Below are 72089 nucleotides of genomic sequence, written 5' to 3'. Positions count from 1 at the left end.
CGCTAGCATGAAAGTACGGGAGCATTTGGTAGACGACTTGTAGATGGAGATTCCAGTTTCCTGTTCTTTCAGCTTCAATGAATAGTTTAACAAGCGTAACCGTTTCGAAGTATTGAATCCATAGCTTTGAAGTAGCACCACGGTTAGCTATAACTTGAAGCTTTTCAGAAAACTTGGTTTTCAATTCCTCTACACAGTCTTTTTCGTTCGCTAACAAAATTTGTGATCTGTCTTTATCGTTCAGGAAATCTGTAAGTTTTTCATGAAGGACTGGGGTTAAATCCATTGTCTCAAATATAATTTTCGCCAGAGTTGCATGGGCCAACATATGTGCTCTAATAGCTCTTGAATAGGCGTGTCCCGTAAGGATTTTCTCTGTTGAGCGTAGTGCATATATTGAATTTAACAACTCCTTCAACCCACTACCATCCATTAAGTAGCCTATAGTCCTCAAGAATGACAACAGCAGGTGAAACCCACCTATTCTAATGATGACGTTATCAAAATCGGGATTTCCTTGTTGGCAAGCCACTATAAATCTAGCCTTTATGGCGGGTTTACACCCTACGACAAATTGAACGACAAATCGTCGTTGACAAGTTGTAACGATTTGTCGAATATCGCATGTCCGTTTACACGTACTGACTTTTCGTTCAAGTCAGTCAGTATTTTCTCCTGTGTGAGGTGAATTGTGAAGTGCTTTCCAGCAATGGAGGAATTACTGTTATGGTATATGTACATAACTTGCCTTGCAACAAGTGTGAAGAGGAAAAGAAAACCAAGAAGTAAGTGGAGTCGTCATTGGCTACAAAAGAAGAGGTTATCTCATATGGAATTGTTAAAAGAATTGAGCAATGAACCTGCTGATTACAGGAACTACTTGAGGATGACAGAGGATACTTACCAAGAATTATTGTGTTTGGTTTCTCCTTTGATTGAAAGACAAAGCACCGTAATGAGAAATCCCATATCTCCACACGAAAGACTTAGTGCTACATTACGATTCCTTGCAACTGGAAGAACTTACAAAGACTTGGAATTCACAACCCTTATTTCTAAACCATCGCTCTGCAAAATAATACCTGAAACGTGCAAGGCAATATACATGGTATTGAAAAAATTCATTATGGTAAGAGAAAACTTAAATTTATTTCCAATTTTTAAGTAGATACAGTAAAAAATTATCACTACAATATTAAAAAAGTAAACATGTTTCATTGTAGTTTGAACATTATATTAAAGAGAAAAGAAACTCAATCATGAAATGATTAAACATTTAGTAAAATGGAAAAAATCCCTTGCTTAATTTGTGTTAGGATTGAATGAGTTAACATAATCTTTGACACTGTTTTCACTGGTGTAGCTCGACTGTCCTGGTGAAATCGCTTGTTCAGGAGTGAAAGGCGAGGTTGATTGTGGTGCTACATTGAAATTTTGAACGTTTTGGTGGTTATTATCTTGACGGTAGTGCATAAACTGAGGGAAGCCACTGTATTGATATGGTTCTACCTCAGGACCAGTTACTTTCCAAAACCTGGTTAAAGACTCCATGTCTGCTTCAAACAATACATCAGAAATTAGTTTTTGTGCAATTTTCTGTTGATGGGGTTTTGCGTCCCGCAGTCTGTCAGCCACATGTTTACCGAAACGATCAAAACAATCGTCGGCCTTGTAGGAGCTAATTTTTTCCCCCACCTTTTGCATTGTTTCGAGGCTGGCTTTCTCAAACGGATTTAATTTGCGCTTGGTTGGGCGGGAAAACGGAGCTCTTGATGTTTGAGGGACGTTCATCGGTGGCATGTCTGGCTGTTCAGAGGTATCTTCGGTGAGGGTCGTCTCTTCTTCAACTGCTGCACCGGCCTGAAACAAAAAATCCATGCTATAAAAATGGATACAGACGCAACACCAACTTAAGTTGTTGACCAACTTAAAGTTAATTTTTAACAATAACATGATTTAGGCCGCCATCCTGGATTCGCCATATTGGATAGAAATAAGATTTAATTTGTAAATTTGAAGATAGGGTTGTGACTCATTATGTAACATTAGGATTCAACAACTCAATAAAATTAGTTGAATTGCCGCCATTTTGAAAATAACTGATGTAGAAAATTAATTATTTCTTAGAAATTAGGTCTTATTAGTACAAAGCTCCATACCAAATTTGAAGCAAATACATTGAGCCTTTCTCAAATAACAACTTATTATATGAAAAAAAAACATCCTATTATTGAAATTTTTTTCTTTCAGTTCCCGAGTACTACTTCTGAATGGGAAGACATCGCTACAGATTTTGAAGACAAGTGGAACTTTCCTCATTGTTTGGGTTCAATTGACGGAAAACATATTAGGATTGTTCCTCCAGCAGACAGTGGTTCCTACTACTACAACTACAAGAAAACTCACAGCATCGTCCTTATGGCTATAGCTAATGCTAATTACGAGTTTATCTATTGTGACGTAGGTACTAATGGCAGAATATCTGATGGGGGAGTGATTAATAACACAGTTTTCTACAAACGTCTTGTAGAGAAAAAATTGAACATTCCAGAACGTCAACCAGTGACCAATTCAACTCGAGAGCTGAACTATGTTTTTGTTGGCGATGAGGCGTTTGCAATGCGTCCAGATTTACTAAAGCCATTTAGTCGAGCAACACTAACTAATAACAAGAATTTATAATTATCGCTTGTCCAGAGCTCGCCGGGTAATAGAAAATACATTTGGTATTTTAGCATCTCGATTCCGTGTTCTATATACTGCAATTAATATGGATGTGGATAACATTGAATGGGTCGTTCTGGCGTGTTGTGCTTTACATAACTTTTTACGTAAACAGTCTGCAACATATGCGCCTCCTGATGTTTTTGATCGAGAAAATACCAGCGAGGGTGTTACAGTAAAAGGTTTACGATGTGATGCAGAAAAGATGCATCACTTACAACGACGTTCTGGGGGCAAAACTTTGGAAGAAGCCAAAAAAGTTCAAAATGAATTTTGTACCTATTTTAATGGTGAGGGATCAGTGCCATGGCAGGACAAATTTGCTTTGGATGTGTAACAGACTTGCAAAGGACCAAAATTGCATAATAAATGTATTTAGATATTGACTTTTCACTTAGATTTTAATTTATAAACTGCTAGAATAACAAGTACTTTGTTAAAAGTAAATTATACATTTTGCACATTATATGTATAACGAAATTACTATTATATTTTGTTATTTCCTTATATTACATCCTAAATCATGTTAACATTCCCTGTAATAAACTTACAAAAAAGACCCTAGACCCTGGTTCAAATGGGTAAACCTTATTACTTCTTTACTTAAGTATTAAATATTAAATAATGGGTTTACTAACCTCATTTATGTTTCCTTCTTCAGTTTCATCGAATGTGTTTTTGGAAATCCTTGCTGGTTCGACGTCATTCAAGAAATGGAGATGTTCGAAATACCACAGATTTGGTTTATAAACTTCATCACTACCTGCTCCGGATTTCAGGGAGTTGTTTATTTTGTTTTGTTCCCTTTTATATACTGTTCTAAATGAGTTGATTTTTTTGACAACTGTAGATCTGTCTGCTTTTGGGTCGATCTCTTGATATTTTTTCACTAACTCGGCGTAGGCTAAGTTCTTCTTGTTTCTGTCAGAATAATCCTTGCTTTTGGTTTGCCACAAGCATGTAGAGTTTCGGTACAATTCAATGAACTCTAACAGGAACTCCCGAGAGGCTTGACGTAGGTCCGACATTTCACCGAAGCAAACTTATAATAAAAACTGATTAACAACAAAAACTTTCACTCAAAACCAGAAAATACAAAATTTACTACACTGTCTAGATGGCTTCACAACGGCAGAACTGAGGTACTTCGCTCCAAAAATAGAATTGAGGTGACCGATTTGACGGAGTCACCGTTTACACGACTTGATGAAGCCCTCCGACTTGTCGTTGCAAACCCGAGAAGTTTGTGGAAATTTGCACCAACCTTCCAACCTGGCTCCAACTCAGACAAGTCGTAACGACTTGCGGTTTACACACACCGACTTGCATGCAACGACTTATCGTTCAGACAAGTTGTTACGATTTATCGTAACGTGTAAACCCGCCTTTAGGTATAGAGGCTGGTCAAAGGTGTTAACAGTTGCTTGGTGATTCATCGATTTGCTCTGCTGTATTGAAGTCAGTAATGCTGTATATACTATATTGTAATCAGATGGTGAAGCATTTTTAAATGGCAGACAAGTAACATATGTTCTGTCAAATGGAAGACCACTTGTGATCTGCTCCATAAAACCACTCCATCCTGGTATCCCGGGCACATCTTTCCACTTGCCATAAAGCCAAATCAGGTCTTTCAAAGAGGGTGTGATGATCTCAGGTGAAACAAATAGATGTTTAAGATCCTCAAAGTTGATATTCTTCAAGCCAACAGCACCTGCTTTACTCGGGCGATTCTTTGATCTGGAGCAACGGCTTCTCTTGGGGTGATCAAATGTATTCCCCCCATTGCATGGAAGGTATTATATCCATCCAATGTACGAGTGTTGAAGTCGGTGTTGTCATGTACAAGTGTTTTGTCTTCAGCATGCCACTTATTTCCGTTATTGGTGCTAACAGCTGTCCTGTTAGCCTTCTGAATTTATCCCAGTTGGTTTTTCTTACGGTTCTTCCTGTTTGGTGCCGCTACCAATAGTGACGACGATTGGTGAGTAAGCGTCGCCGCCGTCTATGGTCCCGATTTCTACAAGCATCGTCATGTCTCTCAACACAGCGATGTCTATAACCTCGGGCCTTCCTCCGTTTGGTGGGTAGTGTGTCGGTGTTATTGGTCCTATCGCTTAATAGGATGGGTGATCTTCTATGATCTTCTCCAATTTTCTTCCTTGTCTGTTTCTTCTAGTGCTGTACCACACAGGGGACTTGGCATTCAGATCTACTATGATAATGTTTTTTTTTCTATCTGGGAGTACTGCTAATACGTCTTCCCCGTGTATTGTGGTGTCAGGCCGTACGTATGCTGATATTATTCTAATATCGCCATATGATGTTTTAATGACTACTATTGTCGCCTCCATGCTAAGTAGTCCGTCCGGGGATTTTGATTTTGTATACGTGTTGAATCTCGAAATATTCCACCCAACCTCAACAAATGATATATCAAAATACTACTTTAAATTCACTCTTTTGATTGGTTCAAACCGTGTGGAAAACCCTCTACTAACTTGCCAGTTAATCACCGATATACAAAATGGCAGAGGTAGCATATCGTCGGTTTGGAAGAAGACTATAATATCTCAAAAAATGGCATTTTTCAGGGGAGTCATTTAAAGTTTTCATATTGATTTTTGTTAAAATGCTCAGTAGGTAATTTCATATTTCTATGATTCAATAATCAGGAGGAACAATGTGAAATGTCTGCCGTGTTTGGATTCTTGCATGTCTAAAAACCTCCCCCTTATCTGCCACTTTCATCCCCTCTTCTTAAATGTGATAGTATTCCCCAAAAAGAAATTCAAATACTTTTTAAGATAATATTTTGTTACAACAGGAGTTTGATAAAAAAAAAACTAATGAATTAAAAAATTTTTATTGTCTAAATCACAGAAATACATTGTGTTTCATAATAACATGATTGTTTACAATTTTTTTTTTTAACCAAATTGAATTACAAAATCATTCTTTGTTCTCTCCCTGTAGATAAGATTACAATTTATTTTTGCAACTTTAAAATGTTAATGATAACGTTATTATAAGTTATCAAAAAACGTTTTATAATACTGAGGCATGACAGCGACAGATTTTTTAGTCTTAGCAAAAAGAGCCAACAAACCTTTCTTTTTTTTCTCACTTATTCCCACCTTCTTCTTGTAAGCCCTTTTCAAAGGTCCAAATGTACCCTGTTCAGGAATTGAAGAAACACGCTTGCCACCACGCTTTTTCTGCTGCAAAACATCCACGCAGATGAATTCCGATTGCGCATACGACGTTTTAACTAGAAGATGTCCAGGGTTTGCCTTGGTTACCTTAACAACGCTCACATCAGCAATGCGAATTGTTTCATTATTCTCGTTTTTAAAAATTTCCTTTATTCCCATATCCTTTGACAATTCTTTGAAATCGAAAAAATCTTCAAAACCCATTTCATGGACAATGTACGGCTTACCATTCTTTTTAGCTTGCCTGACCAAGTTTAAATACTGCTCTGGTACGTAGATGGGAGCTCTTTTTTTAAACTGCCTGATTGACCGTTCAATTACAGAATTTTGCGTGTGCCCGGCTACAAGAAATTTGTGCGTGATGGAATTTATATTTTCCAAAACTGAAATAGCATTGATATACAAAGCAAAAATATACCGATTTTTGTTTTGCCCCACACAATTATCTGAGTAGAAAATAATATCTATTTTTCCAGTCGCTTTTTCGTTACAAGTTTGCAAATAGGACCAAACGCAGGAACCTATTTCAATAACCCCCCTGTTTGCAAGACCTTCATGCCACATGTAGCAGAAAGCATCAATCGTTTTCAATTCATAAATTGATAGATTGTAAACGTTCAATTTTGATACATAATAAAATGAAGAGGAATCACCTTGTGGGCATGGAAGAGCTGCTTGTAAATCGTTTACTGCCACGACAGCATTGGGTGATTCCTTGTCAGTTGACTTCTCAATTCTTGCTAGATCTTTCTCTTGTATGTGTTTGATATAGTCTTCCAGCAGGTTTTGTTTCCCTTCTTCTGTGCAATTTCGAAAACCTTCACAATAGTCACAAGCGTCTTTTTTGGGAACGAAAACTCCTCCTTGAAAATCTTATAATACATCAGGTAATTGACATGTGACTTCTTCACTTCTTCACATAACTCCACATAATCTCGATGAAGGTCTCTCACAGTTTTCCCTCCTTCTATATATTCTATCTTTGATTCAGACCGGCAGTAATGACTTTCCATTCGGGGGATAGAGCGAATGTGATTTCTAACTTCATCTTTAATGGTGTCAGAAAGAGCCTGATGGTTATTATGTTTTCCTCGCTTTTCAGGTTGAATTACACCAGCCACTGATGAACTCTTTCTTTAAAGCAGTCTGAATCACTTGCGAATTAATTCCCAATGTTGCCATGAAAAAATATTTGCAAACACGAATTTTTTCTCCTGATGAAAACGTAAAATAAAAGGCATTGTTTAGACCACGACTTTTTTGTTGTTGTGTAGGGTATCTATATTTTGGATTTATCCTATCTATGCAACATACTATGAACATCCTTTGTTGTTGCAAATCTGCCATTGCCCAGTACTCTCTGAAGAGTGTCTGTCGTTGTTCATCTGATATCTTATTCGCACATATTAAACGGCATTTTTCAACATCACAAGGTGGGCGCATGGTTTTGGCCTTTCTGGTTACCAATGTTCGATCTTTTGTACCATCTGCAAGAGTTGTGGTTTTTATTGAGGAATAAGATTGACCACTATTCCTCATTGTTTTTGCAATGTTTTTCATCCATTGACCGGGATTACGTTTTACTCTTCGAACATTTTCTCGTGGATGATGAAAGTTTTTGACAAAACGATGTTTCTTCTTGTTACCTGCGTTGTTCTGTTTCACACCTTCATCTAGAGAGCCAGAGCTAGAGGATGAAGAACTACTATTTGAAGAATAATTTGGGTTTTCGCTAGTATCATCTACAGAACTTAGGGAAGAATTACTTGAGCTACTACAAGATGAACATGTCGAGCACGAAGAAGACGAGGAACTTGATAAGCTTCTGTTTTTGATCTGCTTCGCTTCGTCAACACTAGGGATAGGGGAATTGTTTTTTTGTTGGGAGCTGTTGCTTACCTCTGTAGGATTAATTAGCGCTTGATTATTCTCCTTTTCAGATTCAAGATCAGGTAAAGAAATGTTGCTCTTTGCTTTTTTTGATTGTAGGGGTTGCTGTGTCATCCTTAGTAATGCGTTTTCCGTAGTCGCATGTTGTGAGTCGATCCACAACTTCTTGATGACTGTTGTCGTCAATAGGAAATGGCAGTTTCACATTCTCATTTTCTATATTTTTGACGGAAGAATTGTTTTTTTGTTGGAAGCTGTTGCTTACCTCTGTAGGATTAATTAGCGCTTGATTATTCTCCTTTTCAGATTCAAGATCAGGTAAAGAAATGTTGCTCTTTGCTTTTTTGATCGTAGGGATTGCTGTGTCATCGTCAGTAATGCGTTTTCCGTAGCCGCATGTTGTGGGTCGATCCACAACTTCTTGATGACTGTTGTCGTCAATAGGAAATGGCGGTTTCACATTCTCATTTTCTATATTTTTGACGGAAGGACAGACATGAACTTGATCATAATTTTTTCTCGCCAAACTGACGAGGTAGTGTCCGCGGCTTCCCTTCATTTCCTGAAAAAAGTACCAATATTTGCTTACTGGGGTGAAGATTAAAGTAATCCTAAAATTATGTTATTTGTTAATTTTTAATTTGGGGACTCCTAGGTACGTGCATTTATATCATTACAACATTGGAATCCCATTTCTAAAAGAAAAAGAAAAAAAAAAGAAAGAAAAAAAAATTGAAAAAAATACAGCTGAGTCGCGCTAATCCGAAAATCCAGTTAATACGAACACTATTTACTTGTGGAGAGAAAAAAAATGCGTCTAAACCTAATAAAATTTTGTTTCAAACAGTTCAAAAAAGCAATTTTCAATGTTAAAGGACGAAAAGAAAAGATGTTTTATCGTGGATTATTGTTGTGAAAATAAGGAAAGTAAAAAAAATACGGCTACAAAATACAAAGAACTGTACGGAACGTTAAAGAGTTAAAATTAATTATGTAAATTACAACTATTATGTAGTGTATAAATTTAAGTAATCTTAACGTGTTTAGTGAGAAAATTCGATAGTCACAAGTAAAATACGGGTCTAGTATTTATAAAAAGAAAAAAAATTATACGTTAGTTTCATGTTAGTACACTAAAGTGGCAAAAATTCGAAAAGAAATGATTGTTTCTCCTTGAAAATACGAATTCATTTGAGATGTAAACATAGTAAAATTTTATAGCTGAAAATACGGAACAATAGAACATAGAATGAAACCAAAGAAAAAACAGTTCTCAGTAGCTTACAAGAATTGCTAATCTGGATTCATTCAGAGAGGAGAAAAAAAAACTACGTTACTGACTCATTCTCGAGTACAGTCAATATTACAGAATCATGTTTTCATTGAGTTATTGCCCGATGTTCACGTATTGTCGGTTAATGCAAAAGTTTCGTAATATGAACAGGGTTTGATTCCAATTTGTTCGAGACTCTAATATAATAATTTTTAAAAGATTATCTATAACTTTTATGCAAGACTGTCACATTTTGAATTACAATTAGATAACGACCTGAAATATTTTGTTTAAAACTATAACAACACTGGACTTAAGTGTTTATCTTAAAATTGAGTAACATTCGTTTATGAAAGAGTGTAATATGTCAAAATGTAATAACATTGCACAAAAAATAGTAGTTAGCAGACTGCTTACCTTTTTCGGGAAGACAGTTATATTTTGGTTTGTAATAGTTTTGCTCAGAAAACTGCGATGAAACTCTTTTCTTCACTGTCCACTTTTTGAGATATAATAGTCTTTCACAAAACAAACGAACTTTCTGAAGCGACTTTACAATGCTAACTGAAATGTAATGGTCTTTCTCAAAACTTGTCAAAAGGGAGGGGAGATGTCATAGTTTCAAGCAGAGCGCCCTGGCGGTTTGAATAAAAATACAAGTTAGAACAGTGTTCCACATAATTTCTCACATGATTTTGAGTTATTCTATCGATAAAACATAAAAATCACATTTTTGAGATGTAATAGTCTTCTTCCAAACCGACGATATATCTTTCATATTAACCCTTAACCACAGACATGAATTTGATTGACATTACAACAGACAGGAGTCAAATTGACTCTTTTTTATTTTATTTTAAATGGGGTTTTTTTTAGAATTAATATGAAACACTTGAAGATTTATCTAATTAAAAATTATTTTCAAGTTTAAAACCGTTTATTATAAAAATTATAATTATAAAAAACACATTCTAAGAAAATGAGTAAATAATTATTTTAAAATTTAAAAACGTTTAAAACAAAACAAATTTATTCTAAAAAAAGATTAAAAAAATATATTTAAATGCAAGTTGAACATATAGGAGATGAACATTGTAGGCATACTGGACGCCTGCATCTAGAGCATAATGTAGAAGTTTTCCTTTTTAGTTTCTTGGGGCAAATTGAACAGTATTTTCTAATGGCGAGTTTACCTACTGGTTCTATTGGTTGCTCTTCTTTTCTTCCCAAAATGTTTCTAATAGCTACTTTTATTTCCTGTCTTACACGTGAATTACTCTGTCTTCTCTCTAATTTTTCAGTGATAAGCTACTTTCCAAGATTTTTCATAAACTCCAGTCTTGTATCTTTTCTTTCAATTTTGGTACTTTTAAAAAGAATATATGCATTTGCTGCACATATATCTAATATTCTAAAGAAAATTGCCATAGGCCATCTTTGCGTTCTACGGCCAGTAGAATATAAAGCACATTTTTGATCTAGACTGTCAACGCCAGACTTCGTAGTATTATAGAAGTGAATCATTTCTGGTTTGTCGACATCAGGATCTTGAGCTGCGGAGGAATGCATTGATGACACGAGTAATACAGCCTTCTGTTTTTTTGGTACATGTGATAACAAAGTGACATTTTCCGAAAAACCATAAAGGGAACTTCCAATTTGTCTCGTCCTATTAGGCTGAAACTCGGGAGGTATTTCCGATTTATTTTTTTTCAAAGTACCGACGTATGTCAAGTTTTTGGTCTTCAAAACATTAACCACTTCGATGGATGAAAACCAGTTATCAGCCGTTATGTTTCTATTGCTTCCTTGAATAGGTATTGATAAACGTAGTACTGCTTGTGTTCGAATCAACAATTTTTTTTCAGTTTCAGTAAGCGTATTCCCATCAGTTTTTTTCCCACAATACAGATATCCGTTATAAAAATAATTACTTCTTGAATCAGTTAGTGCCATTAGTTTCAGGCCATATTTGCATGGTTTCTGAGGTATATACATTTTAAATTTGGATCTTCCTCTAAAACTTATAAGCATTTCATCCACACAAGCCAAATGTCCTATAGTGTAAGCAGCTTGACAATTTGCAACAAATTTCTCAAATATTGCAGAAATAGGTGCTAGCGGATCATTCTCCTTTCGTTGTTGTCTGGTTTCTGAATCATCAAATCTAAGGCATTGTAATAAAATAGCAAATCGATTTCTGTTCATAACACAGCGAAAAATATCTCTGTCTGTCCCATCCGTTGAAAACAACGAAGTGATATTCTTGTCATTTGATTTGAAAGCCGCAGTATATATAAGTAACCCTAAAAAGGCATTTAGTTCAATCATGTCCAAGTCACGTAAATCCGATTTTGTGGGATCCTTATATAAATCTCTCATTTTTGATAGCTTTTGATTAGAACATTTAATAATTTCTTCTAACATATTTACGTCTAGAAGGCACGTCCACGATTCTTTTTCGGATATTTTGTCTCGCTGGCGCAGAGGATGGCGCAATCCAGGAAGTTGCCTTATTATATTATGTTTTGGTGTTCTCACATATGAACTTACTAATGGCGTCTTAAACCAACGAAATTTAGATTCTCCTTTTTTTCCTTTACCATAAAAATATTTATTTTTGTCTTCCGTTTCTAAATTTTCATCACATTGTTCATCTTCCTCCAAATATTCACTTTCTTCTTGATCAGTATCACTGTTATGATCACTAAGAATGTATTCAGAATCACTGACATCACTATCATTGTTGTGATCCGTCTCAACTTCATCACACCACCTTGTTAGGGTTTCCTCAAAATCTCAGTCAGTTACTAGAACCCTTTTTCTGGATGGTCCCGAACAAGAATCCATATTTCTATAAAAAATGATAGAATATAGAATCCCTATACAATAAATTCTTTAAAATTATTAAAAATATTTTATTATTTACCTTGTAAACTCACCGGTTTATATATTAAATATTTATCACGTAACAACAGACGGGAGTCAATTAGACTCCAAAGATGCGCGCATAACTTTAAAACCAAATAACGTAAACAAAACAATGTTGTTAATCACTTCAAGCTTTCAAGCGTACTGAAGAATATTAGATTCGAGGGTACCTCGAAGCTTGAGCGCTGATGCGCGCGCAAACAAAAAATATTTTGATTATAAATTGCACATGGAGTCAATTTGACTCCTTACTGTGGTTAAGGGTTAAATATGTGTTGAATCTCGAAATATTTCACCTAACACAGACATATGTTATATCAAAATCTTCCTTTCGATCCAATCTTTCGATTGGTTTGACTCCGTCAAAATCCGTGAATCCGTGAAAATCCGTCCATTAATTTGGGAGTAAATCACCTATTTACGAAATAGCAGAAGTAGCATATATCGTTCATATTAAATATGAATTGAATCTCTATTCCACCTAAACTCAACATATGATATATAGGAATCTTCTTTTTAATTCAATCTTTCGAATGGTTCAAATCGTGTGAAAAACCGTTTACTAGTTTGCGAGTTAATCACCGATATACAAAATGGCACAAGAAGCATATATCTTTCATATTAGATATGTGTTGAATCTCGCAATATTCCATCTAAATCAGACATATCTTACATCAAAATCATCCTTTTGATTCAATTTTTCGATTGGTTCAAATCGTGTGAAAATTCGTCCATTAGTTCACGAGTTAATCACCTATATACAAAATAGCAGAAGTAGCATATTTCTTTGATATATCAAAATCTTCCTTTTGATACAATTTTCAATTGGTTCAAATCGTGTGAAAAACAGTCTACTAGTTTGCAATTTAATCACAATATTCGAAATATTCCAACTAAACTAAATCATATAGTCATATAGTATGTTCAAAACGGTCGGTTCTAGAACCGATCCTTGAGGTACTCCGACGGTCAATTGGATTTGCTGCCTTCTCAATACGCATACTCTCCTTTCCATTAGGTAGTCCTTTACTACGTTAACCAAATATCCTGGGGCCTCAATTTTTTGTAATTTTTTTATTATTAGGCCCCAGTTGGCTGAGTTGAACGCATTTTTGTCGATCATTATAAGGACCACCCATCTTCTTCTTGAAGCTTTCGCCGCATCGTGTTCTTTGCGGCGTCCACTGCTGAACGACCCTTGAGAAAGCCGTACTGCTGATCCGACAGAGCTGCTCTGCTATCCAGGAATTTTTCTAGCCTTTTTTTTTAATAGGACTTCGTAGTATTTTCCCAGACAGTCTAACAAGCATACCGGCCTCTATGAGGCCGACGAATCGGGAGGTTTCCCAGGCTTTAATAACAATACCAAATTTGCTATTTTTAATTCTCTGGGGAATTCTTGCCTACACAGTAGTTCATTAAAGACTGATGTAACAGTTTCAGGCCTCGTTCTGCTCAGGGTTTTAATTGCATCTGGTGGCAGGCCATCAGGGTCGGGGGCTTTACCCTGCTTGATATCTTCGGCAACGGTCAGGATCTCTTCCGTCGTGTATTTCGGTACAGCCGCGTCGCTTTCCTTGCTGAAGTTTTCTTCCCTTTTATTAGGGAAGAGTAGCGACGCGGCCTCTAGCCGCTGCTCTTCGTTCAAGTTGTGGGTTTTTTGTTGTTTAAGGCTATTATGTTCATTTGGGCCATCCAGTCGTCCCAGAGGTCAACCCTCTCATCATTAATAGGGGATCCCACTGAGACGATTTTTCTTTTCTTTTTGCCGGTGACGGTATTCATTATTTTCTTTATTATTTTTCTATAGTCAATCATAGAGATATTGGGGGAAACGTAACAGGCCACGATCGTGATCTCGCAATCAAGCTCGACCACGACGTAGCCCGCCTCTCTTTGTATGTTCCTCACCCCAATATCCCTATTTCTGAAGAATACCGCCACGTCCTTTCTCTTATCTTGTACCCAACCACCCCCCTCAGTCAGTTTTTTATTCGGTTCTGAAACGATAAGAAGATCCGCTTCGAGTTGAGCAGCTTTAGCGTGGGTCAGGTCATGGGATAGTTTGGCCCTTCCCACGTTAATCTGCAGAACCCTGATGCCGGTTTTGCTAGAGGCCATTTTTATTTTAACCTAAAGGCGTGTCGATGCTTACATACACTATATCCTAATTCCCCAGTCGCTATTTACCAAATACTGCGTTTCTGTATTTAGGGCACGCCATCGTGTCCGTCCTGTGGCCTTTATCATCACAAGAGAGGCACCACGCCTCATTTTGGCACTCTTGTGCCCGGTGCCCCTCTTTAATACAGTTAAAGCAGCACCTACTCCGATCTTTGCTTCTACAGTTGTAGGTGCTGTGGCCATATTCCACGCAACGGTAGCACCTAAGAGGGGTAAACCTCTCGTTTACGGTGCAATACTGCCAATGCACTTTTATCCTCTGGGCCGATCTAAGGGCGGCCGCTCTTCTCTTATCGCCAGGGTGGCCGTCTGTCCGCCTCCCCTGCTCTCCCTCATTCCTTTAACCTCTTTCTTTCCTTTAACTGCTTCCTTTCTCCTCACCGTCATGTCCATTTTTGTTTCGACCCTGTTCCTTATTTCATCCTTCACTCTTTCGGCCGCCCCTTGACCCCTGACTTTCACCAGGAGATTACCCCCTCCCGTCTTCCGGACGGACTCAACTTTGACTCCTATTTTTTCCACGTTGACTACGTTTTTTGTTTTTTAAAACATCTGAAAATTTCTTGTCTCCCGTTTTTATAAATAGCGACTCTCCCCCTCCCACTATGTTTCCTCCACCTCTAATTTCCTCTCTCTTCAAAATTAATTTCCATTCAAAATCTTCCCTCCTACCTACATACTATAGAATTTTTTTCCTTTTTTTTATTTTCTCAATGCCTTCTCCGATGACTACTTTAACTATTTTTCCCCCCTCTCCACCGCTAACTTAGCCATTTCCTGCAGGGCTTTGTATGTTAGGTTTTCTCCCTCCCCTACCCTAGCCAAATAGTCGTGCCATTCTCGTTCCCTGTTTTTAGTTTTTATTCTATTCTCCACTATGTCTGTCTGTCCCTCCCCCAAGTTCGTCTAGGGTCCCCCATATTTCTTCCCGTAATTTTTTGATCGCCTCTACCGTTTCCCCTCCCCCTTCTTTCCCTATTATCACCGCACTACTCGTTCTTTCTCTTAAGATTTCCTCTACCCTTTCCCATTTTGTTTTTCTAAAGACCTCCTCCTCCCATTCTTTATTTGATATAAGTTCCCATCTTTCATACACCCTTTCCCCATTGGCTAATTCTTCTATAATTTTTTTTGTAGTTTCTTTTTTCTGATTTTTTCCTACTCCTTCTTGTATTCCCTACATCTTTTTTCATTTCCCCTATTTACAATACTTTGTTTAATTAAAGCCCTTAATTCCTCAATTTTTTTTGTTAATTCCGCGTCCCCCTTTATCATGTTTTTTATTTCCTCCATTTTCCCTTTATCTCTTCCCCCTCCATCGTCCTTTTTTCCTCCTATTTTTTTTCTTTTTTAGTTTCTATTTCCCCCTCGACCCTGCTTTCCTCCATTGCCCTTTTTTCCCGTTTCCCCGAATATTATTTTTTTCAGCAGAGCTCCCTCGCTGCTTTCATCTCCCGTTTGTTTTTCTTCTTCTTCTATTATTGTCGATTGTGCTATTATTTTATCTGAACTCCTGTTTATTTTCTTATTTTTCTTTTGCCACTCTATCAATTCCCATTCGAATCTCCTTTCTTCCTCTTCCTCCTCCTTTCTTCTAACTTCCTCTTCTACCGTTCTTCTCTTCTCCTCCTTCTTCTTGAGTTTTATTTGTTTGGTATCCATATAGTTCCCACAAGTAGGGACGTGTGAGGGTCCGGCGAGGCAGTGCGCCCTTACCCCGCTAAGGCTAGATACTCTGGGAGGTCGCCAGGTATCCCAGAGGCACACGTTCAAGACTGACTCCGCGCAGCCATTCATCCCATAACCACGGTAGCTCAGAGCGTAGGATTACGGATTATTTTCTCTATGTCTTTTTGGTCCGCGAGCAATTATTGGGGAACGCATTTGTTCCTTATTCATCACCTATCCGAGAAGGTTGGTCGGTCATGTTTCCTCTTACAAAAAGTTGAGTGGTCAGGACCGACCACTCCTTTCGGAGACACCCTAGGAGCCATTGGGACGCGTCGTGTCGGGTAGACTAAACCCCATCCCAGGGAACTCGCGTCGAGGATTTGGGCCGACTCACTTCCTGCCTCCTCGACTCGACCTCTCCGGGCACGAAACCTACCGAACCTAACTTAACCTAACCTAATCTAACTTCGGGAGGACAAGTTGTCATTACATCGGCGCACCTCCCCTTTAAATCCTCTTCCTTATCTATTTCTATCCCTGAGAGTTTCTATCCTCTTTTTCCTTTCTGTTCATTACTACGAACATGTATGTCGTTACCGCGTTGAGGTTTCTTTATCCTCCAGCATTTTCCCTATGATCTCGGTTGCCGTTGGCAAGTCACATCCTAGTTGTTCTTTTAGTCTGGTTCTCTACTCATCCCATCTCACAAATTCGTAGAGGACATGGGCCGGGTCGTCCCTTTGCCCACATGTCTTGCATGTGTCATCCTCGGTTTTACGGATTCTTTTTGTGAAGGTACCGAACGAACCATGCCCCGTCAGAACCTGCGTGATGTAGTAAGACGTGGTTCTGTGTTTGCACATGACCCAGCTTCTTATGTCTCTAATCAAGGTTTTTGTCCGCTGGGCTTTTGTCTCCAGACTATCCCACCTCTCCTGCCACTTTTTATATGTTCTTTCTCATGCCATTCGTCTATTACCGGCTAACCTGCCTCCTATTATATATAGAAAGCATCTCTCAGCTATCATGAGATCGATCGGTGGGAAACCTGCTATAACCTGGACTGCCTCGGCCGATACGGTCCTTTAGGCAGCGGCGACCATTAATAAGCCTTTTCTTTGCGCAGCCATTAATCTTTCCTTGTATGATTGTATCTTCATGGCTTCGCGCCAGGCTGGCGCCGCATACAGGAGGACGCTGTATGCGGACACAGAACCCTGCGCTTGCAATAACCAGGCCCTCCCACATTCGGCATCAGTCTCCGTAGTTGTGCAATCTTTTTATCGGCTTTTTCGACCGTGTATTTCAAATGTTCTAGGAAGTTGAGGTTTTTTGTTATTATTACTCCCAGATATTTTATTTTCTTTTTGGCCTCGACTCTTTGTCTTTCCACTACCATTTTGAAGGGGCCATTTGTTTTCCGTGGTCCCTTCACCGTCAGAATCTCCGTTTTTTGTGGAGCAATTTTTAGTCCGTTTGTTGTTATCCAACGGACCGCTAGAGCTACAGTATTCTCTGCTCTATTCCTGACCTCATTTTCTTTGTCTCCTTCGATGTAGAATACGAGGTCATCAGCGTACGCGATAGTGGAAACTTTTGGGCCGTAGTCCAATTCTAGGATACCGTTGTACATAATGTTCCACAGGACTGGTCCAAGGACCGAGCCCTGCGGAACACCCATCGTGCACTTATGTGTAATGATGCCGGAAATCACCCTCCTGCCACTCAGATAGTTCTTTATGTATTTCGTTAATATGGGCTGATTCCGTTATCCTTACAAGCCATGACTATTCTTTGCCATTTCGCAGTATTGAAGGCATTTTTTATATCAACCGCCACAAGTACAACCCATTTGTGGCTGGTTTTTCATACCATTTCCTTTAATTCATTAATTGCCGACACCGTTGATCTTTTGGGTCGGAAGCCATGCTGGTGTGGAGATAAGAGGTTCTTATTCTCTATCTCCTCAGCCAATCTATTTGTAATCATACGTTCTAGTAACTTTCCGAAAGAGTTGATCAGGCATCTAGGGCTGTAGCTGCCTGCTTCGTTTGGGTCTTTACCCTCCTTCGGAAGTAGAACGACTCTCGCTGTTTTCCAGCAGTCGCGAAACCGTTGTTTCAATAGTTCGTTTAAATAGTTTAATACTTGCAACGGTTTAGTTTTCACCGCGATTATTAGAGCTTCGTTTGGCAGGCCATCTGGTCCTGGTGCCTTGCAGTTTTTAATATCCTTAATCGCTATATCGAGCTCATCGCTCGTGAAACTCTTGGGTTCCTCGTGTAGTGAGGGTTCGTCATCGTCGTTGTTTATCATTCTCCCTCTTATTGTCGGGAAGAGGGTGCGGAGGATCTTTTCTCTCCTTTTCGCGCTGAGTTGGCCTTGTATTCTATTGGCCATCTTGCCCGTCACTATCCTGTAACCCTGACCCCATATGTCGTTTTCAAGGTCTTTCATGAGGTCATCCCAACATCTCTTTTTGGCTTGCAGACTTAATCTTTTTAGTAGTTTACTTTGTTCCTTCATACTGTCTTCCCACTTTTGTCTTAGCTGTGGGATTTTTTCTCGGGTGTATCTACGTCTTTGTCTATTGTATTCATTTCTGGCATTTTCAATTTCAGGATTCCACCAGAATGGTTGCATCGAGGTGTTATCGTCGTATTTACTGGTGGCACTTTATATGCCTTCAGTATTTCCTCGTATGTTCCATTACTTTTTTTTAGTATTTCTACGTACTTTTCAGTCTCCAAGTAAGTCCTTTTCCTGTTGTTAGGGCTTATCTTTTTTATTACTCCTTTCGTTTTTATCTGATATCGAATATGTCCATGGTGTGTATATGGATTGACATATTCTGTGCACCAGTTGGTGATCTTATTATACTGGCTGGTATGACAGAGCGTAACATCTATGTGTGATTTAGAGTTACCTCTTTCAAAGGTGTGATGGCCGTTGTTGATTGCTACCCATCCTGTTTGGGCCAACCACTCCTCTACCATTTGTCCTTTTATATTTTATATTATATGTCCTTATTGCGGATTTCGCGTTTATATCTCCGGCCATTATGGATAGTCGTCTCCCGTTGTTTTTGGTAGCCGTTTCGAATGTTTTATCTATGGCCTTTTGGTATTCTCTATCGCTAATATTCGGTGAGATATAAACGGCCGTCATAATGGTGCCCTTGGTTTCTATTTGTACGCAGTTATCACCTCGAAGCGTCTTATCGATTTCTAAGTTTTTATTTATAATGGCTATCGCCACTCCTGCATTCGTATCTACGAGCCATCCTTTTTTTGCGATGTTTTTGTTTGGCTCGGATATTATCATAATATCGATGTGGTGTTTGTTTGCTTCGTCAAAGACGATATCATGCGCCATCTTGGACCTTCCCAAATTTACTTGCAGTACGTTTATCTGGTTTTTGCCTATTTTTTTATCATTAGCCATTTTGCTTGTAACAGGCCCACATTCTCACCACGCTGTGCAGCAAGATACGTGACCCCGGGCTATCATATGGGAAATTTATTGTAATATTAATCTTACTTATAACCGTAGGTATCCTAGTTGGGATTTTGTAGTAAAAGTTGGAATTAGCTCCTCTAAGACCTAGGTTAAAATAAATAAATATATGGATAAAAAATAAATAAAACCTTTGTTGTCGTCGTGTTGAGAGTATAGGGATCAACCGACGACAATTTCCTAAAATAGGCCTCCGGTGTATATAGCCGGAACTTTGAAACGACAGCGACAATTACAAACATATTAAAATCTGAGTTTCTTCTTATGGGGTCTAGATCCTGGACAAAGAGGTTGTAAAAGGACCTTTTGTCCATTTTAATTGATTTAGACCGTCTTTAGTCCTTATTCCCTAGGACTAATTTCCTGTACTCTGGACACCTCATGGTGTCCATCCTATGCCGTTCAATTTTGCAGGTCATACATATCGCTACGGCCTTACACTCCTGGGTTCTATGGTTGAGTTCACGACAATTAAGGCATTGCTTACTTCTGTCCTCCCCCTTACAGGAGGTCAGACTATGTCCGTATTCCAGACATCTGAAGCTCCTCAGAGGGGCTATTCGCTCCCTCACCCTGCAAGCCGACCATCCAATTTTGATGGTTCCAAGCTCTCTGAGCTTGCCGGCTTTATTGTTTGGAACGGAGAGAAGACACATCTGCCCTCCGAATTTTGTTTTCCTAAACAATTTAATTTCAACCAAGCCTGCTAGGCCGGTCTGTTTTTCGACCTCAGCTTTCACCTCCTCCGAGGTGACCGCCGGGTCGAGGTCAGTGACGTTGAAAACCGTCCCCCTGTTTCTGGTCGTTACGCTGACCTCCCCCGCATTTTTTAGGGTCTATGCCTGACCCCTACCTTTGAGGCGGATGACAATGTCACCGCTATTTGTTTTTTTTTACCTTGTTGATGTTGACGTTGAGGCTCGCAACGTCAACTTTCTCCTTCATGGTTTTTAACACCTCGGCGAAGGGCCTGTCTCCTGTCCTGATCAGGACAGATTCACCCTCCTCCGACCTCCTATCTCTGGAGGCTCTCGAATGTACAACCATGTTGTAGTTCCTACCGCTTTTGGTAGTGAATTCAAATATTTTTCTCGTGGGAGCTACCTCCGCACCGAGAATGAGGACATTCGTGTCCTCGCCCAGGTTCTCCCCGACCATGGCGCTGATCATTTCAAAATCTTTAGCAGGTTCTCCATTAATTCTGGCGACATAATGCCTCCAGGCTTTTTTTGTTTTTAAGGAGGTTACCGAATTCTCGATAACCTCGAATTCCCCGGGGTTAAGGGCTTCCGCCAGCTCCCTGATTTCAAGAGTCATATTCTCCAACTCTTTTTCGCTGTTTGGATATATTAGGACCATACAGTCCTTTCTATCCAGCGCGTCCTGGCTCATCATAGGGAGAATCTTGGTTTTGGAGAACACTTGGTCCTCCCAATATTTATCTTTGATTCCTTCAAATTCTTTGAAGGAACCTCCCTTTTCTAACGCTGCCATGATTTTTTTGGCAGTCTCCGCTTTTTTGAGCTTTTCAGCTTCTTTCCTACATTCATTGCATTTTATGCCGCTTAGGGTAATATCGGATGTATTATTTTTTCCATCCGTAACCTTGGTGAATTTTTTTGTGAGGGTTCTCATTTCCCCCATCCTCCTTTTAATTTCCTCGTTGTCGATGTTAAGGCTCGCGAGGATCTGTTCGACCTCGCTGAGCTTTCGTTTAATAGCCTCTGGGGCTGTTTCGTCATTCCAGGAGTTTTCTTCCCTCCAGGATTTTTTCTTTGCTTTTTTTTCCTCTTTATTCGTGCTTTGGCGCCAGTAGGGTGTGGTGACCTTTTTCTCGATACCGAGTAGGATCGAGAATAGGTCAGACTTTCTGAAGTCAAACTCCTCGCTTGAATCCTTTTCCTCTTCAGCTATGTCCTCCTCCTCCATCATGGTCGATTGTCTGACCGTCGAGAAGGATTTGTTCACCATTTCCTTGTGCTTCCTTATCAGCTCCTCTTCAAAGAGCTCCCGGGGGAGGTCATCCTCGACAGTTCTTACATCCTCGTCAATATTTATATTGCCGTCTTCACCAGAAGACGACGTACAATCCTCATCAATTACTATTCTCTTTCTGTCGTGAGACAGAGATGCCTCTGTCTCCGACGAGATATTTCTCCTCCTACGTCTTTTCTTGTTTTGTTTTGTTAGATTATCCATGCCAATCCCACGAGTGGGGACGAAATAAGGTCCGGCGAGGCAGTGCGCCCTTACCTCGCTAAGGCTAGATTCTCTGGGAGGTCGCCTGGTGTCCCAGAGGCACTGTTCAAGACTGACTTCGCGCAGCCTTTCATCTAGTAATAATAGAAATGTATAAATAAAACACATGCACTACACATTAAGACATCACATACAAATAAAAAAGAGGGGACGTACACATAATAAATATATAACCATAAATAAAAACCTACCTAACTAAACTGTATAAATAAAACTTAGCCTAACTTATCCTATCTTTAAAATCATATGTATAGATTAAAACTTAACCTATAACCTAAGAGTTTGTAGAAAAAAATAAAATTTTCTTAATCTAATATAAATAAAAACTTAAGTCTAATTTAAAATTGTATAAATAAAATGTGTCTTAATATACTTTGAAAAGTATAAATAAAAAGTATCCTAAATGTATAAATAAAATCCTAAATCTAATTTTAAAAAATTTGTATAAATAAAGTTGTCCTAAATCTAACTTTAAAATTGTATAAATAAAAAATCCCTAACTCTACTTTGTATATATAAAATTTTAAAATCAGTGTATAGACAATTAATAAAAATTTTAAAAACTTGTATAAATAAAATCATTAAAATTAATAAATTAAGACGTCACACGCTACAATTACAACTACATATTAAAAATCGTCACGCTTTCTTTCTTTTTCCTCCTTGGCTTTTATCATTCCCGTAACAATATTTATAACCTTGTCGTACACCTTCTTTTCTTTGATGGCAGCGATCATAATATTCCTGCACCTCAGGGTGCCATTACTTCTTATTGCTTTCTTAAGTTCGTTCTGTTTCTGCCGGTGGACTCGACATTCCGTCACACCGCAGATGGAGCATAGGTCATCTCTCGTTTTTTTTATTCCATATGTGTATTTTCTGAAAGACCCATGCCCCGTCAGAAATTGTGTAAAGTAGTAATTCGTTCTGCGGTGTGCGCACTTGTACCACTCCGTCACATCCGGTATCAGTATCTTTGTCCACGCGGCTTTGGCACCCTCCTCTCTCCACTCTCGCTGCCATTTGTCCAAGCTGATTCTCTTTCTTCTTTTCTTATGCATTCTATGTTCTCCCTATTAGCCTGGACTCTCCTGTAGAGTCTGACCCTCTCGTCCACCATTATGTGTATGGGAATCACGCCCGCAATCGTCTGCAGCGCAATTGCAGATACGGTTCTGTATGCGCTGTAGACCCGAAGCAGCGGTTTCCTTTGTGCGGCCGTGTATAGGTTCTTATATTTTTGTATCTTCATAACTTCCGCCCATACCGGTGCCCCATAGAGGAGGATCGAATGAATATTTTCTAGTAGTACCCTCCTCCTCTGGCTACCGGGGCCACCTATGTTAGGTAGCATCCTTTGTAGGGCGGAAGTTCTTTCTCCTGCTTTCTTAACCGCTGCTTTCACGTGCTTCGAGAAGATCAGTCTATTATCGAAGGTTACGCCTAGGTATTTTACTGTTTTTTGGGAATTGACAATTTGGCCGTCTCCGAGATCAAATTGGATTCGATCCCGGAACGCTCTAGGTCCTCTAAGCACTATTATTTCCGTTTTCTCTACTGCTATTTGCAGGTCCATCTGCTCTATCCAGCTTTTTATTCTACTCAAGTTTTCCTTAATTATATCTACGATGCCCCAATTCATATCGCTTTCCGCTAATATGGCTAGACCGTCAGCGTATGCGATCGATTTGGCGCCGCCCTCTAGTTCTAATCGGAGTACCCCGTCGTAGAGTATGTTCCAAAGGGTCGGTGTTAGGTTGGGGTACTCCGGCGGTCAGTTGGATTTGTTGCCTTCTCGATACGCATACTCTTCTTTCCGTTAGGTAGTCCTTTATCACGTTTACCAAATATCCTGGGCCCTCCATTTCCTGTAGTTTTTTTATTATTAGGCCCCAGTTGGCTGAGTTAACGCGTTTTTGATATCTATCATTATGAGGACCACCCATCTTCTTCTCGAAGCTTTCGCCGCATCGTGTATCCACTTTGCGGCGTCCACTGCTGAACGACCTTTGCGGAAGCCGTACTGCTGATCTGACAGAGCTGCTCTGCTGTCCAGGAAATTTTCTAACCTTTTTTTATTAAGATTTCGTAGTATTTTCCCAGACAGTCTAACAAGCATACCGGCCTATATGAGGCCGGCGAATCGGGGGGTTTCCCAGGTTTTAATAACAGTATTAAATTTGTTATTTTTAATTCTCTAGGAAACTCTTGCCTGCACAGTAGTTCGTTAAAAACGGATGTAATAGTTTGAGGCCTCGTTTTAATCAGGGTTTTGATTGCCTCTGGTGGCAGGCCATCAGGGCCGGGGGCTTTACCCTGCTTAATGTCTTCGGCAGCGGCCAGGATTTCATCCATCGTGAATTTTGGTGGAGCCGCGTCGCTGCTGCCCTCCCTAGAGAAGTTTTGCTCTCTTTTTTTTGGAAAGAGCAGGGACGCGGCCTCTAGCCGCTGCTCTTCGTTTAAGTTGTATGGGGCGACGGCCCTCAACGCTTTCATTGTCATTTTATATTCGTCGCCCCGTATATCCTTTTCGAGGTCTTCACATATGGCTCGCCATCTTTTCTTCTTTTCATTTTTTATTAACTTGCCCAGAGCTTTTTTTTCTGTTTGTAAGTATTCCTATAACTTTCTTCGCCCCCGCTTCTGGTGTATGTCCTCCGGGCAAGGAGGCAATCTTCTCGGAGTTTCTCTATCTCATCCTTCCACCAATATGGCATTTGCCTGTTGTTGGTTTTTTTGTTTTTGTTCTCTTTTATTACTTTTTCTTTTATGTCCTTTAGTACTAACTGAAGAGACTCGTACTAGAGTAGACCACCTTGTTGTCTGTTTCTGTGTTTTTTATTTTCTCTATTAATTTTTCCTTATATCTATTTTTATTATTATTTCTGTTTTTATTTATTTTAATTGTTTTGCTTTTAATGTCAAAGGTGATGAACCTGTGGTGGGTAAATATCTGATCATCGAGAACGTCCCAATTTGCAATTTTTCTGGATGACCCCTCACTAGCAAGAGTCACATCGATGTGACTCCCGCTAGTGCCCCTTACAAACGTGGGTTTTTTATTATTTAATGCTATTATATTCATTTGGGCCATCCAGTCGTCCCAGAGGTCACCCCTCTCATCATTAATAGGGGATCCCCACTGAGACGATTTTGCGTTAACGTCTCCGACGATCAGAAAGTTCTTTTTGCCGGTGACGGTATTCATTATTTTCTTTATTATTTTTCTATAGTCAATCATAGAGATATTGGGGGAAACGTAACAGGCCACGATCGTGATCTCGCAATCAAGCTCGACCACGACGTAGCCCGCCTCTCTTTGTATGTTCCTCACCCCAATATCCCTATTTCTGAAGAATACCGCCACGTTCTTTCTCTTATCTTGTACCCAACCACCCCCCTCAGTCAGTTTTTTATTAGGTTCAGAAACGATAAGTAGATCCATTTCGAGTTGAGCAGCTTTAACGTGGGTCAGGTCATGAGCTAGTCTAGCCCTTCCCACATAATCTGCAAAACCCTGATGCCGGTCTTGCTAGAGGCCATTTTTTTTTAATTTCTACAGGAAAGCGTGTCGTTTAGGTCCGGAGGTGTATCTCTATACTTTTCCAAATACCGCGTCGCGATATTTCGGACACGCCATGGTGTCCGTCCGATGCCCACCCTCGCTGCACGAGAGACACCATGCTTCGTTCGGGCACCTACCACGGTCTTTTCCCTTGCACTGGTAGGTGCTGTGTCCGTATTCTAGGCATCGGAAACACCTTAAGGGGGTGAACCTTTCCCTCACTTTGCAATACTGCCAGTGGATTTTAACCTTATCCACTGACCTAAGGGCTGCCGCCATCTCTTCCCTGACGGCTATGGTTGCCGTCTGTCCCCCTCCTCTACTCTCCCTCATTCCTCTTACTTCTATTTCACTTTCTTTGAGACCCGTCCATGTTGCGACAGAGTCTCTCAACTCGGAGGGGGATATGGACGGATCCACCTCCATGACGGTGAAGACCGTCTCCTTTCTTTTCACCGTCATGTTGATTTCCCCCATGTTGTTGCTAATCTCTTTCTTTAATCTTTCGACGGCCCCCTGTCCCTTTACCTTTACTAACAGGTCCCCCTCCCTGTTTTGCGTACCGACTCAACTTTAATTCCCAGTTCGTCCACATCTACGTTAGTTTTAATTGTCTTGAGGACTTCCGTGTATTTTTTCATTCCTGTTTTTATAAATAGAGACTCCCCTCCGTCCCTTTCTGAACCACCACCACCTATTCTAACCACCTCTTCCCCTTTGGTTAATATACTCCATTCAGTTTCTCCTGTTCTCCCCACGAATTCTATTATTTTTCTGATTTTAATTTTGTCCACCCCCTCCCCGATTATGACTTTAATGTTTTTTTCTTCTTTTTCTTTTGCCAATTTTACTAAATTCATTATGGTTTTAAATTCCCCCTCTTCATCCCCTAATTTGACCATATAATTTATCCACATTCTCCTATTGTTTTTAGTTTTTATATTATTTTCTATTAATTCTATTTCCCCTGGTCCCGTTTTCTCTAACACCCCCCACATTTCCTCTCTTATTTTTTTTATTAATTCTATTGTTGTACCCCCCACTCCTTTTCCTATTATTATCGCGTTGCTTAGTCTTTCCCTTAAAACGTTCTCAACTCTTTCTCTCTCCCACTTTGTTTTTTTATACACCTCCTCCCATTCTTCCCCCGCTAATCTTTCCCATACCTCATATTCCCCATCCCCTGTATCTATTTCCTTTATAATTTTTTGTGTTTTCTCCTTTTTTCTTTGTTTTTCTTCCTCCTCTATACATTCTCTACACCTCTTCTTTCCTATGTTTCTCAAGTTTTTATTAGATATTAATTCCCTCAGCTCCTCCAATTTTTTGATTAATTTTTTATCCCCTCCCAGCATGTTTTTAATTTCCAATATTTTGTCGTCTATTTCCCTTTCCTCCTCCTCTACCGTTATTGTTTCTCCCTCTTTTTTTTCTTTTTTATTCTCGATTTCTCCCTCTACTCTGCTTTTCTCCCTTTCCCTTTTTTTCCCCGATTTTGTTCCAAATATTATTTTCTTAAGCAGCGCCCCCTCGCTACTTTCGTCTCCTCCTGTTTCTTGTTTTTTCACCTCATCCTCCTCTTCTTTCTCTTCTTCCAGTATCGTTGATTGTGCTACCCTGTCCGTGCTTCTATTTATTTTTTTGTTCTTCCTTTGTCTTTCTATTAGCTCCCATTCAATTTTCCTTCTTTCTTCTTCTTCCTCCTCCTTTCTCCTAACTTCTTCTTCCACCGTTCTCCTCCTCTCTTCTTCCGTCTTAAGTTTAAGTTTTGATTTTTCCATTTTTCCACGAGTAGGGACGTGTGAAATGTCCGGCGAGGCAGTGCGCCCTTACCTCGCTAAGGCTAGATACTCTGGGAGGTCGCCAGGTATCCCAGAGGCACCGTTCAAGACTGATTTCGCGCAGCCATTCATCCCATAGTCACGGTGGCTAACAGCGTAGGATTACGGATTTTTCTCCAGGTTTACTCCTGTTTTTTTGAGCTGTTTCTTAGCTTCACTCCACTCCACCCGTCCGTCAAGACGGTCCGAGAAGAGAGGAAGTTACTGAGCCACTCCACCAACGTCAAGGTCTTACAGCTCTTAGGAGTGGAACCTAATCTAACTTTACCTAACCTGACCGAATCGATAGCATCGACGAATTTTCCGGTTCCGAAAGAGCAATAAAAACAATGGAAATAAATGAAAACCAATTTTATTCCACAAAAATGTAGTTATTTTCCTCATCCTCTTCCATTGGAGGTCAATCATTCTTTCCAGGATAAAAAAATTTTATATCTACTATGATTGCATCGAATGGATTCACATTTTTTCGCCGGACTCGCCGTCTCCAGAAAAATTCATGAAGATGCAGGTCAAAGTTATTTCTGATTGCCCCCCTCGATATTCTTCTTCTCTTCTCTGCCTCCAGGTGGATTCAATATTCTAGGTGTAGGTCCCTGTAAAATTTAGTGCAGTGATTCTCAACCTTTTTTTGTTGCGGCACATATTTAACGATTTCAAAATTTGGCGGCACACAAAGAAAAAGATATAAATTATTTACTACAACACACTGCAAAAATAGTTTATGACAAAAATTTCAAATATACGAAATAAACTAATATATACTACAATAATAACTAAACGTTTATCAAGGGATTAATTACAAGTTAATAATAAAAATATTTTTAATTTGAGCTTGATGTTTTTTGATAATTTCATCTATATTTGGTCGTAAAAATGACAATGCTACTCTCATATCGGCTTCTACATTTAACAATCTTGATCTTTTTTTAGTTTTAATGTTGGCTAAAGCTGAAAATCCGAATTCACACAAATAAGATGTGGAAAATTTTAATAATATGTTTAAAGCTTTTTTGGCTATCATTGGATAATCGCATCTGATGTTAATCCAAAATGAATTAATTGATTCTTCCGAATGTTTTAAAATTAAATCTCGATTATTGGAAAGCAAAATGAGTTCTTCCGCTTCATTCAAAGTTGAGTCAAATACAGAAGTATCCGTTATGAGAAATGGATTGCGAACCCAATCCAGGGTTCCCAGCAAAATTTGCCTGATAAATTCCCTGACTTTCCCTGACCAAAACTCAAAAAATTCCCTGACCAAAAGGTACGCGCAAAATCAGCTTGGATTACTTAATGTTAATAGTAGTATTAATCATTATTATTAGTATTAATTAAATTAATTTAAAAGCATTTTCAATTAGCTTCAGATTGATTTTTATAAAAAATTAATAAAAACTTAGAAAGAGAAAATAAATTTGGTTAATTTGTAGCATAATAAATTGTTATGAGAAAATAAAAAAAAAGCACAAAATACTTACCGAAATCTTCCTTTTAAAATTCAAATAAATAAATTATGATTTCATAAAAAAAAGAAAAGAGAACTGAATAATGAGTACACATTAACAAAAACTAAATTTTTATTTCTTAGCAGTTTAACATTTAGATATGAAGGTTTACAATTTTCTTTTTTTCAAGGTATTTAGCTCAAGTTCAATTGCAGCTTCTTCTAATTCAGCAGCTTTTCTAATCTGTTTCCTTCTTTCCTCTAATTCCTTTATTTTCCTTTTCTCCTCTCTTACAATTCTTTCTTTGTTCACTTCCTTTTCTTCGATTTTACGTTTATTTTCAACATCTTCCTTGTATCTCTTATGGCTGCTTCGAACATAAGACAGAAGGTTTTTGTTTAGGTCTATAGCCTGAACGCCCCCAACTTTTAAAATGCCATCATAAACATGCCTTTGATTAACCAATGTGGTTTCATTCAAATTTTCAATCAACAAAGATTTGTTGATCGAAAATCCACTCTCAACAGATGCATTTCCATGCGAGAAGATTAAGCACATTTTAATAACTTTCCACAACTCTGCGAAATTTTTATCATCGTCCAAGATGTCAAAAAAGAACTTATCAAGTCCAACTTCATCTGTGGGTACTTTAAAAAAAGTTTCAAATTCATGTTGAAGACGCAGATTGGCTGCATTGGTTAAATTAATGTACTGCTGCTTTGCTTTTTCGGCAATATCATCCTCAACTCTGTTAGCGTGAACAAAGCACTGAAGGGCCACTTGAAACCTCTGAATACCAATTTTGGGCTTATGTTTAATAATAAAAGGATCTAATGCAGAAACACCCCGAACGATCAAGAACTTCACAGGACTCCTTTCTTTCAGTTTTTCAACAATAGCAACAAGAAGTTCCCTGCACTGCAATCGAAAGTTCATAACATCTCTCTCATCTACTTTGACTTCTCCAAGAAATTTTCTGGCAGCAAAACCAACATCAATTTTTTGTAATGAAGAAAGTTTTCAGATTGACATAGGTCAATATCAAGCAGTTGCTTCACAGTAATTGCAGCCTTTAATTTATCATCACTGACAAATCTTGTCATGAGGGCTCTGATTACATCATGCAGTGCTTCATACAAAAAGGGAGCAAGTGGCTTTGGACTCTGAAATCTTTTCAAAAAGGGTTCCAATTCAGCTGAAATTAATTTAAAAAAACTCCGCTTACATTTCATCAGTGGATCTTTAGCAGCTTGTTTTATCGTAGTGGCAGGATTACTTGAAAGAGATTTGTTACAGCAGTAAATTCTGCACGGCGAGAAGGAGAATCCTTAAAGAGAAAATACATATGGGTTAATAAACTATTCAAATCCCATTTGACCACTTTCAAGCCATATTTTAAGGATCCATGGACCACATGCAGACCACAAGTACCTATATCAAGCAGCTTTTTCCCATTAAAATTTGACACATCATCTTCATATTTAACTATTAACTTCCGCAGAAAGCAGTTGTTCACATTTGGGCCATCCATAGAAACCTGAAGCAGATTAAGAAGTGGTAATTTAGATAAACCTTCTATGAATTTTTCAAGCAAATCATCAGCAGTAGCTTTACCTAAAAATACACTATTTAAGTAACGGGTTGAAACCTGGTGCGAATATTCATCCCAAAATCTTATTACTAAATCTATTTGCCCTTTATGGGCAACTTTATTGAATGCTTCATCAAAACAAATAACAAAATCATTACAAAGCTTGATGTGGTCCATTAACTGATTCAAAAAATAAGGTGCTAAACCATAAGAAACTAGGTAAGCAACTTTGGAACTTCCAAGTTTGAACTGCTTTGCAATGACACTATCAGGGAACATAACTTGAAAAATTTGACTAATATCAGCACATGAATTGTAAGACATTTTTTTGTTAACCACATGCATCGCCCAAAGGCACTCAGCTTTTAAAACATCATCTTTGAGTAGATATGAATTTATAGTATTTGAACTACTACATAGAGTTTCACCGTTTTCCTTTGATTGAGAAGGTTCAATAATAGGAGTTGATTGAGAAGGTTCAATAATAGGAGAGGTTTGACTGATTATATTTTGATTTTTTGAAAAAAAACATTTCAACTGGCTTTTGTTGAGACTTTGCACTGACAGATTTTATATGAGCATTTGATTTTAAGTGAGAATTTAAAGCTCTTATCCCCATATTACTGAGTTCAATAAATTTATGGCAAACTGTGCAATATGCTTGGTTCACTTTATCAGGAACATCACGCAACCATTTGTTGAATTCAGGATGCAAATCAGGATCCAGCCACTGTTTGTTAAATTTTGTCTTCTTCGACATTATACTGAAAAAGAAAATAAAAATGCATAAATATCTAAAATAAAAATATTTTCTAAATGATTGTTACTTAAAAAACATTTATAAATAGCATTTTTGCTATTATTGGCATTAAATGTTTATCCTACTTTTCAGCATAAACAATAGTATAACAAATATAGTTTCATGACTTAAAACATAAAAGAGGGAATAATAAAATTAACTTACTTTGCTTTAATTGTAAATCCAGATGTTTGAGTATTTGAGATTAATCCATCTAATCTAGAAGCTAAGAATTAAATTAAAGCAACATTCTTTTTCAGAGGCACCAAAAAAAATTCTTTTTCAGAGGCACCAAAAAAAAATTCTTTTCAGAGGCGTCATCTAGTGAGAAGTACAGCAAATTCTCTTTCAGAGGTGCCATCTAGTGAGAAACACAGCAAAATATTTCAGAACTGCCATCTGGTGAGACGTAGCGCAGGGATTTTCTAAAATCTGGAGTTACTCCAGATTTTACTTTATTTTAGGATTTTCTCTGACTTTTGGAAATTTTTTGTAAATTTCCCTGACTTTTTGAAAATATTTCCAAATTTCCCTGACTTTCCCTGACCATTTTGCAATTCCCTGACTTTCCCTGATTTTCCTTGACTTTCCAGGTCGCTGGGAACCCTGCAATCAAATTCCTTATGTTGTCAAATGATCAACAATAATTAATTTAATAGTTTTTAAACTGTCTTTAGGGACTGACTCAAACTTTTCTAAATTGCCTTCCTGAGCTTTATTTCTCTATAAAGTTATTTGTTTTTTGAATCCCACCAGCTTATCGGTTGAGTTTAAGATATTTTCATTGCCCTTGCATACTTGATGTTGTTAAAAATAACAAAAATGTCTGATAAGTAAGCCAGTTTAGTACACCATATTTTATCTTCTCACAAATGAACAAATTCATAATTTTTATTTTGTTCAAAAAATATTTTCATTTCGTCTTTTAATTTCAGCACACGAGATATAACTTTTCCTCTGGACAACCATCTTACTTCTGTATGGAGTAACGAGGATGCTTACTTGTCTTCCATAGCTTGGCATAATTTACAAATTAATCTACTTTTCAATGGTCTTGATTTGATATAATTAAACATTTTAACACATTGTTCCAGAACTATTTTCAAATCTGATGGCAAAAATTTTTTAACAAGTGCTTCTCGATGCAAAAAACAATGGGTAACTAATATAGACTCACTCAGTTCTTTAAAATGTGCTACAAATCCTTTTAGATGTCCAGTCATAACTGGAGCACTATCTGTGCAAATGCCAATACATGACTTCCAATAAACTTAATTTCTTCTAAATATGAACTAATTACTTGAAAAATATGTTTACCAGTTGTAAAATCAGATAACTCCCTACAACATTAAAATTGATTAATTATATCATTTTCATGAATAAATCTAACGAATCCAATTAATTGGGCATTTCCTGTAATATCTGTTGTTTCGTCGACTTATAGAGCAAAATTCGAATTTGCAAGAGTTTTTGCAGTATTTTGCTCAATATTTTCTGACATATCTTTTTACAATTTTGCGACAAGCAGGTAATATAATTTTTTCAGCCAAATTTTGAGGTTTTAAGTTATCTGCAATCAACTCAGCTATTTCGTAAGAAGCTACTTGAGCCTTTTCAGACACACATACTTGTTTTTCAAAAACTTTTACTTGCTTAATTTTTGATGATAAAAACCTTTCAAAGTAGCTTTTACCTTTTGTTGAAAGCGAAGGATGATTAGTCACCAAGTGACGTTGGAGTTTGCTAGGAACCATAGCACTATTTGATAATTTAAAATCAAATATCACACACTCGGCAACTACTATGTCATTTGCCATTGTAAAGGTAAATCCAAATTTCAAAAAATCATTATATTTCCGATAGACAATGTATTTTTTTGAGCAAGAAGTATTTTTACTTGTGCCGGGGTAGGCTCATTAACTTGGTCCCTAACGTTATCATTATCACTATAATCATCATTAAACTTTCTTCTTTTTAACTATTCATCCATTTTCAGAAGGATCTAATAAAATAAAAATAATATTCTCGAAACATTTAAAGAAATTGTTCAAATATTACCTTTGAATTTATAATAATCTAAATTATCCATTCACTTGTAATTTATGAATATAGAAAATAAAACCTTTCTGAAATTGTGAAACTTTCACTCAAATACAATTTTCCGTAGATAAAACTTGAATTTTATGCGAAGAAATACAGACACAGTGTGCGTGTGCAGCAAGTCAGCACATAAGCTCGGGATTCCCCGTGAGATGTGTACACGTGTTCAATCTCAGTAGCATTTAGTAGAGTGCGATAAAAACAAAAAAAAACTTATTTGGAAAACCGTGTAAAACAAGTACTGTGTAAATCGGGGATAGGTGTACTGCAAAGTTAATAAGTTTACAAATTTATAAATTGACACTACATGCAAATAAATTAATATTAAACCGAATCACATACATTTGCCAATTTTAACAAAAGAAAAGGTGCAGTAAGTACTATGCAACATCTTGTGAACCCCACTAAAACAACACGTTTTGTACGCAGAAGTGGCAAGTGTGTGCTGACTTGAGACATATTCTTATTGCTATGCACGCCGCTTCATCATAATTTGGCACTAAGAAAAAACGCGTTGCAAAGCAAATAATAAAATAATTTATTTTTTTGTGTATTTAAATATATATTCATGTTAAAAATATTTTTCTTTTTAAATGATATAATTTAATAATATTAACATTATTATATATTTGCAAAATTTGGCGGCACAGTGGTTGAGAATCACTGCTCTAGTGTATGAAGGTGACTCATGTAAGAATCTGTCCTAATTCCCTGCAGTGGAAAACTGGAAAATAAATTTTCTCTGGTTACAAAATATTTTTATATCTGAACATTACATTGATTTCAACGTATTTATTTAGTCTATGGCTTGGTTCTAAAAGGGCCAAAGTCAAAAATGCTAGTCCTGAGAAAAAGGCGTTGAAAGATATTTGAGATTTTTTAGAATGATTTAACTTTCTTATACTAAGATTCCCACTATTATTTTTTTTATTTGCTTATTGTTAATGTAAAGAAACAATATTTTATCATATGAAATTTTTTAACAAGTTACTATTTTATGTAAATATTATGACATTGGCCCTTTTTGGATTTAAAGCTACTGCATCTTAAAGTGACATTGGTTCACTTAATGAGGATCCATAAGGCAGTTAGAAGGGGAAAAAACATCTGATTTCAACAATTTTATTCACATAAAGAACATTTATACAAAGTACAGTTCAAAGTACATTTTTGGGATTATTAAAGATATTTTTTTTTTATAATTTTCTTATTCATCTTCATCATAATCTGAAAATGTATCTACAACATCTGATGAACTCGTCAATTTATCCAGTAATGCATTATAAAATATGCGACTATTTGGCTGAATGTACTGCATTAAGTCTTTCAAGTCTTGTAAGTTTTTCATTACTCAATGGTAATGGCTTGTTTGATATGGGTCGTAAGTTGAAATAATAATCGGTGTTGGTAGAATGTCTCGTATCTTTTTTCACTAAGCTTATTGTTTTGAATTGCTCGTCATTTCCAAAAGAAATTTTGTACTGGATTTCATTTGGTTTATTCCATCGATATTGCATCCATTTGATTTTGGTCCACTTAACTGGCTCCCCGGCAGTATTAACTTTTTTTTGTACAAATACAGTTCCGAGAAGTTCTTTAAAGTTTAGAAATCTATCTTGTTGCATTTCATGTACGATGATTGGTGGTTTTCTTGGAATCATTCTAATCAAATTTGCCCAGTCACGAGGAAGTTCAATGAGAGCATTTATTCTTTTCCTTGTCTTCTCTATCAATGCATGCACTGAGTCTGCCTCCATGTGGGTGTGCCCTGCTTCGAGAAACTTGTGAAACAAAAATATTTCGATTTTGTCCTGGACACGAATCACTGAAAATATTGACTTCTTCAATGTCGACTGGGATTTGCTTTAAAAACGCGTATAGACATGATGCAATTTCTCGACCTCCTCTAGCTGCGATTGTCTCATCCCATAGATAGCAAATTGCTGCTGGGTTTTGGTTCCTACTAGTGATGTATAAAGTGAGATTCAGTGTCCACAGTTGCCTTTTATAAAACGATATTCCGCTTGATAAAAGTGGGGTTGGGAGACATTTTTGCAGGTCAAAACTTATGGTCATAATCTTTTTCGACATCATTTTTTTTCTCATCATAGGAAGATTTTGCCAAAAGCATATGACTATCTCTTTCAATAATTATTATATTTTTGTTACTCTCATTTGCCTCTGTTTTAATCAACATTTCGAATTTGTCATATTTTCCACATGTATCGTTTTTTGGTTTATGAAATGAAAGATTAAATTCTTCGACAAAAATTTTACGATACATAGATTCTTTTTGCGGGCTGACGTTGTTTATGACACACTCTTCCTTGTATAACCTGTACAATATTTTTTCTGAGAATGAGACCTTGAATAATGACTTTCATAGGATGGGAATTGGTTTATATGTCTTCTAATAAAATCTTTCTCTTTTTCTGGGATTACGGGCTGTTTTCCATGTTTTCCCCGTTTATCTGAAGCACACATACCTGCTTCACTAGCTCTTTTTTTTCTCAATACACACTCTAATTCTTTTAATTGTTATATCTAAAGTGTTGCTAAACATTTCTTGGCATACTTCTAGCCTAATATTACCTTTATTTAAAAAATATCTCCGAGAATATTGACGCCTACTTTCTTTTTTGTCATTCCTTCGTAGCCTTTGTGTAGCTTTTTCTTTTTCTTCAACAAAATCCGAAATAAATTGTGATTGTCCATCGTAAGATAATTGATAAAAATGTTTAAAAATAATTTCTCTCTCCTCATTACTCATAAGATCAAAGCATTTCTTTCTACAATTACATGGAGGCTTCATGCGTTTAGCTCTTATTAATTTTCCTTTCAAGGTAACATACTCTCTACCTTGCAATTTTCGTTATTTGCTCACATTTTTTTTCCAGTTACTAGGATTTATTTTACGCTTCCTGGATGCTTCCACTTCATCCCTTTGTTTTCCTCCCCTATTCTTAAAAATTTTAGCAGTCGTTTGTTGTTCACCTTCACTACTACTCTCAGAAGAAGGCACATAATCATTTGAACTCTCAGCAAGTAAATCAGCGATATCTGAACTTTCAGAAGGTAACTCTTCATTTGAATATTGAAAACTTCTAGGGAAGTTTGAATTTAATTCATCTAAAAAAAATATGATTTGTGAGTAATTGTTGGGAACATTAATTTACATGCTTTCAGTTTTGTTAAAATCTGAAAAGATAACTGTTGAAATTTACCTTGTACAATGATAGTGATATTATCATTATTATTGTAGGTTTCAGCAGGTACCTCTTCAATCATAGGTTGAAAACTATTATTATAATCCAAACAAAAAAAAAAAAAAATGTTTTCGTGAACAGTTCTTGAGAACATAATGCTTCAAAAAACATAATGTTTAAAACAAGTGACATAGAAAACTCGAAAAATTTACCTTGTTCACATGCAATGATGTTGTTATTGTGATTCGCTTCATTGCTTTCGATCTGACTTCTGCTAGTACTAGCAACAGGATCTAGAAAATTGATAATTTATCATGTTTTGTAGTGTCAATTGTATAGTTTTAAGGAATTAAAGGAGTATTCTGTTTGACTTTAAAAGCATTTTTTCTATTTATTATAACATTATAGCATTAATAATATTACTTACCTTTTGAAACACTTGATTTGCGACACAGTTCTAATATTTTGTAAACTCGAGTATGAGACATATTGAACTAAATGCCTTGAAAACCGCGTGTTAAGATAAAAAGTAAATAAATGAGGGAGAGTGTCAGACAAAGTTCATTGTTGGTATGAAGAGGGGATAGACATGTTCAAGCTCGAAAAAGTAACATCTGTATGAATGCTAAAAGGGCCAATGTCAACATAGGCCCTTTTAGAAATAAATCAGAAACCACTAGCAATGACTTTGGCTGACATTATAATGGAAATACAACTAATTTTAGTTTGTTATTAGACATTGGCCTTTGTAGAATTAAAGCTTTACTAAATTAGAAACTTTTGATAAAATAACACAAAATTTGAAAAAATTGACATTGGCCCTTTTAGAACCAAGCCACAGAAGTAATAAAGAATAGATAAAATCTGATACAATTAATATCCAGCATTATTGCAATCTACAGTTATTGAGTAAATACACTCAACCAAAATGTATCGCATCACTTATGATATTGCTTATTGTATAGTTCCTTTTTGGGTCAGTGTCAATATACCACCCACCTAGGATTCTGATGTAATTTCATATGTATAATGCATAGTGGGTTTGAGTTGTTGATCGAATTGGATCCTGCAGAAACTGCAAATAGGGAATTCAGTTTCTTAACTATTTTAAGCTCCATTTGAATTTTCACTGCGAGATGACTGCACCTCTTATATCTGGGGAGTGGTAGTGGACGGAAACGAGTGAGACATTTACACCTCCCTCGGACAGTATATAAACGGCGTACATCGTTGGAAATTACATTTGCCTTCGACAAAGCTGCTTTGGTTTGGCTAGGTTAAGATAGATTACTAAACGTTTTGCTTTTGAATGCCCACTATGTTGCCTATTTTCGGTGCTCTACTGCTCTGTGATGCACCTTATTGGTCGTCGAATCGTCTGCAATCTGCAAAGAAAACTTCCTTTTCTACATCGGACCCACCTAATATTAGGGCCCTCCATGATGCCCTTCTCCCAGTGAAAGACTTCGAACTCGAACTGGCATATTTCCGAATGTAGACGTTTCCGCCGAACCAAGTTTGATCACTTCATGATTCCATATGCATTTTGTATGTAAAATAGTTGATTACAAAATATAAGTAGTGAAATTACTGGATGCCAAAAGTAAATGGATAAAATCTGATATAATTTATACTCAGCATTATTCTCATCTTCATCGATCCAGTAAATAGACTCAACAAAAAAGTATCGCTGTATAGTTTTATTCTAGAAACACTCCACATTTACACACTAAATTGCTTTTTCATCGATACAAGGAAGAAAGACAAAAAGATAAAAGTTCGAGGAAAAACTACCAATAATGGATAGAAGAATCTGACAATTAATATTCAGTAATATTGCGACTTTCATATTTCTAGAGGTTACCCTTAGCAAAAAAGTATTGTATTCGTGTTATGGGTTGAAACAAAATGATATCAGTTTTTTTCAATGTGTCTAGAAAAGTTTTACTCTATAAAACCTAGTAAGAAAATAGAAGGTTTTCAAATATTAAATTGTCTTCTATACCTATACAATGAGGAAAGGTGAAAAAAATAAAAGCTGGTGGGAACACTTTATAGTAATAATGAATAGATAAAATCTGATACAATTCATATGGAGCACTAATGCGGTCTCATCTATTCCATAATTACACGTAAACAAGCATCGAATCACTTTTGATAATGTTTCAAACAAAATTATATATATATATATATATATATATATATATATATATATATATATATATATATATATATATATATTATACCCAACATAACATCAACATTTAAATACTAATTAAACATTATATAACTTCCTTACTTAATTTCTCCATCTCCTCACTTTTCCTCTTCTTCCAATTTTGAGATCGCTCAGCCCTTTCAAATGTTTTCTTTTCAATTTCAGCTAACTTTTTGTCTATTCCATACATATATCTCTGACGTCCTTTCAGCCGCTGCAATCTGAGAAACTCCTTATCTTCTTCTATATTCATCATATTCAGGGCATCTTCATGTGCGATATCGAAGAGGTTGTCCAGTTTTTCAACAAACTCCTTTTCTTTGTGCAGCGGTAGTTCTTGAAGAATTTTTCTGGATGTCTCGTAGTTCATCGTACAACTTCCTAACCTTTGGTATGATATTTCTTTCACTCGCCTTCTCCCAAAATATCATAACTTCTCGAACTACTAAACGTGCACTATCTTGAATTTCGAGTTTAATTTCCCTCAAATTAAAATACAAAACTTCCAAAACTTGCCTATTCGATGGCAGTATATTACCAACAATTTGAAAAGACCACCGGCCAAACAAATAAACGTCAGAATCTTTTCTCAGCGAAATCTTTGAACTTATTTTATCGCAAATGAAAAAAAATTAGGAAAATGTAGAGTATGTAAAAACGAATAACATGTACAAAGGTAAATTAATGGCAGTGTACTGACGTCTGACACATTACTATTGATTGATGACAAGTACGAACTTGTTGAAATCACCTAACGCGTCCTACAACTTATGTTGTGTGTTGCTTGCACGTTGATTGCTTTGCTCATAGTGGCAAAGTGGGATATCACCTTGGGCATAGTAGAACAGAGACAAATGATTTAAAAATACAAGTTTATTGTCAAAAAAATTTTGTAATATTACAATTTATAATATACTCAAATATTTTAATATAATAATAATATAAATTTTTACATTTTTATTTTAAAATGATCTGCTTCCTACGCATCGAACCAGCATACATAAATTTTCCTTTTATTCCATGTTTGTAAACTAAGCTTCTATCTTCAGCTTCAGGGAAAACAAATGTGTCTTTATGTTTTCTAAATTTTCTTAGAAATGAGACCCATTATCCAAACTTAGTATTTTGGCAGCAAATTCTTTTTTTATATTCTCGTTTTCAATCTCGTTCAGAACAAAAACTGGATACGTTTGAAAGTCGATATATTTACTATAAAATAGAAAATAAATGACTTTTTGTCATGATGAAAATTTAAAAATAAAAACAGTCAAAAAAAATACTTATTGAAATTATTTTAATGAACAGCGAACGTCACTTTGTCATACACCCCCTGTCCCCCCTTGTCACACTCAGCAAGAGCCTTCCCCATCTTAAATGCGAACGTATTTTATGAACGGTCCCTATAAATCTTTTCTTTCTTCTTTTTTATTTTTGTTAAATAATTGAAGTTATGAATTTCGTATTTAGTAGTTTCGAAAGAATAAACATTAAGGGGTTCATTTGACTTTTTAATAGTTTTCATGTTTTAACGGAGTTGTTCTTATCAATTCCTGTAGAATACAATCTGAGTCTCGTCTATCCGCAAAACATTGTATTAATGCTTCCTCAATTTTTGGCCATGTATTTGATTCTATCCTAATTTCCCACCATGACCTCTGCTTTAACTACTAATTTTTCTTGTTTACATTCTAATAAGTGTGTATTATGTATGATATAAATCATAATCATTATAAATAGCGTATGTTTCAATTAACTTTTGGCATCTATTTATGAATTTACTTAAATTATTAATGTCTCCATCATATGGTTTTATATTTTCGAGTTTTAATTTAAATAAATCCCAGCTAAGAGTTTTCGGATTTGCCGTTGCCATTTTTTCACTCAACAAGTTGATAATGATAGATTAAAAGGAATAATTAGAAAAATAAGGAGACCTAAAGATTTCACTCTTGAAAATATTTTTAAAAAAAAACTTTATTGTTACAAAACAATTTACAATTTTTTAAGCGAATGATGTCAATTAATTCCACGATTGAATTAACAAGATTCATTATTTTGATGTTTACAATATTCATATTTATACTAATAAAATGCTGACAGTTGTGATTTGATCTTTATACGTTTTACTCTTTAGAATGTTCTGGATTTTTCTTCACATAACTCGCAAATATTTTTTCAATGTTCGCAGTCACCGAACAAAATGTTTTTCCTGTTTATCTGTACGCATCACATCTAATTCAAAAGTTACGTTCCTAGCAACTACTTCGCTCTTTCCAAAATTCATATACATATAAAAAGAACCAGCTTTCATCAGATTTTTGAGGATCCTTTCCTTTACATTCTTTCTTGAATTTCATAATTTCATGTTTCTTTCCTTTTATGATCTTCCTGCCTTTTGTTGTCACAGTAAATTTATTGGTTTTTCCTTCAGTCTTCAAATCTTCGAACAGTTTTTTGGTAACAATCACAGCTCTATTGTTGATAGCAGGTTTCATTACTCGAGTAGTCTTCTTAATCTTCACTGGAGTAGGCAAAACTTCGTGAAACGATCTGTTGAGAGAATTATTGCCCTCGTTATCTGAGCTTGAGGAAGTTGGAGGGTAACCGTCATCTGAATCGGATGTGTCTGAATCAGACGGCACCATTTTGCGACGCTTCTTTACTGGTCGCTTTACATTTTTCTGAGTTCCAGAGGTTGATGGCTGGGCTAGATTATCATCATTACACAAAGTTTGATTGATAACCAAACCGTTGGTGTACAATTCTGCGGGAGGATCTGGTCGTTCAGTGAGGGTACTTAAGGCATATGCTTCTTCTGGAATAACAAGAGGATTAAAGGGGTATACGCCCGTAGCCTTGAATCCGCTCACAAGATTTCCTTGTGTCATCGACTTTGCCCAAGTTGGGTTGAAAAGATCAGCAAAATTGAGCCTGGGTATGTTTTGTTCCCCTTTGTGAGTATGTATTAAAATAATTTAATGCGTGTTGATCCCAAAATGTTTCAAAGCTTTTGAAACAAGCTTTGTCGAGGGGTTGAAATTCGTGTGTTGTATTTGAAGGCAAACAATACAATATGATATCATGCTCTTCTGCAGCTTCACAAATCCTATAGTCTAAGTGGGATTTAACCCCATCAAAAATTAAAAGACATTTTCCTGCTGGTTTAGACTTAGCAAAGTGTGTGATATATTCAACAAAACAATCTGTGGTTATAGACTCTTTTGGGGTCAACTTTGTTGATGATTCAGGGGGCAAATTCTTTTCCCAAGCAGGATTTTTTCGGACGCCGGAAAATCAAATCATTGGAGGAATTACAGATCCAAGTGCATTTCCACACGCTGCAACTGTCAAATTCTGACCGTGCTCTTTAGCCACAATGTGAACAAGTTTTGATCCTTTTTCAGCTAAAACTTCAAGGTCTTTATGTAGCTGTAACCTACACCCTTTCTCATCCATGTTAAACAATTTTTGAGGGGACTGCAAAAGGTCAAAATGATCGGAAAAAATGAATTTGTTAACTTTTTGAGCACGGACAGGGTTAAGCCTTTGAGCTTTTCTTTTTTTAACATCTGGATTCCTTTCCAAAAAGCCCAACCAATAACGTCCCGCAGAACACTTTGTAAATTTATTACGAATGCCATTTTCTTCACAGTATTGAAAAACATTTAATTTAAGCAATTTTGAAGTTAATGGATATCCTACATCCGCTATTCGGAATATTCTAATGCATAATTCACTTTCTAGTTCTTTGGTGAGAGTAGTCTTACAACCCAATTTGGACTTTGTTACTACGTTTGTCTGAAGGTAACGGCGTAAAGTTGGCCTTGGAATAGAATACCTTTTACTTGCAGCATTCACAGACAGACTTTGGGCTCTCACGTCTTCAACTGCTCGGTTTAGACCCTCTTCACTCCAGATCCCACGTTTCTTTTCACTTCTAAAAACTACAGTCAGATCAATTGCATATGATAGCTGTACAAAGAAATAGTCAAATAGTCGTGAACTTACCTGCGTCGCCTAGTAGCAGCGTCTCTCTTTTCACAACGGATCAGCGAAATAATGGCTACTGCTCACTGAAAAGCTTCCACCCCTCAATTAATGGACTTTACAAGCCTTGGTGACCTAACCGAAGAGAATCCACACCCATTCTAGTGGAACTCATTCGAACTAATAATAAAGTAATACTACGACTTAGCCATATTACCAGCATGGCCATATTATCATCATCCACCTTATATAGTTCAGCTTCAGCTACTTTCAACTCATGAAAAATATTTCATCCAGTTAACCACTTCTGCCAAGTGCGTATTTAAAACTTTCTTCAGAGAGGGGGCAAAATTCTGTCAGAAAAACATCTTTTTTTATAAAACTCAACTTTTAAAATATATGAAGCTTAAACTAATAAGAAAAACTAGAATTTGAAACAATGTTCATGTTTCAAAACATAAAACAACTGGCACTGAAACTATTTAAAAGGTTCAGTACTCGAGACTCGAGGTAGTAATATACCTGTATGTATTTGACCAAACCTGAATTTTTGTGTATTGAGGTCCTTATACCTACGCGACTAACGTTTAGGTAAGACGTATCGATATTTTACCAACTATTTATCCATTTGACCACGTCTGCATTTTTGAAATTTGAAAATCCAGATTAATTTGTGAAATTGTACTTTGAAATGTCATAAAATTATTCAAAGTTATTATTTTATTTTCAATTGAAATGTAAAATTTCTCTAAATTATCAGAAAGTTTTTGTTGATTAGTCCATAGAGTCGTAATCGATTTATTATAATGATCAATTAATTTTTTATGTAATGATATTTGTCAATTTACTTCATGAATTATTTGTTTTTGATTTTGTTGTAAAACATTTATAGCATTATTATATCTTTCTTCATCATCTGAATCTAAAGTTTCAAAAAGTCATTTATCTAATTTGCCTACAGCATTTATTAGCCCTCTTTTTAATCTTAAATGCGGATAAATGTTTTCTGATTTTTTGTCTAAAATATTAATTAAAATTTCTGTTCTACTTAATGATTGTTCAGCTAGATTATGATACGAAATAGGATTTGTAGGGTTCGCTTGAGATAAATTATTTTTTAAGCTATAATAGTATTGTTTCAAATTATTGATTTGTTTATGAATAAATTCTAAATCTATATAATATATAAAAGTATGTTCAGTATATATAAGGTTACTAATTCCTAAATTAATGGATAATTACAAATTGTTTACGTTTGTAATCGTTATGTCTTCTGTCTTAGTTGTCTTGTAAATAAGTAATAATATTAGTATCGTTGCCAGCTTCATCTTTCTGTAACAAATTCTTAGTTTTAGTTTTAGGTTTTCTAATTATATTTTTATGATACGTTCCTTTATTTGTTTCTAACAGTACACCGGAGTCTTTTACGATTTGAGCTTTTTTAAATTTAGGTAATTTTTTGTCTCGGAATTTTGTTCTGATATAAGCTATGTCTTGATTTTCACAACAGGGTGGATCATTTCTATTTTGATTTCTTTTATTTATTATTTTTTCTTTGATATTAGCGTTTCTATCTTTAATTTTTTCATATAATAATTTTGACGTTTCTTTATGATTTTGTATATAGTTAGATATTATTAAATGATCGTCCAAGTCAAATGGATCGGGGTTATTTATGTGACCTTTAATAATTTCGAATGGTGTAAATTGCGTTACAGAATGAATTGAATTATTATATGCCAATATTGAATGTTTTATTAATTGATCAGGTGTTAAATCTTTGTTATTTTCTTTTATACATCTAATATGTTCCATTAAACTAGAATGAAAACGTTCGACAGGTGAATTGGAATTACTATTTTTAGACGTTGTATAATGTAGTTAAATTTTGTGCAATTTGCAAAAGTCTTGAAGGTCGTTATTCTTAAACTCTGAACCACAATCAGCTGTTATTTTATAGGGCAAACCATGATGAGTAACGTAATTCAATATATTGTCAACAACTGAAGTTCCATTCACACTTGACATTGAGTATGCTTGACCGTAACGAGAAAAAGCATCTATTATAGTTAAGTATGATTGATTTTCTATTTTAAAAGTATCTATATGTATATGCTCAAATGGTTTACTAGCTGTTGGGGTTAAATTGAATTTAATTACTGGTGGGTTTCTATCATATTTATTCTTTTGACATATTTCGCAATTATTAACAAAGTTTTCTATTTCATATTTGCGCCAATTATAATTCTCGTTAATTATTTTTTTTATCTTCTTTCGAATAGTTAAAGTTGTAAATTTCATATTGGTTTGTTTCAAATGGCTGGACTTTAAGAGGTTCATTTAAATTCTATAAATTGTCTTAAACGTTTCATTTGTGTTACATTGATTGTAATTTAAATTTTTATATTATTTTTTTTTCCATTAGTTGCATAAGCACAGTTATGAATTATATTATTAAGTTTCTTATATATACTCTAATTAATAATAAGTTTTTATTATTATGGTTTCTAAAAGTTTACTAATTTTTTTTATATTTTACTTATTTATTATCTATTAATTCTTAATCTTATCTATTCTTATAACATAATAATAAAAAATAAGAAAGTTCTTTGCATAAAAATCCCTTTTATAATTTCTTGAATTGCGTACCATTTTAATGAGTGATAATATTTATTTTTCCAAAATAGTTCTTCAATTAACTTTTCATTTAGTATCGCATTTAATTTTCTATTGAAATATTTTGAACTTATTTCATTATTATTTCTATCAAATTCTTTGTTAATTGTTTCATAATCAATAAGCATTTTCTCATTTTCATTATTCAAGTCTGTTTTATTGATCATATTATTTTTATTTTGTATGTCCAATATATTTGTATTTAATTCAGGTTTTATAACATAACGTTCTTTTTCTAATTTATCATTATCTATTTTTATAACATCATTTATATCTTTTTCGTCCATTGTCATATCATTATTTATTTCTCTGTTTAATTCTATCACATTTTCTTTTACTTCACTTTCATTATCATTTTCATTCATTTTCAATTCATTTAATCCTATATATTTTAATTTTACAGTTAATTCCACTTTATCAAATAATTCTGATTTTCCTCTTGCATCATTATTCATTTCTCCTACCATTATAATATTTTCTTCTAAATTTTTCTGTTTCTTTTAATTTATCTTTCTCTTCTCCGTCAAATAATTTACTAAGATCTAGTTCTACTTGTTTATTTGTTTCTTTACAATGACTCAATTCTGATTCTTTTATTTTTTTGAATTTTTGGTGATGAATTATTAGATATAAAATTTATCTCAATTATTTATTCACTGGATTCTGGTTCGTTAGCTTCTATGAAATTTTCAAAATATGTTAATGGATCATTAGGAGTAAAATTTATTTCTTCTATTTTTGATTCTTTTTCCGAGGCTCTTTCCGAAAATTTACAATTCGATCATTATTTTCATCGCGCTCAAACAAATGGTGGAAATCAATTACTTCTTCTTCTTCACTATTTTTATAATTATTATTGTATAATTCTTCAGATGTAAAATTTGTTTCCTCATTTCGTGATTGGAAATATCTATTATTGTTTGCATTATTATTATTATTATGATTATTATTAATATTTACGCGTCTACTAGGTTTATTAGAAAAATTTCTCGATGTCATAGACATCGGTTCTGGTCTTGGCAATCGATTTACAGGTATTTGGTTCGGACGGAAAACATTTTTCCTGGGACCAAATACTTGTGCATTTGTCGGATAGTTTTGCTTTCTTAGTGGCATGGGATTTATATTTATTGGTTGACTAGGAAAATTATTATAATTGTTATTATTATAATTATAATTACTATGTTTGTTATTTCTATATTGGTTATTATTTCTTATTTTATTCGCTTGGTTATCATTATTATTATTGTTGTTTTTAACTCTGGGCTCATAAAATTGGCCGTAGAGTTTTTCAAAATTTTCAAACTCATCAACATAAGCCATAGCATCCTCTAAAGAGTTAGGCTTTTTTAAATACATATTATTGCGTATAATACCTGAACATCCCGCTATAAAGGTGTTCAAGGCTGTCTTTTCACAATGATTTATTTGACACCTCTTGTCAATTTCACTTAAATTTAAATTGTTACTAATTATTTGTATAGTTTGACTTTTTAACAATTGAAGTCTATTTCCGAAAGCTATCAGATTTTCATTTTTAAACGGTCTTGTTCTAGTTAATTCTTGTAAAATGCAATCTAAATCGCGCCTGTCCGCGAAACATTGTATCAACGCTTCTTTTAATTTAAACCAAGTATTTAATTCTATCCTATTTCCTACCATTAATTCAGCTTTATCGATTAATTTTTCTTGTATAAATTCTAATACATGGTTATTAATATCTTGATTATTATAAACCGAGTACGTTTCTATTAAGTTCTCACATCTATTTATGAATTTATTTAATGTATTTTTATTTCCATCATATGGTTTAATATTATCTAATTTAAGTTTGAATAGTTCCCAATTTAGAGTTTTCGGTTTTGAAGTTGTCATTCTTGTATAATCTGAATTCTCTTTTAAGTTTAGATTACTAAATGTATTCAATAACGTATCTAAATCGTTCATAAAATTAATATTCAAAGTTATTAAATTATCTCTTCCTTATTCAAAGTTTTGATAAGGATGGATAATAAAAAGGAATAAAAATAATAAGGAAACTTGGCACTTACAGCTATCTGAAGTCCTGAAGTTCCTCGTTGAACACGTAGGTCTAGTGCTGCTGTACTGAAGTACGTAGTCGGAATTTTTTATCGCACTTTGCGTGAAAATCGCGACCGCACTAATCCGAATGACTGCGCCACTTATAAATTTCTGTATTCAAATTTTATTTTTAAAAAATTTATTTGATACCAAAATTACAATTATTGAATGGTTACAATTAATCTCTCAAGCGAATTAACTATAAACATTGTTAAGTTGTTTAAAATAAGTCTTATTTATAATAAAATAAATGCTGATACAGTGTTTACGATATTTGATACAATTGCTTTTTATAAAATATCCTTCAAGAATTTTCTGTACTTATTTATTAAAATAATGAACATATAGTTTTGTGTGTGTTATGAAGGCAGCTATAACTTTTTAACTTTTCTTAAAGAGAGTCAGTTTTGGTTCGGGGGATTAATCCTAATCCTTATTAACAGGTGTCAACAGCAGACAACGTTATGTTTACTGTCAAACACCATCACGGACCACCCACCCACCACTCAAATTACTATTTACACTATGTACAGATACACACAGTTTTTTCTTTGTATGTCTCCTCTTATTATCGAGGTAGCTGCTGAAACAATCCTCTTCCTCTCTTCGTCTGTATCAACAATCACATTTTTATACCATTGGTCCAAAATTTTATGCACATTATCAGTAAGGCACATAACAATTTTTTTACCAGACACATTCGTAAATGTTAGTCTTTCTTTGAAATGTTCTTGGAGTAGATTTCTTAAGTGTTTATCAGAATAACCCTCTTCATTATTGGATAAAGTTTTGAAAATGTCCTGAACTTCTTTTATGGTGTATTGGCACTCATCATTGTTTTCTATATAGTTACATACTTTAGTAAACATAGAAGCTAATTTTGTTTTTGGTCTACCTCTTTGTGTTTCAATCGGTTTAAATTTCGTAAACTCTGTGTAACAATGTTTGTGATAGCGAAATAAAACACCGAAGGTAGAAAATCAATTTTTAAAAACTTTATTTACACTTAAAAATTCCCGACAATAAAATTTACGTTTTCTTATATGACAACTGACTGACTGACTAATTAACATGTCTCTTTTATTTATACATAATGTGTATGTTATGATAAGCGAAATTTTATAGTGTCGTCAGCTTCTTCTATATGGGGTTCTTGGAAATGAGTGCCATAACTCCTCCCTCCTGAAGTTTCAGCTTCCATGGGGTGCAGCTAAGGAAGGTGAACATCTTCGGATTGATTTTCTCGGATTGGGTTTTTGCTTCGAATTATTTTAAGGGCCCAGTATAAACATAGAAAGATTAGGAGACAGTAAATTATTATCGTCCCAGTGCTTGGAATATAGGGGGGTGTATAATTCTTAAAATTTGGAGTATTTCTGAAAATTCTTTCTCGGAGGGTGTTGAGGTCATCTAGGTCTATTTTTGGAAGGCTAAAATTAGGAATCTTGTTAATGACATTTTCATGATTGGGTGTGTACAATCTTGGGATAAAAATGGGTTGGCTTTCAGCTTCTATCGGGCCATTATTTATTATAACTTCGGAATCTATGGTAATTTGACAGGATGCTGGGATAGTGGCTAGGTAGGTACCAATGTAGTTGAGGATTTCTTCTTGTTGGTGACAGCTTAATCGGATGTTTGTGTTCTTGGGAAGGACGACGACCCACTGGTTTGATTCTTCGAGTCTTGAGATTTAGAAGTTGAACTTCACATGGACTGTTGGAGTCAACTCGATGTAGGTTCATCTCTTGACACATATATTCTTGTCTAGCTAATTTTACGCATGGTTCGTCCAAAAGTTTGTAGTACAATTCATTTTTTAATAGAAATTTATTTTGAGGAATGATAACCTTCAACTGACTCTCACTCTGAATTGGTATTGGATACAAATGATAAAGTTCGAAATCAAAAGCATAGGCCACATGTACATGTAAAATATATGTGATTTTGTTGTTTCTTATGTAATAGGAGACTTTTATTAAATTTTCAAAAATTGGGATATTGCTTATCTTTAGTTTTATAGGCACTCGATCTTTATTGACATTACTGTATAGTTTTTCCAAAAGTTTGAACACTTCACTAGGTTTTATTATACTTTTATATATATTATAATTTTCTATATCTTGTAATATTGAATTTAATATTTCGTACAAATTCAAGATTTGGAAGATTACGTCTCTTATTAAGGCAGTTGTCTCAAAGCTAGATTGATTCCCTATATATGAATCAATTGATTCCAATTTGCGTTGTAATATAAATTGATTTTGGTTTATTTGTTGAATACTTTTATTAAAATTGTCTATTAGAGATATTGCTACGGAATTTTGAGTTTTAATTTTATCACTTAATTGATTTTGGTTTTGTTGAAGTTGTCTAATAAGGGTGTCGTAACGTTCTCCGTCATTAGAGTCTAAGTTTCCACTAATAGTTTTGAAAATTGAATCGAGTCCATTGATTAACCCTCGTTTGGTTCTGTTTTCGTGAGGTAGTAATTCTGCTAATTTTGTTTCTATTTTTCTTTCCGCAAATTTTAAGAAATGTTTGTGATTAGTTATTTCATTTTGACAAATTTTGTTTTTGATTGCAGTATCAAGAATTAGTATTTGCTTATTTTTTAAATTTTGAAATTGTGTGACTATGGGATTTATATCATAATAATAAAATATTGAGTGATAGTATTCGGTTACTTTTACGGTGCCAAGTTTCACGGGTAGTAGACCAGAGTTATCTTGGAGGTTTCTAAGTGTAATTATTTCTTTGAATCCGAGGATTCCGGGTAACCTGAAATGATAATTACGTGTCAACTGAATATATTCTTTTTTAAGGCCGTTTTATGTTACTCATGTGAATTTTTCCGTGTTTTGCCGTCGAGACTACTTTGCGATTGGTATTTACTGATTTGATACTAACCGGCTTATGAAATTTTTTTGCGTTTTTCTGTCTCTTTTTCTTTTTTATAAAAATCTTTTGGTTTGCTACAAATATTTCAGGACATTCTCGATTTTTATTTATTATTTCTAATCGATTGTCCTTTTGATTAGATAAATCAGCATTGATTTTGGCATACAATAATTTGGAACGTTCTTTATGTTTATTAACATAGTCATTGATTAGAAGTTAATCGATCTCGATATCGAATGGATCATTGTCAATAATATGTCCGTTAATTATATCCATTGGTTTCAATTTAGTAGCCGAATGTAATCTATTATTATATGCTAGTATAGCATTTATCATTTTAGTTTCTATAGATGTGTTGGAAAATCCTTCTGAATTTAACAGTCTTAAATGCTCTATTATCGTTGAATGAAATCGTTCTATAATTCCGTTCGATTGAGCGTGATCAGGGGAACAAAAAATTTTGATTTTATGTAATCCTAGTAATTCTGTAATTACTGTATTTTTGAATTCTGTGCCATTATCGCAAATAATTTGATTTGGTATACCGTGATGGGAAAAGTATTTTATCAATTTGTTCGCTATTTCTGTGCCAGAAAGTGTATTTAACTGGTATGCTTGAGCATATTTAGAAAAACTACCAACTATCGTTAAAAATTTTGAGTTTTCAAAAGTGAAGGAATCTATGTGGATGATTTCGAATGGTTTATTCGCAGTCGGTGTCAAATTCATTTTTAAATTTAAAGGATGCCTATCATATTTGCACTGTTGGCATATTTCACACTCGTTAATAAATGTTTGAATAGATTTTTTCATTTCCGGCCAATAATACCTTTCTTTGATTCTTTGAAGGGTTTCATTAATTCCGCGGTGATTTGATTTACTTTCATGATAATTTTTTATTATTTCTTTGATATAGTCCTTGTTTGTGACATCTAGTAATTTTATGGTACATTTTTTAGTTTTAAAGATGATGACTTGAAATATTTTTGTAAGCAAGCTGATAATGGTTCGTAAAGGCTAGGATCTTCGAAGTATAGATGACATTGAACATTTGGAATTATATATTCTTTAATAAGATTGATTATATCATTTTCAAGATTATTTTTAGATAGCTGAACTAGGAACCGTTGTTTATTGCCGAATAAAACGATTCTTTTTATTTTTGCGGGTGAAAGTAAAACTGATTTAAGGAATATTTGATTTTTGCCATAATTAACAGCACATTCAATCGAAGGTATGCCTATAATTGGATTTTCATCATAATTCGAATGTATTGTATCTCCGCTATCAGTTACATCTTTATTTTGTTGATCACTAGAGTTTTCCTGAATGTCGTCTTCTGCAATTGTTTCTTCAATGTTGACTATCATTGAGAAATCGTCATTGTCTTGTAGGGTATTGTCGATCGTGGTGTCGTTTATTAGTTTATTGGTAGTTGGTGAAGGGGTATTTAAGGTTTGATTCGTTTGTTTTGACGTACTAGGGTTATTGTTATAATTTGAAGTTTCGCCTAAAATTTCATCGACATCTTTCCAAAATGTCTTATCGTTCCAAAATGAATTGGTATCTTTAGTATGGAGTTCTATTCGCGATAAACCATAACACATGTCAAGTATTCGTTGTTGAGTTCAATTTTTGCACCTTTTTTTAAACATTTCGTGGAAGGTTTGGTTAGTCGTGCAAAGTCTTTTATAAAACGTCTGTAGTATCCAAGTAATCCTAAGAATCCTTTGAGTTGCTTGGGTGTTTTAGGAATTGGATAGTCAAGTATTGCTTGAATTTTTTCAGGGTTCGGCTTAACTCCAACTGGCGTAACCACGTGGCCTAGATAAGCGACTTCAGTAGATGAACAACGTATGTCTGACTATAGAAATAGGGAAAACCGTGTGTTAGAGAGAGAGCAGCGAGACAATGTGTAAGAGAGAGAGAGAGACTTCGTTTTTGCGCATGCGTAAAGTTATATATTCGTTGCGATGATAACAGCGGGAGCGCTGATATACCAGGTCGGTTAAAAGTCTTGGGGTTTTAAAAAATTATATATACCATTATTATTCGCTAATCTTGTAACATAAAAGTATAACGTATAAATAAAAAGAGATTTTTTGCCAATGTAAGGTATCACGCACGTAATCGAGACAGATTCGTTGCGATGATATACCAGGTCGGTTAAAAGTCTTTGGGTTTTTAAAAATCATATATTCCGTTATTAATGTGATTGGAAATTAGTTTTTTGAGGATAGCAGAAGAGTGAAGATCATGTTAATCATTATATTAGCTACAGTACTATGTCCAGTACTATGCGTTGTCGACCAACAGTATGCTATGAAGTATTTACACCGGTTCGGGTACGCAAATGAAAATGATTTGACTAAACTTGAGGATTATTTGTTGAGTTTTCAAGAAAGATATAATATCCCTGCAACGGGAGAATTAGATGAAAATACAATTCAACTTCTAAATAGACCAAGATGTAATGTGAGTGAAGCAGCTTCCGACGATGATCATTCTTTTATAGTTAAATCAAAATGGTCAAAATTTGATTTGATATGGTATTTCCCTCAGGCAACTCCAGAATATCTTAAAGTAACCAAAAAGGCTTGTGAAGTGTGGAGTAACAGTTCAAAGTTTAAATTTGAATTAATACACAAAATACAGCCTTATGCTCCCGATATATCTATTACAGTTGTACGGGGAAAGCACTATTTTCGAGCAAATTGCCAAGGTAGAGGTGAGTGCTCCAGTACATTTGATGGGCCCGGAAATGTGTTGGCACATGCTTATTTCCCAAAAGGCAACAGTTGTATAGAGCTTCATATTGATGCTGATGAGAAGTGGGATTTAAGTTTGGATGGATCAAGTTCAGAAGGTCAGACTAGCCTACTTATGGTATTAATTCATGAAATTGGGCATATTTTAGGAATTGCTCACAGTGATATTGAGACAGCAATAATGTATCCATGGTATCAATTCAACATTGCTCCTAAATTGGATGAGGATGATAAAATGGCCCTTGAAGCTCTTTATGGGCCAATCAATACATATGTAAATAATCCTTTCAAACCCACATCAGCGCTGCCACCGACTACAAAGACACTTGCACATCAACCAAATGAACCGGATAAAAATTTATGCGACATAACACCGGAGTATATGTTCATTGCCATGGCTGGTGAATTTGAAAATTACCATTTATATATTATTAATGAAAATTCCCTATGGAAAATTGATTTGAACTCGAAACTTATTCCCTCGCAACCAGAAATACTCGATGATTATTTACCTGAAGAAGTGGGTCCCATTATTCAAATTTTTCAAAGTTCTTCAGATAATTTAATAGCAGTCAATGACCGTAAATACTATGTAGCAGATTTTCCCGTTCTACAAATACTTGAGGAAAATAATTTAATTATACCTAAGAATTCTCAAATAAACACAATGTTTCAAAGCAATCATGGGAAAATATATGTATTTTATAATAACAGTAATTATATTGAATTTGACAAGAACTTGAAAACTGTTCGGAATAGAGGACAAATAAAAGATATTTTCCCTGGACTACCCACAGATGTTACAGGAGCATTCCAGTACATTGACGGACACATGTACTTTTTCAAAAACACCACATATTACAAATATAATGAGTTTACCAAAAAACTTGTTGCAGCCGGACCCTTTAATTGGAACGTGTTCGATATTCCATGTCCAAATGGAGGCCTTTTAAATCATCTCAAAATTTTATTAACAAAAATAATTTCTTTTTATCAATGATGTTGTATATTTTGAAATAAACTCTTATTAAATTTTTTTTTCTGGAAATTCCCGAACGCCAATCTTAAGATAACTTTTACCTATTAATAAGAAATTTTTTGATAACGTAGGAAATTGATAAGAATATTTCTAAACCAAATGGACCACATGTACAGGAAATAGTGAAAATTTATTAGAATACTCGGAAACCATATGGACCACATTTACAGGAAATTACAAAATTACAAAATTGCCGCAAATAAAATATTTTTTCTAGAACATTCTACCACAATCGTATGGAGATAGTGACATGAGTATAAATAAGATGTTGCATTGTGTTGGAGCCAGTCTCTTCCACTGCCAGCAAGAGAAAAACCAGCTCTGAAGAACAAATACTAGTATCTGTTAAAAAATTGTGCCTTAACAAAAAAAAATGTAAGTATTTTTTTTTCTTGTGGGTTACGCGCTCTCTCTCTTTTCAGATGGATTTAAAAAAAATTAACGCAACGTCTCTAATTACAGAGAGAAAACCAATAACAAAAATACAAGATCTACCTTTGAATACTCTGAGGGCTATAAAGAAGGCAAAAATAGTCAATTCCAAATTCGGAGAATCAGTTTTATTGGATTTAGATACAGAAGTAGTGTTTTTACCGCAAAGAGTCACAAGTGTCTACAAACCAGTCATTGAAGAATTTGAAAAGGAAAAATACGGAATTATATTCAAGGGATTAGTGGATGTTGGAAAAAATCAACGGCTAGCGTCATTTGAAATTGAGGAACTATAGACGTGCCTAAGACACACAGAGAGAGAGAGAGAGAGAGAGAGAGAGAGAGAGAGAGGTGAGTACCATGAATATTGTAAAAAAATCTGAAAATTCACTGCAAGTCATTAAAAATGTCAGAAAAATATTGTTTGATAAGATAACGGATAGAGATGTGGAAATTTGATTGAATCGATTGAAAAAACAAATTTAAGTATGTAATTTGGCAATTAAAAAAGGAGGACTGCATGTAGGTACAATTAGGAAATTACAAACATACATAGGACATTTCAAACATTTTAAACAACTTATTTCAAATAGGAATATAGGTACGGGGCTAAATAATAAACTGAAAAATAGGGTTAAATGGGAAAATGTAGCTTCTGCATTTACAAGCAGAATTAAAACCGGACTTATAGTAAATTTATATCATAAGGACTTAACGCAATTTTTAAATGATTGTCAAATAATTTTTAAAAATAAAATAAGGGAAATTTTTAGGAAAAAATATTCTGTTGTTAAAGTTTATGTTTGTTTTTGTGGAGAGTTCATTAGAAAATCTGGTGAAAATGAAATTTCTAGTTTCCATTATTTTATGACTAAAAATTCTATTATCGATGTATCGACCGATATAGAGCGATGGTTATTCGAGAACGTCAAAGATAAAATTAATTTTAAATTATCAGAATTTCAAGAGAGGGACTCTGGTTTTGCATTAAGTAAAATTATTTCTTTAGAAGTAAATATCAATAAATTTGAAATTGGAAACGGCTCATCTTATATTAAACTTCCAGAACCTATTCAAAAAAAGCGAGGGTGCATAAACATTAAAAATTCTGACCAAGCATGTTTTTATTGGTCAATTGTTAGTGCTTTGTACCCAGCCAAAAATAATAAAGAACTCACTTCCTCATATCCATATTATAGCACAGTCTTGAATACACAAGACTTGGAAGCTCCGATGCCCCTGCATCAAATTTCAAAGTTTGAAAAATCTAATAACATTTCCGTCAATGTCTATGCCTTGGATTTAATTGAAATAAATAATAAAAAACCATTTTACAAAGTATATCCAGTAAGACTTGCTAAATCAATACACGAGAAACATGTAAATCTTTTATTAATTCAAAATACATATTTTCCAAAGCTAAACGATTATGAAGCACCTCCTATAGATAATGACAATTCAGAAATCACATATCACTACTGCTGGATCAAAGATTTGCCACGTTTAATTAATAGTCAGTTAAGTAAAACTACATATAAAAAATTTATTTGCAATCGCTGCATAAATTATTTCAGTAGTGAAAGTAAATTGAATGTCCACTTGAAATTATGCTCTGAATTAAATAATTATAAAATGTCTTTTCCAAAATATGAATCTGTTAGTTTTAGAAATTATATATATAAACAAACTACGCCTTCTGTAGTTTATGCCGACTTTGAGTGCATGCTAGAACAATTTACAGATAAAACACAGCTTCATAATAAGACAAATAAATATCAAAAACATATAGCATATAGTGCTGGTTACTATGTAAAATGTAGCTACAACGAAGACTTGAGTTTTTTCAAGAGCTACAGAGGTAGAGATTGCATGGATTGGTTTGCAAATGAATTATCGAATTTAGCTGAAAGTATTAAATCAGAAATTAAAACTATTACACCTATGGAAGAAAAACCAGATTTACGTGTGGCAACAATGTGTCACATATGTGAAAAGGGTTTTTCCTCTACAGATATCATTGTTAGAGATCACGATCATTTTACGGGGAAGTTTAGAAATTTTGCACATCAAGCATGCAATTTAAATTTCAAAAAACTGTTTGTTGTACCTACAGTTTTCCATAACTTAAGTAACTACGATAGCCATTTCATCATTTCGGAATTAAGTAAAAGAGGAAACATCATTTTACTCCCCATAAATAAAGAAAAATACATTTCATTTACACTTAACGATTCAGATACAAATATAAAATTTCGATTCATAGATTCACTGAGGTTTTTGGGTGCTTCCTTGGAAGAATTGGCTGCTACATTGAATGATAATGATTTAAAAATTTCCAAAAGAGAATTTAGTAATTTAAGTATCGAACAATTTTAATTAATAGCCAAAAAAGGGGTTTTCTGTTACGATTTTATAGATAGTTGGGAAAAATTAAATACTTGTGAACTACCACCAATAGAGGCATTTTATAATAAATTGGAGGATAAAAACATCAGTATTGAGAAATATTCTCATGCTCATGCAGTGTGGAAATCATTTGATATTGAAAATTTGGGTCAGTATTCTGATCTGTACTTAAAGACCGATGTTTTACTTTTATCAGATGTTTTCGAACAATTTCGAAGAAAATGTTCAATTACTTATGGTTTAGACCCTGCATGGTACTATACAATGCCTGGATATACTTGGGACTGTATGTTGAAATATGTAGGATGTAAATTAGAGTTATTGCATGACGTAGACATGATCATGTTTATCGAGAAAGCAATTCGAGGAGGAATTTCGGTTTGTAGCAGTAGATTATCGAATGCTAACAATAAGTACATGCCTGAATATGATTCTACAAAACCCTCAAAGTACTTACTCTACCTGGACGTCAATAATTTATACGGGTGGGCTATGTGTGAACCATTACCATACGGAGGATTTGAATGGTTAGATAATAAAAATTTTGATGTTATGTCTGTGGCAGATAATTCTTCCGTAGGATATATATTACAAGTAGACTTGGAGTATCCACATGAATTACATGATCTTCACAGAGATTTTCCATTTGCTCCCGAACACCGCAAGCCTGTAGGCTCAAATTATTCCAAATTAATGACAACGCTTTATTGTAAAAAAGAATACACAGTTCACTATCGTAATTTAAAACAAATGTTAGCCAACGGTTTGAAAATTAAAAAGATACATAAAATTCTGAAATTCAATCAATCTGCATGGCTGCGGCCCTATATCGAACTAAATACTCGTTTGAGGGCTGCAGCTACCAATGACTTTGAGAAAAATTTATATAAATTGGCAAATAATGCTGTGTTTGGAAAGACGATGGAAAATATACGGAAGCACCGAATTGTAAAACTTGTTAAAACCTGGAATGGTCGATACGGCGCCAAAAATTTGATATCTAGTGTTAGGTTTCATAGTCGAACAGTTTTTAATGAAAACCATTATGATTACATGATTCCGAAATTGGGTATTGATAGATGTAAATTAATGTACATGGACACAGACAGTTTTGTGTATGAACTCATCTGTGATAATGCATATGAGGAGGTGCTAAAAGCTGATTTAACAAAATTCGATACTTCAGATTACCCCATCAATAATAACTATAATATTCCACAGGTAAATAAAAAAGTTCTGGGAGTTATGAAAGATGAAAACAAAGGCCAAATTATGACTCATTTTGCAGGCTTGAGGTCTAAAATGTATTCTTTTAAAGTTCAATCAGGTGCAATAGTAAAAAAGGCAAAAGGAGTTCGATATAATGTAGTAAAAAACAAAATAAATTTTGAAGATTATGTAAACTGTTTAAATGATTTCAAAGAAAAAAATATTACTCAACGCTGTATTAGGTCATATGCTCATAACGTATATAGCATAGAACAGACAAAAATTGCGCTAAGTCCTCATGACGATAAAAGATATTTGATTACCAATAGTTATGATACGCTGCCGTGGGGTCATTATAGTATTCCAGACTTCCTCTCTTGTAGATAATGAACTCCTCAACATTAATGGAATTATGCATCATAAAAATTTGTGAAACGATAAAGTCAGCAGCCGATTTCGCAGAGCAATCTCCTCTTCCTCGGAAATTGACCGAAAAAATTGTGAAAAAATTTCCTGTTTACAAATGGAATGCGATGATAAAAGAGGCTGAGAGTAATCCAAATTCTTCATCCATTGGAATAGAATATATTGACTATAATAAAGAAATACCGTTATATCTAAGAAACACTATATTAAGTAAAACAAATTGAGGAGATATGTTTGAAGAATCTACTTACTGCGTATGGTCTAGTGGATATTGGCTTCCACAATATCGTATAAATGTTTGTAAATCATGTTATTTTGTATTTAGAACGGTCCATAAATATTTAAAAAAGAACATTTTTGTTAATTATGATCACTGTCATGAAGTATTTGATGGTGACGAAATTGTTGAATGTGTATATCAAGAAATGTCCTATTGGTGTCAGAGTTGTTTTAACAAAGTCTTATTCGTGATAAAATCACATGAGTCCTGTATTAATAATTTACATGAGATGCCTAGAAATAATCGTTTTGATGATTCTGATATAGACAGTGACATTGATACTTTTGAGGCCGCTATGCAGTAAAAACAATATTCATGGAATGTATCTCTCTCTCTCTCTCTCTCTCATAAATGTAGAATATTGTCGTTTTCTTATAATAAAATTATAATAAAATTATTTTTAAAATTCTTGTGTTTTTTTTTGTTAGTTTCCAATATATCTTTATGTAATAGCAGTAAAACAATATTCATGAAATGTATCTCTCTTGTCGTTGCGTCAAACGTCACATCGTTACGTCAAACGTCACGTCGTTACGTCAAACGTCACGTTTTAAGTCAAACGTCAAGTGCTGCGTCAAACGATCATCAAACGTGTCTACGTATGAGAATGTTCTCTTTCGTAATATGGCTTCAGAAGAGTACAGACGTCGAATTGAAGAGTTTATTAATAGCATTGGTGAATTAAAGAAAGATATTGCTTTCTATGGAGATAAAAGTGAGGTTATGAAACAAATGCAGAATCTTAGTTTATCTGATAAGAAAGTGACGTGGAGCAGTCTTCACTGGGGGGTGCCTGAAGAGGTCCATCAGTTGGCCCGTAGACTGCCGCAAACTACTTATCCGTTAAGACGTATTCAACCTACACCATGTTCAACAGAACAGAAGGGGATATAAAAAATGAAATTAATTCTGTTTTTGCTATGTCATGTGTAATATTAGTGGCTGTATTTGTTTTAATTTTAAAAATTATTTTGAAAATTGTAAAACGAAAATTCCAATCTTCATGTAATATAAAAGTTGATGAATATACAGAGTGTTTCAATAAAACCCATATTTAAAAAAAAAAAAACTTTATTTATAATGGTAATACAGTATTTAAAAACCAGTGACGGAGACGTTGTACATTTCTTTCAGTACATGAAAATAGTCCAGATGCGTGACAGGGGTTTGGATCTTGAGCAAAGTTTCCAGTTTCACAGGGTGTACCATCAAATTTGCAAACGTCAATAATATGTGGAAAAATACCGAAAATGTGACATTTCTTTTGCAGAAACTCGACTTTTTGTTGTCCTCGAACGTAAATGTAGTCTGCGGCATACAATAACTTGCTTTCTAATATTTCATTTACTTTAGAATATTCTACATCTCCTGAAGAGTATCGAATGCCGTGCACATTTCTTTCCAAGTATGATGTGGTCTTTTTGTCCTCGTTACTTAATGTAGAAAACGGTTGCGGTGGTAAAAATATGTAATGTGAACTTTTGAAGCCAATTTCTATGGTGAGCTCTTTGGCAACGAAAAGACCGTCTACGACAAAACCTTGAATGTCTACAAAAGCTACTCTCATGTTGACGTCTGCTCGAACACTAACTCACACAACATCTAGTTCAAGCTTTTAACAATTTCGGTGAGGGGGAAGTATTCCATTACACAATCGTGAATTATGATGCAATAGACTTTGGTATTTTCGGGAAAACCTATGTTTGCTTCAATGTCAAGTTTCACATCGACTGTGGATGCCTTCATGCTTTCCTCCTGTTTTGAACAATCGATAACAAACAACGCTCGTTTCTTGAAAGAAGAATAATCCAGCAGGGGGCGCTTCTGTGTGGAGTTTGCGTAGTTGGGATAGAATTCAGTATAGTTAAAATAGGATTCATTGTAATCATTTTTAGCGAAATCCAATTGCATTCTTTCATTGGGCCAATAATCACCATTAAGTGACAGTCTTATACTTTGTACGTCGGCATTGTCAAATAAAGTCGGGTCAGCTGTACTCAAGTTACGTTTGCCGGTTTGAAAGAAAACAATAACAAAACGAGGTCTTTCAACTGAAGTGGATGTCTTGACAGCCCAAACTTCATGTCTTGCTCCTTTAGTAATTGAGGGTAATTCGTGTAACTCCCACTTCCTAAATGGAATAACTATAGGTTGATCTTTTTGAATGGATTTCATGAGATTTAATTTTATGTCGTCATTAGGAAAGATATGTTTAACTTTTAGCTCAACGCTTGTAATGTTTATTTTAGCTGTTGTAGTGGAGAGCGTTCCAGAGGCATTCTTTTCAGTAATATATAAGCAATCATTATCATTTCGTGCCCGAACTAGTCGTATTGTTTGACGCCCACATGTAATCATTGAATAATCGTTGAAAATGCTGAAAATATGTTTGAGAGGTATTTGAAGGTTGAAGGACTGGTCGCTAACATTCAGAATAGGATCTTTCGGGTAATTCCAGCCGGCTATAGCCATATGATTGGAATCTTCTTGGTTATAACAAGTCATAGCACGTACGGCACTCACTATTCCAGGATCCCGAACTGTTTCCATTTCCCTGGCACTTTCACTGTACGTACATGAATCGAATAGAAAGGCTCCAACATTATTTGCTAATTTTACGTCACCAGCTCCGTGTATTTCAAGCGAACCTTTAATGCACAACAAAGTTTCGCTCATTGCAAAGAACGAATCAACCTGATTAATGCTAAACTCCACAATGTCACTGCAATTGAATGACTTTATAAATGGAGCATAGGTTCTGTATTCAGCCTTTCGAATTGAATCGTCAAACATCGGCTTACGGTAGATATCAAACATTGGAGGCATGTTGTCGTTTTGGCGTTGACGTTTTCCATACATTGTTGTCATTTCTTTTCAATTTAAAACCCAACGATTGCAGAACCAATTTGTTTGCGAACGTGAGTTGCTTCAGCTTTGATGGTAGCTTATCTAATGAAGTTGAATGCTCTGTAGACTGTCTTTTATGATTTATTATTAGTCCCATTTGCTTCGCGCGCTCTAAGCTCCAATACCAACGTACTTAGTTCTCCACGAAAGTTTACAGGCTGACCGTCTTGGTCTAAAGCGATGACGGTGATATTAGTTATTTCACGTTGTGGTATAACAGGTAAATAGAGCAAATTATGAGGAATTTCGTCTATGGAATATCCTGGATCCACTTGTATGACGAATTCGTATATAGTATGAGCAGGTCTGTTTGCATCGAAGGCTCCAGTGGTAATGTTACAATCGAAGCGAATACTAGATACTTTAATGATTTTGACGGGGAGATCTGACGAGTGTATTTTGTTTGCGTCGAGTATTTTCGGTGAAAAACCCAAAATTCTCCCAAGACTATTATCTTCTTTGAATGAAATTTTGTATTTACTGGAAATTTCACATTTCAACGTATTGTGATTGGGTTTTAGTGAAAATATACCCTCTGGTCTAGTTGAATTGTCCACACCCAATTTATCTCGTATAAACGCTTCAAGATCGGCAATTTCGTAACATCCTGTGGGAAAATCAAAACTTTGAAGCTTGCCCTTGGTATCGTAGTAGTAAAACTTACAATTTTCAATGTTTGGTATACTGTGATAAGAATGAAAAGATCGCAAAGCTATTTCGTAATCATTATTCGGATCGAGCACAATAGGCGTAGTAGGTTGAAAGGTAAATTCATGATTGATGCTGTTTACTCTCAGCAACTGTGACATGGTGACTAATGGAATTCGGGTGATGTTTGAATTTAAATAATACTACTTGTTTATTCTATTTATTGTTACAAAGAAAACAAGTGGCTTGAGAACTCGGAGGACCATCACAATGTGTTGTCCAATCAAGCCGGTTGTAATGGATGAAACAAGGTAGTCGTATTTGTAGTTCAAAATTTCCTCGATATTCATTGGGAAGTTTATGCCACATATCCAACAATTCCCAAGGTCTTACACACTCTATTAGATGTTCAATGGGAAAGTGCTTTAGTTCTTCGGCAGTAAAACTATTCAATGTTTTTCCATGGTAGATATGTTGTAGTAATAGTTCTACGCTCGTCATTGTTGCTGTAGAAATTTCAAACACAAATGTCCGCAATTTATTTGATTGTAGTTTTGATATTGGGTATTGTTGTAGAAAATTCTCGCACTCTTTCCCCCCAGATATTCAACAACTTCTTTCGGCGGCTTCAAATTACCAAATGAATCAAAATACTCTACATCGTTGTTTATCTTTCTGTAAGCCACCCAATGACTCCCACTATTCTTAGAGACATCTAAATTAACCACTGCGCATTCTTGTCTTCGAGGACCGTCTTTGGGGAGGGTGTCTCTCATGAAAACTCCTCGAAAATGTGGTATTTTAAGTAATTTTGCATAATGCGCAATGTCAAAGTCAGATAGTGCGTGATTGGGTAGCTTTATTAGTTTTTTTTTGTTTTTTTAAATACAATCCAAATCCACCTTTTGAATACTTTTTCAAGTATAGGCCAGATCCTACACGTTCCATAGCCTTATTATGACGTACATCTTCCTCCAATTTCTTTTGCGCATGCTTAGCATCAATGACGGTTTCTGCAATCCCAGCAGCACCACCTGACAAAGCTCCAAGTGCCGAAAGACCGGCAAACAAAGGAATAAGTGGTAGGAAACCTCCGGATTTCGCTACAGGTATTACTCGAGGAACCTCGACTTCTTTTTTGTCACCAAATTCTTTAATAAGTGCTTTGGCTGCTCGTAAGGCAAACGTTGCGGTGTCTTTCAAAGATGTTCCTCTCTTCAATGACTTTCCCACTTTCAGAATAACATCTCGATGCAAGGAACGACGTTTGCGACGACGACGACAACCCATTCCCGGCTTTCTTTTCACCTTCATTCCGCCTGTTACAAGTAATGCAGCAGCTTTCTCTCCCATTGAAGTGTCTTTTGATTTGACGCGTGCCCAAGCTTTATCTTCAAGTATCTGATCGGCTTTGTGTCGTTCTTCGAGAGACTTATTCTTCCAGTAAGAAATATCGTGTTGTTTACAAGCAGCGTCCAAGGGGTTGATGCCCGGATCTCCACGATCAAGACGTTTTCCCAATTTTGTACCAGATAAAAAAAAAACAATTAATTTTTTCGGAAAAAATAGTCTTAGCGGTGGTTTACTTACGTCCACAGTACTGATAGCTAGGTAAGTGAAGTTCAATAGGTAGTTTATTGATGAGAGAATTCAAAATACCCTCTCCTTCAAACACCAACATTAAGACTGACACGCTTAATTGGTGACACCTATATTTAAAGAGTAGTACTACGAAAAACGACACACACAATGAAAATAATTCAACAAGAGCAGACTATACCCAATGAAAATCTGGATTTCACCTCAACACCAACTGTTGGTAAACATGGTAAATTGTTGCCAAATTCTTTCCGTGCCATTATATGTGGCCCCAGTGGGTGTGGTAAGACGAACGCCGTGCTGGCGCTCCTATTCAATCCAAATGGCGCGAAATTCAAAAATGTTTATGTCTATTCAAAATCGTTATTTCAACCAAAGTATCAATTGCTACAAGAAGTTATAGCGCAAGTCAAGGGTGTTGGGTATTTCCCATTTAAAGACAATGAGGAAATAATTAGTCCAGAGAAAGCTCAACCAAATTCCATCTTTTTATTCGATGACGTAGCCTGTGACGGTCAGCAGAAAATTCGTGAATACTACTCCATGTGTAGACATAAAGATATTGATGCTGCATATCTTTGTCAAACATACTCAAAAATACCGAAACAGCTTATTCGCGACAATTGTAATGTTATTGTGTTATTCAAGCAGGATGAGGTGAACTTGAAACATATATTCGACGAACACGTATCTCCAGACATGACGTTTGACACATTCAAAAATGTGTGTTCAAAATGTTGGTGTGATCGCTATGGTGCTTTGGTAATTATGAAGGATTTTACCCTTAATGGTGGTAGGTATCGCAAAGGATTCGATAAATATATAAAATTGTAAGCTGCATCTTTAGTCCATATCAAAATGTCTGACGATAAGGTTGCTAATGCATTGCGCAAGAAAAAAGTGTCCGAACTTGCCAGATCGATTCGCAAAAAATACTTGTCGTTGAAATTAGGTAAATCAGAGCAAGATGAGTCTATTAATAAACTATTCAAGCCGATATCTAAACCACTTGAAGAAATTGTGCAATCCTCAAAGACATTACAAAAAACGATTACAAATTTAAATCCAAAAGAGGAAATAAAGAAGAAGGAAGAACCACCTGATGATGTGTTTACACCTTTTCTCGAAACGGAACCGGTGGCCGAAACCGATGAATTCGGAAATATTACACGTTCTGCATCTCCAGAAGAGATGCGCCCCGAAATTTCCCAGGAAGCTATCGCAGACTATTTGGACCAATATCCCGCCATCAGTCATCAGTTCATTGAAGATTACTTCCAAAAAGATGATAAAATTGATAAAAATTATGGTCCGATATACAACGTTGAAATCGGTTGGTCATTAGGCAAACGTCGAATTGCATTTGATGGAAAAACCGGTAATATAAACATACTACCTGAGAAAAACAAAGGAGGAAGATATGTAATTGGAACACCAGGCTTGTATGAGCTTCTATTTTACCGAGACCCCAGTTACAATGATCAAGATTTACAGAACTATAAAAATCTTTTGACAACAACTGAAGTTCATTTAGACACGTTAGATCGTCTTAAGGGGTCGAGTACTGAAAAATATCACTACATCATAAAACCTTTATTCAAAACAAAATCTCTAACGACGACGAATAGATCGTCGCAGGTATTGACTCGTCTAAAATCGATTCCTTCAGCAAAAGGAAAAGGCATCGATCGTTTAAGATATAATGATAAACCTATGGAGTATATTTATTGGGATGATGCGAATGAATTGGTGGAACGTTTGAAGTTGTTGATTGCTTCAAAAGAGGCAGGTAATACGTCACACGACAACGAAATAGTAGCAATTATCAATGAACTCAAGGAGGCTGATATAATAGAATAATACAAGTTGAAACTTGTTCATTTTAATTATGCCAGTCGATAAATTCGGACATAGACATCAAACGACGCCCTATGCGCGTTTACCAGTGAAAATTACGTTTCCTCATACACAGGACATATTGATATTGAAAATATGAAAATTTGTAATGTTAAGGAACCGACAACAAATAGTGATGCTGCAACAAAAAAATATGTTGATGTGCAGTTGAATGACCTACGTGCTATCAACTCGCCATTAATTCAAGCACATGGTGTGGTGCTGCAGCAACAAGACCGTGATATAAAGGATTTAGCTGTAGGATTGAACGAAATGAGAAATGAGCTTCATAAGACGAAAATCCCCATATTACAGGCGCACATTACTAACTTACAAAATAAAACTAACGAAATTGATACATTTATTTCGCGAAATCCCCCTGTAGCAGCTAGGGATATGGCTACGAAGAAATACGTTGACGCGTCAATTGTTGCAGCCAAAATATTTATTCGAAAAGAATTCACTGCTTCTATTAACATGTGTGTTGAGAGCATACGTGAGTTACAAAAAGAAATTACAGAAAATATCAGATCCGTCTCTGATATGAAAACTAACGTTTCGGGCATTGTAAACAATACTAAGGTTATGAATACGAATACCGTTAACCGCATTAACAGTCTGGAGCTGAAGCTAGCTGGTAGTACGTCATAATATGTATTCTAAAGAAAAAATTCATCCTGTAAACGAACTCCACAAACCGATACGGAAAAAATTTCCTCGGAGACGCACTATTATTAAGGGTCTTGACGATCTTTGGCAAATGGATCTTGCGGAGATGAGGAATTTTGCATCACAAAATAGGAATCATAAAATGATACTGGTCGTCATTGATTGTTTTTCAAAGTTTGTGTGGACACGCCCACTAAAAACGAAGACCGGAGAGGAGATTACTCGGGCATTCTCGGACATTCTCGCTCACACTAGACGAATACCAAAAAATCTGCAATCTGATCAGGGAAAGGAATTTTACAACAGCAAATTTCAAAATTTAATGAGAAAACACAACATAAATCATTATAGCGTATTTAGTACAATGAAAGCCTCTATGGCAGAGCGAGTTATAAGAACGCTAAAATCAAAACTCTACAAGTATTTCAGTTTAAATGGCACCTACAAATGGATTGATATTCTGCCTGAAATAACTCGAAACTATAACAATACAAAACATTCCACATCAAAATATAAACCTTCTCAAGTCAACAAATCCAACGAAAAATCTATTTTGAATAACACCTATAGTCATTTAAAGATAGCCGGTCCACGAAAATTTAAAGTTGGCGACATTGTGCGCATATCCAAGGCAAAGCATGTCTTTGAAAAAGGATATACACCCAATTGGACTACAGAACTATTCAAAATCACCAAAGTTAAAATTACCAATCCTGCTACGTATTTACTTGAAGACATGCAAGGTACACCAATCAGCGGCTGCTTCTATCATGAAGAACTACAGAAAACATCGAATCCAGACATTTACTTAGTTGAAAAGGTGCTCAGAAGAAAGGGTAACAAAATGTACGTCAAGTGGCTTGGTTTGGATAGCAAACACAACAGTTGGATAGAAAATATTGATATTGTATAGATTTTTCCCCCCGGTTCGCCGCGCTAAAAAAACCTTGAAAGAGCTCTCTATAAATTGGAGTGAGCTTTGGATATCAAACTCAGTTTTAGCAACATGAGTTCCCAAGATAGTGGTATTGTCGACATCGAATCTGATTCGAGTAACTACAGTTCAGAGTTAGATACAATATTGGAAAACTATGAGACTGCTGCCAAGTCTGAAAACATTTACCTGCTTTCAACACAGTATCCAATTTCGGGGTATGAAGTAAAATGTGGAATAAGTCCTGCAAGATCATTCACACCTGCTGTTATCTTATCTCAACATCTTAAGTTCAGCAAAATATCTTTCAGTACTTATGAATGGAATACCTTTATCTCAATTATGTCACAACAGATCTTTCTTCATACCGGAGACGAGTTCAAACCTGATTCATTACCATGTAGAGATTACTGTACCATCACCCCATTGAATTACGATGACAGTAAGGTAATTTTAGTCAAGAAACATGGTGTTGAGTATTACATGGATGAAGAAGAAGTATCGCAAATTTTAGAATTAAATAATTTAATTATACAACGTATATCTATGTTAGAAAATTTGAATTTTTGTGAATATTATTATAATGTTTTGGATTTCTGTAAAAATACCTTCTCCGAAAGTCCTTTACAAATTTTATACGCATTTTGTTCTATTACACCAAACGATATGTTACACAATGCTCTTAGAGAATTTGTATACTTTTATAAAGTTAAAGTTATCAATGATTTAAATAAATAATTATTATTGTTATTGTTGTTTTTTTTATGTTACTTTTAAGTCACCCGGTATACGTTACTTTTAACTGTATTTCAGTAATAAGACGCTATCAGTTAACCGCAGATTTTTATATTACAAGATTAGCGCTCCCGCTGTTATCATCGCAACGAATCTGTCTCGATTACGTGCGTGATACCTTACATTGACAAAAAATCTCTTTTTATTTATACGTTATACTTTTATGTTACAAGATTAGCGAATAATAATGGTATATATAATTTTTTAAAACCCAAAGACTTTTAACCGACCTGGTATATCAGCGCTCCCGCTGTTATCATCGCAACGAATATATAACTTTACGCATGCGCAAAAACGAAGTCTCTCTCTCTCTCTCTCTTACACATTGTCTCGCTGCTCTCTCTCTAACACACGGTTTTCCCTATTTCTATAGTCAGACATACGTTGTTCATCTACTGACTTCTTTCTTTAGGAACTCCGATTTATCCAGCTGAACTTTAAAGTTTGCTTCTCTGAGTCTTTGGAAAACCGTTTTTAAGTGTTCTAAATGTTCTTGTAAGGAGGTTGAATACACAATAATGTCGTCTAGGTATACAAGGCACATCTCGTTTTGTATACCTCTTAATATATTATCGGCAACACGTTGGAACGTTGCTGGCGCATTTTTCAATCCGAAAGGCATGCGCAGAAACTCCCAATGGCCTTTTTCGGTGTTGAATACTGTTTTTTCAATGTCCTTTTCTTCCATCTCTATTTGATGGAACCCACTAGCTAGGTCAATTGTAGGAAAGTATTGACAATTTCCCAATTTACTAAGTAGTTCTGTAATATTTGGTAGTGGGTATCGATCCTCTATAGTCTTCTCGTTTAATTTTCTATAGTCGATGACTACCCTCCATTTTTGTTGATTACTGGCATCTAATTTTTTGCTTACGACCCATATAGGGGAAGACCAGGGTGAATTTGAAGGCCTTATAATATTAGAATTTAGCATCTTTTGAAATTAATTAGCAACTTCTTGCTTATGTATGAAAGGGTACTGATAAGTTTTTGAATATATAGGTATTTCGTCTGTTGTTCGTATGTTATGATTAATTTTATTTGTAAACGATAGTGGTTCGCCCTCTTTGTAAAATATATCGCTATATTCTTGACAAAGTTTTAGTATTTTTTTTTTCTCTTCTTTGTTCATGTGATCCGTTCTAATTTTGTTAAGGTCTAATAGTGTATTGTGTGAGTCAATATTATTTAGGTCAACGTTTTGTAATTCGTTTTCGTCAAAGCTTTCTACTTGAAATGGTTCTGAAAAATCTAATGATACGGTACTGTCAGATTTATTTAATATTGTTGTTAGAGCATATCCATTTCTTGCAGTAGTAAGACATTGTGGAATTTCACAGTTATAAACATTTGGATAAGGTACAATAATATCTCCATGAGTGACACTTGTTTTTATTTTAACAACTTGTTGTGTTCTAGGGGATACAGTTACAAGATTAAGGTCAACGTTAACTTCGTGATAATGTAGTTTTATTTTACTAGAAGGAATGATAAGAAATCCTTCTTGGAAATTTAGTTTTGCTTGTAATATCTTTAAATTGTCTAATCCTATAAGTCCATCAAAAACATTATGAAATTTGAAAAGATAAAATTTTAATTTTGTTGGACTCGGGAGTTTAAATATGTTTGAGGCCGGAATGTCGGCTCGATATTTATGGGCAGACTTTTGGAATACTGTTGTTACTACGAAAGGGTCATTTTTAATTTCGCTAGAATAGTATTTAAAAGTCGGGATTTATAAATGATCGACTTGATCCGGTATCTACGAGAAATTTTAGATTATATTCAGGTAAAATGATATAAGGTAATTCACTTGATTTGACGTTATTAAAAGGTATTATGATAGGATTGTTATTTATAGGCGAATTAACCGAGGCACTTAACGAAAATTTTCGTTTCTATCTACTCTATCGTCGTCATTATTAGAATTAGAATTATTTAGGTTAAGTTGATCAGTAGTATGATCAGAATCATCATAATTATTATTCAAATATTCCCTATTTTCGGGATCATAGTTTTCTTGAATATCGACGTTATATAATTCTTCAGAAGTATAGTTCGGCTTTTTAGATTGTCTAAAATTGTTTGTAGATGGCGGCGGCCTTTTATATATTGGTTGATTTTGAGTATTTGAAGCGGTAGCTCGTGTGCTAATGGACATGGGTATTGGCTTATGAAAGTTTGCGTTCGGATTTGGCCTGAAGACGTTTACATTTTGATTGGGCCTGTTGAAAACTTGCGACGCTCTAGGAAAATTTTGATATGTAGTTCTTGGATTTATTGGGATTGGTTGTGAAGGAAAGTTGTGCTGTCTTGCGCACAAATTATTCGGAGTTTGAGAATTGAATGTTTGTGAACTGGAACTGAGCGAATGAAAATTTCGATTCTGATTTTAGATAGGTGATTGATAATTAGGTTTGAAATCATATACTGGTCTCGAGTTATTTTTAAAAGGTTGTGTTCTATGATTATTTCTCGATGGATTTTGTAAATAGTGCACGTTTTCCTCTTGTAAAACGAATTGCATTGCTTCGCTTAACGAGGTTGGTTTCATACAACGTATTGTAGTCCCGATAGGTTCTTTTAGTCCAGAAAGAAAAGTTTTCAAGGTTAAATTTTGGTATATTTGTCGTTTTAAATGTTTACCTTCTTCTGTAGATTCGTGTAAGTTTACATAACTGCAAAGTAAGTTCAAAATGTGTAAACACTTATCGTAAAATGATTGTGGGCTTTCATTAGAACTTTGTCTTAGCATTACAAGATCTCTATTGAAACATACTTCATCTCGCTGATCCGAGAAATTTCTCATCAAGACATCTTTCAATTCGTTCCAAGTATTACATGTTTGGATATTAATTACTGTCTTAGCTTTACCCTTTATTTTTGCTATTATCGAATTCAACAAATAAACATTTTGGTAATTATTAGGATTAGTTCTATCAATGAAATTGCTTATGAGTGATTCGCTAACAGAAATAAATCTATTCAAGTCATTTGGATTTCCGTCAAAATCAGGAATACAATTTGAATATTCCCATTTCAAAGGTTGTACCGCCATATCTATTTGATTATTTACTGTACTACTTGAATTTGTCGGGTTAGAGTCAGTAGTGGTTTCTAATAATAAATTATTCAATGCTCGAGTTAGTTCGTTAATAGTTACTTCAGAATTCATAAATTGTACTTACAGAACATAAAGGATGATTTTAAACATGCCTTATTAGCTATGAGAACTCACGACTGGATTCTCGCAGATTTTGGGCAATGTGGGTCCCAGATCTCGTTGAATAGTTGGTAGCGGCTTGAACAGATCCTCAGTGGATGGAAGAGACCAACGATATGTTAACTTACTGCACAAATATCCTCTACAATAATTCAGCGAATGTAGCTAAGTGTTCGATTTATTTCGGTAAATCGTTAAAACGAAATCGCACATACGATATGTTCGACCCAAAAAATCCTACTGACTGCGCCAAATAAATCACCGAAGGTGGAAAATCAATTTTCAAAAACTTTATTTACACTTAAAAATTCCCGACAATAAAGTTTATGTTTTCTTATATGACAACTGACTGACTGACTAATTAACATGTCTCTTTTATTTATACATAATGTGTATGTTATGATAAGCGAAATTTTATAGTGTCGTCAGCTTCTTCTATATGGGGTTCTTGGAAATGAGTGCCATAACTTGCGTGCTTCTGCTGCTACCAAATCGATCGTACTTAAAAAGTCGAGCTTTTACTGTTTCACCCTATACGTCACTCCCAACGTTGCACTTTTGTAAGAAACTGTCTTTGAACTCAATTGTTGTCACCTCGTCAAATAGTTTTCTATACTGAGTTGGAATTTTAGAACTGTAACTTGCTGATTTTCCACAAATGAAACAACACGTCTTAAAATCAAAAGTGTCATTAAGGGTTCTACGAGTAAGTCCAGAGGTTGAGGTACTGGGTTCATTGTTTTGTGAATGTATTGTCTTAGTAGCTGCTTGAATACTGGAA

The 72089-nt window shown here is 35.2% G+C and overlaps 4 protein-coding genes across 4 annotated transcripts; 1 reads left to right on the top strand and 3 right to left on the bottom strand.

Annotated features, from left to right (window-relative positions):
• The first annotated feature begins 624 nt into the window (after positions 1 to 624).
• LOC130899882 (putative nuclease HARBI1) lies at positions 625 to 3061 on the top strand. Its single transcript, XM_057810051.1, is given in 3 exon segments — positions 625 to 1129; positions 2251 to 2672; positions 2674 to 3061. Coding segments are annotated over 3 exon segments (1230 nt in total). The 5' UTR covers positions 625 to 709.
• A 22700-nt stretch (positions 3062 to 25761) lies between these two features.
• LOC130899880 (trichohyalin-like) lies at positions 25762 to 27009 on the bottom strand. The gene has a single exon (XM_057810050.1). It carries the CDS (start codon positions 27007 to 27009, stop codon positions 25762 to 25764), a length of 1248 nt encoding a protein of 415 aa, XP_057666033.1.
• A 33230-nt stretch (positions 27010 to 60239) lies between these two features.
• On the bottom strand, positions 60240 to 61496 carry LOC130899879 (uncharacterized). The gene has a single exon (XM_057810049.1). It carries the CDS (start codon positions 61494 to 61496, stop codon positions 60240 to 60242), a length of 1257 nt encoding a protein of 418 aa, XP_057666032.1.
• A 7532-nt stretch (positions 61497 to 69028) lies between these two features.
• On the bottom strand, positions 69029 to 71260 carry LOC130899878 (GATA zinc finger domain-containing protein 4-like). The gene is made up of 3 exons (XM_057810047.1): positions 70517 to 71260; positions 69970 to 70471; positions 69029 to 69633 (listed from the first exon to the last, which is right to left on the bottom strand). The coding sequence occupies exons 1-3, from the start codon at positions 71258 to 71260 to the stop codon at positions 69029 to 69031; spliced, it is 1851 nt and encodes a 616-aa protein (XP_057666030.1).
• Positions 71261 to 72089: the final 829 nt, after the last annotated feature.

This window comes from Diorhabda carinulata, chromosome 12, assembly GCF_026250575.1.
Source record: "Diorhabda carinulata isolate Delta chromosome 12, icDioCari1.1, whole genome shotgun sequence".
Lineage (NCBI taxonomy): Eukaryota > Metazoa > Arthropoda > Insecta > Coleoptera > Chrysomelidae > Diorhabda > Diorhabda carinulata.
This window is presented reverse-complemented; position numbering and strand designations above follow the sequence as displayed.

What these genes read in the sequence shown, in the direction of transcription:
- LOC130899878 (XM_057810047.1), bottom strand. Translation starts at nt 71,260, where the DNA reads ATGAATTCTGAAGTAACTATTAACGAACTAACTCGAGCATTGAATAAT. An exon ending in TTAAAAATAACTCGAGACCA is followed by an intron (nt 70,472 to 70,516) that starts GTATATGATTTC and finishes ATCTAAAATCAG; the next exon opens with AATCGAAATTTTCATTCGCT. An exon ending in AGATAGAAACGAAAATTTTC is followed by an intron (nt 69,634 to 69,969) that starts GTTAAGTGCCTC and finishes ATGGACTTATAG; the next exon opens with GATTAGACAATTTAAAGATA.
- LOC130899879 (XM_057810049.1), bottom strand. Translation starts at nt 61,496, where the DNA reads ATGTATGGAAAACGTCAACGCCAAAACGACAACATGCCTCCAATGTTT.
- LOC130899880 (XM_057810050.1), bottom strand. Translation starts at nt 27,009, where the DNA reads ATGGAAAAATCAAAACTTAAACTTAAGACGGAAGAAGAGAGGAGGAGA.